At 25.8% G+C, this 72089-nt stretch overlaps 1 protein-coding gene across 2 annotated transcripts; it reads right to left on the minus strand.

Annotated features, from left to right (window-relative positions):
• Positions 1-25076: 25076 nt before the first annotated feature.
• LOC145831618 (uncharacterized) lies at positions 25077-52143 on the minus strand. 2 transcript variants are annotated; one of them, XM_082938923.1, is made up of 17 exons: positions 52081-52143; positions 51142-51367; positions 50573-50681; positions 49668-49790; positions 47881-48023; positions 47602-47690; positions 46592-46683; positions 45093-45252; positions 44578-44725; positions 43016-43162; positions 40767-40938; positions 34969-35039; positions 34156-34324; positions 28794-28861; positions 27482-27727; positions 26290-26421; positions 25077-25635 (listed from the first exon to the last, which is right to left on the minus strand). In XM_082938923.1, the coding sequence occupies exons 1-17, from the start codon at positions 52136-52138 to the stop codon at positions 25458-25460; spliced, it is 2331 nt and encodes a 776-aa protein (XP_082795049.1). In that variant the 5' UTR covers positions 52139-52143; the 3' UTR covers positions 25077-25457. The 2 variants fall into 2 exon arrangements, with proteins under 2 accessions (XP_082795049.1, XP_082795050.1); XM_082938924.1 differs by lacking the exon at positions 27482-27727.
• Positions 52144-72089: the final 19946 nt, after the last annotated feature.

Below are 72089 nucleotides of genomic sequence, written 5' to 3' on the forward strand. Positions count from 1 at the left end.
GTTGTAATTCTAATTGTATTTAGTTTTAGTCATTGGTATATTTTTATCGCACATTTAAAAATTTAACTATTGAGTTTAAAAATAACTTTGACATAGTAATCTATCCAAAAAGGAGTCTGAAAATTAAAGTTTTATTTTTTTAAGAAAAACAATTACCTTGTTTTACCGCAAAGTGGATTTTCAAATTGTAAATCTATAATAAAACTAGTTAATTTTAAAAACATAAACCTAATAACATTGACACTATATAATATTACCATGTAAAAATTACTATAACACTAAATAATAAACGCTATTAGTTGGTTTATAGAACCTAACTTATATTTTCAGTATTTTTATTTAATAGTTTTTATTTTTCACCTAAAAACTGAAAAGTTTTAAACGTAAAAATGTCAAAGTTATATTTTACAGTTTTAAACTAAGTAAGTTTCAAAAAATTGTAGAATATACACAAATATGAATGCATAGTTTTAGATTATGTATGATAATCTTTCAATTACACTGTACTTTATTTTACACTTTGCTTGTTATTAAGTATGGTTGCACAAAATATATTCAACTATTCTATATAAATTCAAAAATTGTGTTTCTAACAAAATTGTGTACGTCAATACAAATACAGTTGGTACTTAGTGCTATAAACCAGTGATGTTCAGGCTAATCTAAATATGTGATTGCAAAATTAAAATTCTATGTAGCCAAATTTGTAACTAATAGAAATCTAGTATAAGTTGTAAATTTTCAGTAGTATTTAGTTCAGGGTTTCCCAAACTTTTCTTAAAAGCAGCCATAGAAAATGCCTAAAATTTAACATAAATGCAACCCAAAATAAATTACGTGTACACAAATGTGCTCTAGGTATACACTAGTGTAAACAACAGACATCTGCTTTAAAATACATAAATCTAGTTTATAAAATAAAACATTTAGTATTAAAAGTTTTTTAAACACAAACTGTCCTTAAGAGTTTTTATCTAAAAACGATATTTATTTAAACTTTCGTGAATTAGTTTAAACTAGTTATATAAATTAATGAAGCTTGTAAAAATATGATATAGTTTGTTTTCATTTAAATAGCTGTTAATTTGCTTGTTTAGAGCACCTAAAAAGAGTTTTAGTAAACAAAAAAGTACATCAACTATTAATTTTACACTTTTTTTAAACTGTCGAACATGTAAATACTGGTGTACTTGTTAAAATTGAATTGACAATTAGTTTGGTTTATTTTAGTAGAACTGTTAACTCAAGCATACTTTAGGGTTAAGATGTTTAAAAGCAAGGTGTCTCAAACTACTTTTCGTAAACCTCTTTATTTTAGAAAGTTAAAAATGACCGCCCTTATTTATTACATATCCCAGAATGTCTAGTTTGAGTTTCAAACCTTCCGTAAGTTTTTGCCTAAGACTCTTTATTTTTGCTTTTTATTTTTTATTTTATTTGATTTCTAAACAGAATATATTGTTTATTGTAACGACGAAAAAATAGCTTGTCCTAGGACCTGGTTCACGAAAAAACTTTTCCGTAATCGGGTCTTTTACCACTTGTATACGATTTAACGTTTTGTCCTGGACATAATATCTAAAAACTATCTAAAATAAGTTCAATTACTACTTTACAATCTCTTACGATACCTTCAGAGCTTATGTATATTGATATACCCATACAGCTTTTGAAAATTCCTGCTATAAAACATTTGTTAGTTAAAAGTTGTATCTTATATTAACAAGTTTATGCTTAAATTAATATTTTGCGTTTAGATTTTTATTATACAACTAACACTTCAGTTAAAATTTTTCTGAGTGTTTTCAGTCAAATCTAATAGAAGTAATGTTGCCCTTGAAGTATTCAATTCATAGTAAAATACATTTTTAATTTAATATCTACTACCTTCCTTTATATAAAATATTAGGATAAACTATTTAAGGGACAAGTTTCTTTTTAAGTTCAAAAAACTAACTTAGTTAACCAAAAAACTAACTAGACGAACTTAATGTTATATTATATATTAAACAATAAAAAAAGCGCTCAAAAAGTTTTGTCTAAGGACCTGGTGTACGAAAAAACCTTTCGGTTATCGAGTCGTACACAACATGCTTTTACAATTTCTAACGAGCAAAAAAATAATTAATACTTTTTATCTGAACTTTTAAACCTTAAAAATAATAAAATTTATAAAATAAAAAAATAGGAAAGAAATGTAAAGAATTTTAAATAAGTAATGTGTTTCCTTAAAAACGTTTTATTCGTAATACGCTCTAAAATTTTCTTAATAAGATAAAAATAAAAAATAGTCTAAGGCTATAATAGAAAAAATAAAAATAGAAGTAGAGAAAGTGTTTAGACTTTGAAAATTAACATCAAAATAAATTACAAACTATACTAATAGCAGACATGAAAATACTTGAAATATAGATCACAACTTTTTTAAAGACGGTAAAATTAATATAAGCATTAATTAGTAAATAAAAAATATTACATTTTAGAATGATATTAAATAAGTTTTAGTCCAGTAACCCTAATACTACCTCTATTGTTAGTTTACAAGCCAATCTAGTTTTAAACTTAAGTTTTAGTTCAACTGATAAAAATTATATTTATTTGTTATACATAAAAAAATCTTCATTTTGTAGTTACAGATAACTTATAAACATATAAAAGCTTATATATACTTTAAACTATCGAAGATCAAATTACGTCATAAACTATTTATGCTAAACTTTATAACTTTCATTTTTTGTGTTTTGTTTTGTACTTTATTTTAAACTTGTTTTGAAGCTGATGAGTGCAAAAGCACAAAACTCGAGTCTTGCAAGTTTTACATCTTGAAATAAACTTTTTTATTAATAAAACTCTTAAGGTGGGCTCAACGTGAAAGTTTTGATTTATCAAGTTAAGTAAATTTATTCTATATATATAATATATTATTCCTTTATTCTATATATATATATATATACATATATAAAATAAGTTTATTATTCAAGCTTGAACACCTTATACTTTAAGGGCTTTTAAATAATTTATTGAAATGTACGATTTTAAAAATACTAGAACATATATTTCATAAAGACAAAAAAAATTGTTTTTAACCTTCAGCCTATTCAAATTTAGAATCAGATATTAAATTTGAACTGGCTGAAGATTAAAGACAATTTTTTTCACGATGTTCTCTGAACGGCAATTGCCCCCTCTCAAATTATATTTACAGCTACCAGCGTAGCCACACTAACTTCGAATTCCTGAGTTTAGATTTAAAATTTTTTTGGTTGTGTGCCTTAATGATATCTTCTAAATTTGCCATACACGATTAACTTATTCGCATATTATGTTTGTTGAAAGTTTTTGTTAGCGGATTTTGTTTGTTAAAGTGTTTTTTGACTAGATTTATAAATTTTCTTCAAATATTAGTTTTTACTGAACTGCTAAAAGGAGGGTTGTACCAGATTACCTTTCTTTTTCTTTTATGTTTTTGATTATTATTAAATTAATCTTGTATTTAGGTTTGTATAACTTTTGCATCTGTTTTTAGCAAAGTGCTTTTTATTTTAAATTATGCTGGCTGAAGATTAAGGCGTCTAAACTTATGAAACACCTGTATTTTTGAAATATTCTTTTTCTAATAAATTATATATATATTTATTTATTTATGTATACTAAGGATTTTTTGAAAAGTTCTGATCAATAGTGCTCGACAAATTAAATTGGACCTAAATATTTATTTGGTTACATAAAAAACAATAGTTTAGACGAACGTTTAATTTATGAGATATAAAATCCCATACGGATCATCAGTAAGCTAAAGTTATACAGAAATTAAGAATTTCAAAATGTTTTTAATAGTTATGATGTAAAAACCACATACAGAGTTTATTGTACAGTAAGCTGAGTTTGAAAAATAAGCTGAACTTAATAATTTATGTATTTTGGGAAGTTTCGAAAAGGTTATATAATAAAAATGCTATAAACTATCAGAAAAATGTTTTAAACTATTCGTGTTTGCAGCTTAATTCTACTTTGTTTTAGTATTTAATTAGTTTTAGTTTGCTAAAAAAGTATTTTTGGTAATGAATTTATATATTTTGTACTACACTATTCTTCTTAAGTGTTATGTTCTTGTCTGATTTATCAACTTCTAATTGTTCTATACTACAAAGTTTGCAGCCATTTTATTATTGAATTTTGATTTGGTCCTGTTTAATACTTTCCATTTAATTCTATAGTCTGTATTTTTATGTTTTAGATTCCAAATTTAGTTCGCCAGCTCTGTTGTAAGTCTTTTGTTAATATTGTTAAATGATAATTTGTGGTTTCTGTATCTTTGTTTGAAAGTGTTTCCTGTATATCCTATATACTGCTTTATTATTATTTATTTGACGTTACTGTTGCTCTATATATTATGTTTGAGACTAGACATTGATTGTTTAAAGGGCAAAGTTCTTTGCGGCAATTGCAAAGTTTATCTTTTGAGGGGCTTTTATCGGATTTACTGTTTTTTAAATATTTTATTGTTGTAAGCTATTATTTTGCTTCTGAAATTTACTTTAAAACTTTATGATATTTTAGTTGTGTTAAGGTTGAATATTTTATTATGTGGATGGTTTTCATCAAAGGATGTGGTAATCAGATTTAAAATTTGTTTGCCTATTTTAGAACTTACAATTAGACTAAATGGTGAGTAGAAAAATACTATATCTCTTTTTCTTTGTTTTTTATTTGTTTTAGATAAAGTGGTTTTATCGTATTTTAGGGTATCTTTGTAATTGGCTGAAATTAATGCTTTTTGGTATTAACTTTTTCCATTGTTAACAGAATCTTCATTGTTAAATAGTTTTTTTGTTTTCTGTTTATTGTTTCGGGTAGTTGGTTTGGTAGTTGTCGGAGGTGATTGGAGTTGCTATTTACGTACAAAATTGGTGAGTTTGGTTTGTTGTAGGGTTAGTAAGTTGAGTTTGTTATATTGAAAGTTACATCTAAACTTTTTTTTGGAATAGTTCGGATTCTATTGTTATTTTAAAGCTTTTTTTTAAATGACTTAATTAAATATTTAGCAGTGTTGTCTGCTGATCTCGGTAATTTACTTCTTAATATCCCGTCATCTCTATATAATCCAAGTTCATTATCTATAAAAATCTTACTTTTTTGATTTCATTCAGTAAAAATAACCCTATTAAATCGCAGATTTCTGCCCGTTAAATGATCACATACTTATATTAAATAATTGGTTTGAACTTGTTTGTTTTCAAGGTTCGGTTTATATGTGTTAAAATTGCATTATATGAGTATATTATATTAAATCGATTTCTTTGTCTATTATTGGGTATATTATTTCAGCCAATTCTAATGCTTTAGTTAAATTATTTTTAGTTATACTTCGGTAAAATTTGGTGATATCAATTATTAAGTTAAACATTAGCTCACTTTTACTGCAGACTTCAAAATTAAATTTTCTAAAAACTAAATTAATTTTTTAGGACTTAAATCGTTCATATTAAGAAAAAATTTAACTGTAATTGACTAATTATTTTTTGAGCAATAAGTGATAAAAAATTACAGTTTTTGAACTAATCTTTCATATATGCATAATATTTTAACTTAGTTAGTATAAATGATATATTTTTTAAAGTTTTTAAAAGTAAGTAAACTATTTTTCTTTTTTAAAGATAATTGTTTTGAAAAACTGTTATTTGAAAATTTAGGATCAAGAAACAGGTTTAGTGGGTATCAACAATTACTTTTGTACATTATAGTCCTAGACAAGACGTTAAAAGGTATCCGTGGTTTGCTTATCAAAAGGTTCTTCGTGCACTTAGCCTGGTCCTAAGACCAAACATTTTGAGCTCCTTTATTTTTGTTGTACAATAAACTATAACTGTAGTTTGAAATAAGATTACTAAATTCTTCAAAAAAAAAATGATATGTTAGTTCATTGAAATACTTCGTGAACTTCTTAATGTAATTATACAACTAAAATTTATTTTTTAAAATAGAAAATAATTTTAAACAAGAAGGTTAGAAAATAACTGCTGGTGGAAATTATGAAAAATGTATTTAAGGTTGAGTTTTAAGTTTTGGAAAGTTTAGTTCACTTAATCTAACGTACTTAAAACGATTAAGAGTTACAATAATTTTAGTTTTTTGTAACTTGTCTTAAAAAAAGTCTTCGAGGGCCGCACATAATTTTAAATAGTTTTTTAATATACAAGTTTTACAATCTAATATCACAAGAGCATCTTGTACAAAATATTAAATGACTTGATTTCGTGCCAGCAAATTATGTTTGTTGTGAAAATAACCTAATGCAAACTGTATGGGACCTTCTTCTCGTTGATTTTTAGGAGAAAAAAACTAATATTTTGAGAAATTTTCCAAAAAGTAATAAAAACTACGTAAAGTGAAGAAGTACCTCCATTAAAATCTTTTTCAAATCGTATTGAATTCTGCACAACTTAATTATGTGATAACCACCACATGTAAAGAAATTTCTAGCTAAAATCTGTAAGTTTCCAGTTTTTTGGTTCCAAACAGTTTGCATTGGGTTGTTTTTGAAAATTCAAAACTTATTACCACAAAATTATCTTTACATCATCTCAAATTTTGCAGATTCTGTTTTTGTGACATTTCTACGTGTGAAATTTCTAAAGCTGAAGCAGAAAACATTTTTATTGAACTAAATTGTGCACAGTAGTGCATATGATAACATTTTTACTATGTGAAAAAAATGTTAGTACGATAAAAAAGAATTATGTGAGGTTTGTTTTGTTAAATCAATTTTATTAGAAACAGCTAATTTTTCATTTTAATTAAGCTATATAAGCTAAACATTAGCTATAAATAATGTCTGCATAACAGATTTCTTTTTATAATTAGTGCCAGAGCTTATTCTGAGTATAAACTGAGTATTTGAATCTTAATATAATCAATATATTATAACCAGTATAAATAATTTTAATCTTAGTTTTCAAGTATTACCAAGTATACTTTTTAAATGAATGTTTAACTATTTTGCCTCAAATGAAAAACAAAACTAACCAAAATTTTAGGACTTAAAAATTGATTATCTAAATTATCAATTGCACAATGTTTATGGGGGAAAAGTATCCTTATGTAACATTTCAAAATTTAATTATTTTGATAACGTAAATAAAAATTTTGACTGAAGTAAAATTTGTAGGAATACATAAAACTAGTGAAATTTAGTAAATAATTTAAACGTGTAGCAAAGTTAGTTTATAAATCTTCAAATTATTTTGAAAAAGTTTACCTATAGCTAAAAATTTTACATCAAAATTATGAACAGTGTTAGCTTTAAGTTTATTTTGTTTTTTTATTCTTCAAGCGAGAAAAAAGATAAACTATACTTGTTAAAAAGTATATAGAAAACCTACACTAGAAATAATTTTTAACCGTTTCAAACCTTTCAACATTATTTGTTGAAAACATTACGTCGAGCTTTATCAAATATGCTTCAACAGCCACAAAAAACATTGTAGTGGCTTAAAACATTTTTAGAATATGTACAACTTGAATTCACGACTTTTTCTCCCTTATTTGTGCATTCCAACGTTTATATTCTCCATACAAGTAAGGCCACTATATTTAGAACGCTTTAAAATATGCCTGAGCGCGTTTTCACTATATTTCTACATTAAACATGTTAATATTTAACTATGGGTTGGACAGTGTGTTATGTTGTGTGTGTGCATGAGGTTATATAAACTTATAAAGTTACATAAATTTATATAGCTGAATAAACAAAATATTTTAACAATTTTTATTTAGAAATTATTTTTAAAATTTTTTTTTTCGTAAGTTATATGTATATAATGAGTTAGTTGTACTATTTTTGTTCATCTTATTGAGAGAAGTTTTATTTAAAAAACAACAATCAACTGTTGTTTTTAACTTATGAATTATAGTTTTATTATTCGTTTAGATAGTAGACTATAAAATATTTAATTATTTGCATAATTAAAATTACCTTGTAAAATTTTATTGAATGTGTTTAATGTACTGTAAGTAGTAACACTTATAGAAAAAAAAAATAATTAACACTAATAAGTTGTATAAAACAAAAAAGTTACACAACAACAAAATTCAAAAAAAAGACTAAAACTAACAAGTAATAATAGTGTTCCAACTAAAAACAGTTTTTGAAGCAATGATTGTTTTTATACTTTCAATTTAGAAATTAGTAGGTGTTTTGGATGAAAAAATTAAAACTTAAGAGGAAATGTTATAAAATGTATAAACTCCTAGTAATTTTTAAAATAATATTTAAAATTTTTATTTTCTATTTTTCAAGGAATAAATGTTGGTATGCAATGACTAAACTTTCTTTTTATTTTATAACATTTATAAGATAAAACTAAAGTATTGTGAAATATAACTTTATAAACTAAAATTTTATGAAAATGACGACGTAATCATTTTACAAAAATAAAGCATAAATGATCATTTAAGCTACATGTAGTTCAATGTCGGCTGTTTTTAAGAAAAATTAAAACGATAAAACTAAAACTAAACTGCCAAAGTTATTCACTATAATAACAATATAAATTTAATCAATGTAGTAGCAGAGCAAAATGTGAAAACTAATTAAAAGTATTATCAATGCTTCTAAAAAAAGTAAGATAAATACCATTTATAAGTTTTGTTTGTAAAATAAAAAACAATTAAAAAAAAAAGTCTTAAACAACAATACTTTGAGGATAACAACATAAACAAAATAACATAAAACTAATTTACTCTTACTCCAGTTTTCATAATTTTAAAAACCAATCAAAGCTAAAATAAAATAGTAGTTAAAACAATTACACAATCTTCAAATTAATTAAAATGAAAACGATAATAAAATTTTATTCAATATATTAGAGAAAAACTTTTAATTACAGCTTTATTTAACTGTTATTTAAATAAGTTCAAGTAAGTGTAAATTAAAAAAAAAACCAAACAAATTTTTTAATAAATTATCCTTCTTTTTCTAAGTTATTGTTTAAAAGTAAAATAAAACTAAAAACTAAAAACACTGTTTCTTCAAAGGTTTCAACCAGTTCAATAAAAACGAGCAATCATCAAAGTTCATCAAAACTTGTTACGTCACCAGTTTTGTAATTGTGACGTCATCATACGATGTGGGCGCGTTGGAATCCCCTCTCCGGGTCGTACCTCTGGTCGCCTCCCACCGACTCGTCTGAACTGAAGTCGTCCTGGTACTCCTGATGGTTGCCACGGTTACTGCTCGACGGTTGCTGGTAGTAACCGTCCTGACGGTACCCCGACCTGTTTTGATCGTCATAGTACCTGTAGTAGTAAAAAAAAAATGTTGCTTAATATTGATTAATATATTTTGTTTTGATTTATGGACTGCTTTATAGTAGTTGGTTTAAAAATTGTTTATTGTGTTTTAAAATGCTGTGAAATTTATTTTAGGCGTCAATGTATTAGGTGAAATTTTAATGTTGGTTTGAAAGTGCTTACATGAACTGATCAAATATGAAAAAATGATATAAAGCAGAAGTTTCATAAGCAGATGTGCGCTAGAACTATATCATAAAAACTTCAAATCATCACACATATAACTAATTTGTTTATAAATGTAGAAGAGTAAACCATCGCTGATAATAAAAGTAATTGCTTCACACTTTTTTGATTACTTTTTTGATTATTTGATTTACTTTAAACATTTTAAGTTTTCGATTTCTTAATAGTTTAACTTACAAAGTTTGTATGTTTAAGACCGAACATTAATTTACATACATAAACATAACATTAATTTTAAGAAATTGACCTGTATCTACAAATTGATCACATTGACTTATTACAAAAATAACCTTTGTTTTTAACTTGTTTTGTTTACAAATGTTTGAAACTTTGATAATGTCAGATTTTATACTCAAATTTAACGACATGTTAAGTTCGTTTAGAAGTATTTAGAAAATTATAATTTTGTTAGACTCTAAAAACTGACCCCTGTTCGTCCTCCTGATATCTCTGGTCGTCATAGTAACGATCATCGTGCTGCCCCTGTGGGTCCCTGTAAGTGTTGTCATGGTAACTGTTGCCACGGTGGTAAGAATTCTCGTTGCGCGATTGGCTACCGCTGTAATGAAATAAATTACAGATCTTTTTTTAATAAAGTTTTGAAGATTAATTTTACGAATATCTGTCTGAGTATTATACTAGTTTACAGTTTTTTTATACAACATGTTATAAAATAAAAATATTTATAGCCTATCAATTAGTTTAATCACAATTCCAGGTTTTATCATAACTAAGAAACTAAATTAACTTTATGTTGTTAGTGTACAGTTATCAAAAACTATATGTGTTTTAAATTTAGCAAAAAAAAAATTTACGTTGATACTGTTCTTGAACTTTATATGTAAAAATAAATCAATGTTTACTTGTGGTGTATGCGGGCAGAACAATGACTAAATAAAAACTAATAAACAACACTTGGCTGGCATTTGATTGCACAGACACTTGTGTAACTTGTTTTTTTAAATTTTAATTGTTAAAACTAACCGCAGGTAACTTATATTCAAACTTATAACTTTTGGAATTTAAAAACTAACTGAAGTCACTTTTAAAGTATGAACTACTCACACATTTATTAAGGCTTCGTTTATACTTAAAAGGTTTAAGCTTAAGTTAGCTGCAAAGTAGGTTATTTATTCATGTCGTTAAGCTTATTTCCTTTCAAAGCTTTTTATTCAAAAAATTAATAAAAAAGTTAACTACACAGTTTGTCTATTGTGAAAAAGTTTTGATTTAAAAAATTTAAGTGTAAATTAAACTTAATGAGAAAATGTGCATGCAATAAATTTTTACGAGATGAATTAAATTAATTGGTTTTAGAAAGGAGTCTATCGTGCAAGTTACATGCTGGAAGTTGTAAAGATAATTTAAGCGGAAATAACTTATGAGAAAATCGTTATATCAGTGAAATTTATTTATTTCTAACAATCGTATTGCATAATTCAAGTTTTATTAGTCAAATAGCTTTATTTTATCAATTTTTACGCTGCAAGATATTCAAAGCGTCTAATGATTACATTTAAACTAAACTTTCTTTAAGTTATCTTTAAAGCTTTTTATTAAGTGCACAATCACACAATTATTAGTTTTTCAAATACAAAAAAAAAACACGCCAACACGTACTGGTACGGCACCCTTCTAAGATCGTGACCACTAGGCGACACCAGAGAGCGAATTTGTCCGCTCGGAGGTTTGCCGCTGGGCGACGCCAAAGAGCGGTTCGGTTTGGGTTTTGCCATGTCGTACTGGCTGTACGGTCTCCTCCTCTGCTCGTGACGATTCTTCTTGTCACTGTGACGTAACAGATGCCTTTTGTCATCTTTGCCGTGACGTAACAGTCCGTTTCTTCTGGCGTATGAGCTGCGCCGCCTGATTAGTCAACATTTTTTGTGATTGCAAAGTAATCGATTACTAATAATTACTAAGAAAGTAAAGAAGAAGAAAAAAATAGAACTAAGAATTGTTGAGAAAAAAGATATGTGTTTTGCAAAAATAAAAGGAATGGTAATAACTAAAAGTAAAAAGAAAAAGTAGTGAAGTTGTAGGTAGCATAAAGATGGAGAGTTATAAATATGGTCTTGCAAGCATAAGTTTTTAGTCGTATGTAAACACCATTATTAGGTAGAAAATTACTTAAAACCAAAAAAATTGATTTCAGATTATATTTTTCTATCTTATTTCTTAATACTTAATATTAGTTTTTTTTTAGCAAAACTCAGCAATAAAATAAAAAATAGTTGGTTTGAGCGTATTTAAAATAAAGTTAGAATCAAAGTTTAAGTTGGTAGTAAGCGTTTATTTAGCAAGCATATTTGTCTTAAAATAAAAAAGTGAAGAGATAAAAACAAAAAATTAAAAAAACTTAAAAGCAAGCAGTAAGCAGAAAATTATAAACAATTTATGATAAAAAAAATATCATTGCAGATAAATTAATAATGAATAAAAGATACTAAGCTAAAAACTATGATTCATAGCTAAATTAAATTTATTGCTAAACTAAATAATTATTTTTAAATTGTTTGTTGTTGATTAAATACGTACTAAACTAAAATTTCACATTAAATTAAGTTGTTTATTTATTGACTAATTGCTCAAAATAACTGCTAAAAATTAATACATATGTAAATAATACTTAATAAATAAAGAATATTATGAAACAAAATTTTATTAAATGCTGGAGTTAAAGAAACGTTTCTGTCTTGAATTAGTTGTTTTTATCTTAATTTTTTCTACCCTTTGACTTCTACATTTTAATTTTGTATTAAACTTATTAATACTAATATCTATCAGTTTTGTATTTATGCGTTTTTTTAATAATAGTATTTTATTCTTTAAATATAACTCATTTAAATGATCATCCATGTATTTGTTTTTTTAACAACTATATTTATATTTTAACTAACTCATTTGATTGATCATCCATGTATGGATAAGTTCTTTCTTCTTCAACAGGCTCATCATTCAGTCTTTGCTGTAATGTTAAAATGTTCAATATAAGTATAGTTATTATTAATGTAAAGTAAAACCATGGTTAAAGTTTTTCTTATAAAAATCGTTTAAAAACTACCATCAAAACTTAATTTTTTTTTTTTGATATTTACCAGGTAAATGTTACTTTAGTTACTGTTTATTTGCTATAGCTTAGTTTTAAATCTCAATATAAAGATAACTAATCATATCAAGTTTTTGACTCTACTGCTTAGTTACTTAAAAGTTTTGAGCGCTTAATAATTTTATTATTAATTTCTATGTAGCTTAAATGTTGTTTAAAACAAAAAATAAAAGTTTTGTATAATATACAACATTTTATAGCCTGATTCGCACATGAATTTTACTAGCTATAGATAGTGAAGGATAGTTCAAAAGTAGTTCACTTTTTTATAGATTGACTCTGCTTATAAAAATAAACTCGTCAGCTTTTGAAGGCCGAATGTTATCAACAAAAGGAGTGAGTCTTTGATGAATGTTTATAAACATTCGAACTTATCAAAACGCACACGTGTTGTAAAGTCTTTGATTTTATAATGTTTTATATAAAATCCACATATCGCTTATATCAGCAGAATTCCTATTTTAATTTAATCAAGCAAAATTGTTTGCTAACTTAGGTTTTTACGGGTTTTTGAAAAGATAGTTTTTGTGTTATAAGACAACTTAGGCTTTAGAAAAGAAACATGAATAATGAGAAAAGTTTTTTGTCTTATTATTTAATCTAATGCAGTATTATTATTATGTTTAAAGTTAAAAGTTGTTTTATCAAACTATTGTTATCTAATTTAAACAATTTAATGATAATTTATTTTGCATTGTTTAAAGCAGTCTTTTTTTAAGTCTCTAGGTTTATGAGCGTTTACATACTTAAATGATAACAAATTTACAAAATGTATCCGTTATTTGACTTGTAGTAATAATATAAATTTAATACATTATAATAAACATAAATAATAAGTATAAAAATACATTAATAATAAACAATAACAATAACAATAAAAAATACATTAATAATAACAAAACAATGTTATTAAACTATATTAAGATATAAATGATCTTTACTTGTTGAAAACAAAACAAAAAAAGTCATAGGAAAAAAAATGCAAGGTATATAAAAAGATAAAACATACATAAGTAAATCAAAATGAAAGTATTGAAAAACTTATGGTTTAATCAATGTTTAAAACAAAAATTTGTTACTCATTTGCATTAATATTAACTTTGAAGTATGAAATGTAAGTGTCAAGCTAGCTTATATAAAACTAATTGTAATTATCATGACTCCATTTAGTATGGTTTTTAGATAAAAGCTACTTTTGTTTGTAGAATATATCAATATAATTTGTTCTTTAAACGCTTTTTTCAATCTATTTAAAGTTCTTCAATAGATTCATTAGTTTTTTGCTATTTTTTAAACATAGTGTGTAAATTTAACTAAGCCTCAATGTCTCTGTAAATGTTTGTTAAGGTGTTTATTACTAATAATATCTCTATAACTATAGTGAAGCATTGTTTTAAAATCAAATTAACAAATTAATAAGTTTGTACAGTAATATACACAAACTAAACTATTAATCTCAAGTTTATGGTTATTGTATTAAATCAAAGTTAAGGTTGAAACATTTAAATTCACTTATACAGATTTTTTAAAGCAGTTAATGAACAGTTACAAATATAAACCTTTAGCTGATACAAAAATTTAAAGCTGGAATTTAAAATATAGCAGAGATATTTGTTTTGAACATAAATGGAGTACTAATGCCTGCTAATTGTTTAAAACTCAGATCATGCAAAAACATTGAAGTTTGAAATGTATTCAAAGCAGAAATTTGTATATTTCAAAGATTTGAAATTTTAAAGTTGTAATTTGCTTATTTTTTAACGTTTTAATAAAGTGTTTGGTGTTTTTCAAAGCAGAATTTTGTGCTGAAAACGATGGTGAAATTTATTTTTGAAAAAAACAAGGTTGAAAAAAGTTAGAGCCAAAAGTTGAAAATTAGCTTTAAACTGTCAAAGCGAGAGAAGAGAGGCCTCGTGAATGTCACCAAGTGAATTTTTTGCACAAAGTTTTTATTTATTACGTAATTATACAAAAAATCTGTTTGCAGAAATTTCTAAAAAATTGCAATTCATTTTAGAAAAGTTTTCTTGGAAGTGCTAGGCCATCAAATTTTTACTTTAACTTTCTTTACATATGTATTTTTAGAGTTTACCTTTTATATCTTGCTTTAAGTAATAAAAAGTACTTAAAGTACAAGCACATACAATTCAAAAACAATGACATAGTATAAAAAATCAATAAAATTTAAACTTGAACTGTTTATGCTTGAATAAAAAAGAAAACAAAACAAATCTACATTATCTGCATGTTGTCAAAGTTATTTAAATCAAGAGTATTCAACTTTATTGTGATATTCAAGGGTATTAATTATCTTTTTGTTAACAATTCCAAAGAAAAGTCATTACCTGTATGTTGTCAAAGTGGTTTAAATCTACAGTCTTCTACTTTATTGTGATAATCATGTTTTTTTCTTTTTGTTCACAACTCCACAGAAAAGTGTTTACCTGTATTTTGAAAAACTGTCTTAAATCAAAAGACTTCTACTTTATTGTGGTAATCTTGTTTTTTTTTTCTTTTTGTTCACAACTCCACAGAAAGGTGTTTACCTGTTTGTTGAAAAATTGTCTTTAATCAACAGTCTTCTAGTTTATTATGAAAATCATGTGTATTTTTATCTTTTTGTTCACAACTTTAAAGAAAAGTCTTTACCTTTATTTTGAAAAAAATTCATTTGTTTGATTCACTCTATATTCATAAACTCACTAAAAAGTCTTATGTTGAGCAGAAACAAAATGGGCATCTATATTTAGATGCTAGATCAATCATCTTTCTAATTCCTAATCAATACTGCTAACCATTTTGGTGAACCAAGTCAGTTCTTGGACTATTGCAGCTCTTAGTGAGGTTAGTTTCTTATTTAATTAAGATAGATAAATGTCATACAAGATTATTTTTCAAGGTTGCCAAGCACTTAATGTTTCAGTAACACTCAATTTTAAATACTTAAAAATTACTTACATGATTAATTTTTGTTTTTGTAAACATAGAGAATCATTAATATAATTTAGTGCTCAAACTCAATTGATATCAAGTAAAGTACATAATGCATTAACAGCTTTTGCTGCTTAGTTTCTAATTATATTTAAATTAAGCTGAATTTTACAAGGGTACAATTTTTGAATTAATTACTGGCAGCCTTGGTATTCATATTGTTATTAATTTTTTAAGTAAATGTTTTATTATTATGTTTTTATCCACTAATCAATTAAAGCAATAGTGTAAAATGCTTCTGTATAAGTGACATATTTCATTACATATAAACATATAAGAACACAAACAACATTTAGACAGCATGATCAACTGACTTATGTTTAGTTGGTGTTTTTGTATGTTTGTATAACCAAGTTAGATAAAAGTCTGGTTTGTTTCAGTTATATGTAGTGGTTATAATTAAAAGTGGTAATAAAGTTCAATTTTTAAACATACTATGAGATTGTTAATCATTAATTAATTATTATAGTTGACAAAATTGTGATAAAAACTGTATGTAGCTGACAAAAACCAGACTGTTGTCTGACTATATATGATGTTTATAAAAAGACAATGTTGTATAGACATGATAGACTTAGTTTTAAGGAATATTAATAATACTTCAAAATAGTCTTTGTCTGGAATTTTAATTGTGTGACATTATAAAATAGTGTATCATAAGTATTTGTTTCATCTTCAACTTGATACTTTGTGTAAGATTAAACCAAATGTTTTATGTTAGTTAATGAAATGCTATATAAAACAGATACTTATGATATACTGTTAAAAAATTCCAATGAAAGATTATTTAAACGATTAATAGTTAGTTTTAGATATAATATACAAGCATGTTAGCTATATTTTTTGAACAAAAACTGTTCAAAACATGTCTAGAACTGTAAAATGTTTTTAGAATTATGTAGTACAGTGTAATAATTGACAATGCTAAACTGTATAAGAGTCTGGTTTGTTACTTAAAGTGATTATAAAGTGTATTCAAAAGCTAATAAAAGGAAAAAATATTAAAATTTAGAAACAATTGTTGATAACCCTTTAGTGTTTAACAGAGTTATGATAAATAAACTGTGACTAGCTGACAAAACCAGACTTTTATCTGACTACATATGATTGTTATATAGACATGTTAGACTTAATTTTCTGGAATATCAATAATACTTCAAAATAGTCTTTGTCTGGAATTTCTATTGTGACATTATAAACTAACATAGGTGTTTATTTTATCTCAAACTTTATACTATGTATTGTGCAGCATTATTTCCAAGTGTTTTTTAGTAGTTTCATCATTCATACTATTAGATAGTGTCACAGTAAAGACTCTAAGCAAAGAATATTTTGATAATTAATAAAAGTTTGTTTTTTATACAGTATACAAGGATGTTAACTATTTTATTTAAATAAACTCTGTCAAAAACTGTTTAAAATATAAAATCACTAATATTCCTTTTGAATATTTTGTAACATTGTGTAGTAACTCAAGTGGTACTGTATTTTATTGGTTAAACAATATAGTTTTAGACAGTGATTGTTTAAATTTAAATATGTTAATAATTAGATAAGGTAAGTTAAGCCATATTTTAAGTGGATCGGCTGCAGTTGTAAGGCTTTGTATATGTTTTCATTCATAACATTATGAGGTGAAGTGATGATACAGCATAATATTAAAAAACATTACCAAAATACATTAAAATAAAAGGAAAAACAAGTTTTATTACTTCAATAAAAATTAAATCAATAAAAATTGTAATATATTAGCCAATCAGAAGCGACGTTATAACTGCAGCCGGACCTTAGAACTATTAAAGATGCAAGTAGTTAAGGAATTTTAAAATGAACAAAAATGATTTAACATCAGGTAGTAATTTACAATGCGTCAAAGTGATTTTTAATGTCTGTAAGGTACGCGATCTAAGAAATACGCACACGCATAAGGTACGCACTAAATTATTAAGGCCCCCCCACATAAAATTTCACATTAGGGGGAATTCCCTAAATCGAAAGTGAGCGTGAAAATTTTTGAGATTGATAAAAAAAATTATTGTAAAGGCATTTCGCCGGCTCCGCCGGCGAAAAATTTTTCACTTTTACTCCCAACCATTTTTTCTTAAAAACCTAATTACGCTTGGAGCCCAGTTAGTAAGCCTGACAGCCAAACCAGATAAAAGTGTGGTACTGAGCTCTAAGAAGTAGTTCGGTTTTGAGTTAAAGTGGTAGCGGACAGCTTTCGTTATTTGTGCATAAGTCCCTTCCGCTGCGAGTTCCTCCTCCGGAGGAACTCTTGCTCCCGGGACTTTTGCACAAATAACGAAAGCCGTCCTTTAGGCCGCGTCCTTATGCTGGTCGGCACCTAATTAGTTTTTTGTTTGATGTACGAGTAGTTACGCAAGTTCTTTTAGTATGTTATTTTTCTCTTATACACTTGTGAGTATCCATATGCATGTTTGATATTAAAAACAACTGAATTACAGTAAAGTTTTATGTTTTATAGTATATAACATTGATGTAGTACTCCAAATGGTATAGTTTTGGAGTAGACAATCAATTTATTATTCTATATATAACACTTCACTTATTGTAATTTGATTTGTTAACATTATTCTATTGTAATTTGTCTCATAAATTTACTATTTGTACATACCAGTTAGTTTACCTATAAAAGTCTTCTATCTAATTAATGTTATTATTTAAACAAGCCTTAGCTTATTTGTTTTGTTTGTACTGTGTGTCCTTAAGTAATTTAACTCTATTTATAGCTCAAAGTAAAAACTGAACTGAGTTTTAGTGTTATTAACAGATATGTTTAATTTAAAAGTGAAATGTTTAATAGTAAATATATCTATAAGTAATTCGAATACTAAAAAGTAACACAACAGTTTTATGTTGTAGTTTACTTTATCAGTATCATTCTATTTCAATTCGAAAAGTTATATTAATTCAAGTTACCAAGTCTCATAAAAGCAAATAAATTCTTAGTTTAGTGTTTAATTATACTTTAGACCAGCTTTTTTCATGTTTTACCCCTTATTGGAAAATAATTACTTAACTAATCCCAATTTACACTACTTAAGTGCCGGTTACTCTATGAATCAGTTCCTGTATCATTTGTTTGAGTTACACTAGTAGATTACTTACTGAGATTTAAGCGTCGTTAGGCTTCAAAGAGAAAAACAATGGTTAAACTAAGCTAAAATTTTCAATTTACATAAGTAAGTATTTACGTCTTAAATTGTATAACTAATGTTTGGACATCTTCTAAATTAGACACTTACAAAATACCGTTTATGTCCACAATTTTTCAGGTAATTTTGTAATATATTTTATTTTTGCATATTTACAATTATTACGTCATGACCCTGTAGTCTCATACAGTAAAAACTTTGTAATTTTTACTTACACTTTAGTGGATATCATCTTTTGGATTATAAATTATTAAATTTGTTTCAAGTAAGACTAATTGTATGTACATAATAAGTAGTGGATAAGGTGTATCTAATTAAACTAACAGATACAAACATATATGGCAACTAGATCTTAAATATTTTACTGTTGCGTATAAAGGAATCTAACTTTAAAATTACAATCAAATCTTAATATTTAATTATCATATTGTTGCGCTGGTTTATGTGATTGATTCTAGTTTCATATCACAAACAACATGTGTATTTAACTATAAATTTAAAAGGTTAAACTGTTTTATCAAGATAATCAAGTAAAATTTTCAATAATAAACGTCTTAAGTTGTCCACACAAAGTTCTACAAATTGTATGCATTATCATAGTAACGAAAGGTCTTTTTTTGTCTATTTAATTTTGGTGTTTGTTTTCGACTCATTATTAAATATTACAACATTTGAACTGAAATTAAAGTTTTATGTTTTATAGTATGTATCCTGTGTTTTGCGTACTACAAATGATACAATTTTGTAGTAGACAACTCTGGTATTATTCTATAAATAACAATTCAGCTTACTTTTTAATTATGTTTATCAGTATCATTGTATTGTAACTCAACTAATTATGTTACTACATAATATTCAAAACTAAGTGTGTCTCGTAAATAAATTACCAGTTAAGTGTTCAATCATATCTTAGGTTTTTTGCTTATAGAGGTCAATTAAAAGTTATTTATGGCATTACTCTAGTTTAATCACAGTTAGACATAACAATTTATAATACTTGTTAACATTGAATTGTATATTATTAATTGAATTATATGGGTTTATTAGAAAGTAAAGACCTTAGATTATATTGGATTTATCGATCTAAGTAAATAAAGTATTGTGCAAGTTGAACAATCTGAAATTTATAAGACTAAAAGCTAAATAGTATTGTTTTATTCATGAAAAATGTTAACGCACTTGTTCTAACAATTCTGTTTTTTTATCCTTCACATAAAGTTTTTGGTTCTTTTTTTGCACAAAATTTTGTGGCCGAAATGATCGAGACATTAGTTTTTGAGTATAGGCAAGTTAAAAAAAAAATAAAATGTTCATTTTTATTGAATTTTGATGCTTGAAAATTTGCATAAACTTTCATGTTTACAGTTCAGTCCAGTTTCCAGGTAAAGCTTGGTTCTATCTATTAGGTAAACTTAATGTTGTTATTATAAATGTAATTGTCTCGAAATGTTTATGGAGTTGAATATTTAAACTAATGGAAGTTTACAAAAACAAACCTAAAAATTACAAATAAATTAAAAAAACTTGTTGAAGTATTGTGTTAAAATAATCAACTTGTTTGAGTTTTGTTTGTTGAATAAATAAAGTAAAAGTGTTTGTATATTTCAATAAATATATTTGTTCGTTGACCTCGAATGTAACTAGTTCTTTAAAAGTTTATTAAAGATTTTTTTAGTTTGCCTAACAGTTTCATTAGTGTTTTGATATATTTTGGAAACTTAAGCTAAACCTTAGTGTGTGGATAAACATGTTTTCACACAGGTTCTATTTTATATCTATTTGTTTATACAAATTCTATTTGTTATGAACATAGTTTGAATACTAGTATCTGCTAATTGTTTCTAACTCACAACATGCAAACAGATACAAGTTTAAAAGGTATTTGAAACAACATAGGAGCTAAACTAAAACAAATTAAGATTTTAAACTTAATAGTACAGTGCTTCCTCGCTAATCCGGCCAAGTTGGGCAAGATTTTTTTGAAAATACGGCCGGATTTGCCTTTGGCCGGATAAGAACAAAATATCGCTTTTTTTACAAATTATCTACCTTAGTTATATTATGAATGTATATAACAAAACGTACTATAAAATTTCTGTTAATTTAATTCATTTTACTTTATTCAAAGAAAAAAGAATTAAAACAGACAAAACTAAACGAAACAAAATTTTATAAGTTCAATATTTTCTTCGCCTCTCAAAATGTCATTTAAAGTTGACTTACCAATGTTAAACTGGCTCATTATAACAGCTTTAGGCACATTATTGTTTGCCATTTCTCTAACTTTTAACTTGTTTTTAATTATTATTTGAACGCGTTTTCGTTTCTTTGCTGTCTTATCTATTTTTTAACCAGATATGTTGGTTGTAGTATATTAAAGTGTAACTTGCTTAGCAAAGACAGAAAAATTGCAAATGAATAATAAACAAGTTTGTTACAACTGAGCGGGAAAAATATGAAAAAAAACTTAAGATTATACAAATGATACTTTATTACGACGTAACAATATATTGCTTGCATACTTATAAAACGCAAATTGAATACTTTTTCAAAGTAAAATGAAATTAAAGGCTAAAGTAAAAAAGTCGACTTCTCGACTAAATCCGGCCGGATTCGCGAGGAACCGGATTAGCGAGGACCGGATTAGCGAGGAAGCACTGTACTTAATAAAAACTCAATAATATACGCTTACAAATAAAAACGTATATTTTTCATACCAGAACTTGGTACAAGATAACTAAAAAAACCAAATACAAAAACCCGTAACGAAGACCAAATGATATCAAGGACAGATATAAAAGTTTTATAAACGTATTAGCTATGTATAAATCATTTAGTCTTCCAAACAACTATCACGATCAAAACTTTTCCAACAACTAACAAAAATTCGACTGATATTAAAAAAACGAAATCTCCAATTTAGATAGCTTTCTGTCTGACTAAGATTACGTAGAAATAACTATAAAATCTCATTAAAATTTCAAATAAACTTAAAGGTTTTAAAAGGGAAGTTAGTAAAAGTTATTATTTAACACGTCAGAAAAAAGAACTAGCTATTTAGTTGCTTATGTTTTAGATTTTGTTCGAATTGCTTTCATCAATTTTTATTATAACCTCTTTAAGCCGGATGTTTGATAGAAAAAAAACTATGATTTGACAACTAAAAACAAAAGTACGAGAGTTTAGTTTTGTTTGGTTTTTTTTTTATGTCCCAGTAAACGTAAAACTTACAAAAATCTTATAAAAAGACATACAGTTTAGATTATATAGTAAACGAAGTACCGAAAGATCATAGACTTACAAGAGTCTTTTTAAAGTTATTTGCATAAAATATATGTTAACATATAATTTGTTTAAAAAATGTTATGTCATACCTAATGTAAAAGAAAATTTTTCTTGTTTGTTTTACAAGCTAGAATTTTATGCAAAATTAAAACTTTAGTTGCAGATGTAGCGATAATAAATGAAACTTAGTATCAACTCTTACTTTTAATTGTATAAAAAAATGTTTTAAAACAATTACTTGCTACAAAAGTTCTGATTAATTTACTAACAAGTTAACTACTATATTTTTAAAAACATCGCGTCTAGTTTGTACTTTATAATACTAAAGTATTAGTATATAAACAAAACATTAATTTTAACTTCAGCAACATTTCGTAGTCAATATCATTCGTCTCCATACATAAGATGTGGAAAATATTTTAGCTCACAAAGTTTTACAATCAATTATCACAAGAGCATCTTGTACAAAATTTTAGATGACTTGATTTCATGCTAGCAAATTGTGTTTTTTTTGTGAAAATAACCTAATGCAATATGAACTGTATGGGACCTTTTTCTACTTTTTTTTCAGGAAAAAAAAACTAATAATTCAAGAAGTTTTACAAAAAGTAACAAAAACTACGTAAAGTGAAGAAGTACCTCCATTAATTTTTTTTTTAAATCGTATTGAACTATGCACAATTTAATTATGTGAATACATGTAAAGAAATTTCTAGCTAAAAACTGTAAGTTTCCATTTTTTGGGTCCCAAACAGTTTGCATTTAGTTGTTTTTGAAATTCAACATTTGCTACCATAAAATTATCTTCACGTCATCTTAAGTTTTCACATTTTGTTTTTTGTGATATTTCTACATGTAAAACTTCTTAAGCTGAAGCAGAAAAACATTTTTATGACCACTCTATTGTGCACAGTAGTGCATATGACAACATTTTTACTATGGAAAAAAAAATAGTACGATAAAAAACAATTATGTGAGGTTTGTTTTGTTAGACCATTTCTATTAGAATCATATGTTACATGATTTTGTAGTTCTAAACATTTCCTATGAATAATGTCTGCAAAACAGATTTCTTTTTATAGTTAATGTCAGAGCTTGTACTGAGTATACACTGAGTATTTTAATCTTAATATAATCAGTATATTATAAGCAGTATAAACAATACTAATTTTAATTTTTTGTATTACCAAATATACTTTTCAAATAAATGTTTAACTATTTTGTCTCAAATAAAAAATACAACAAACAAAAATTTTAGGATTTAAAGATTTATAATTTAAAGTATCAATTTCATTGTTTATGGGGAAAAAGTATCCTTATGTAATGTTTCATTATTATGATGAGGTAAATAAAAAAGTTTGAATGAAGTAACGTTTTTAGGAATACATAAATGTAGTGAATTTTGTTAAATAATTTAAACGTAAAGCATAGTAAGTTTATAAATCTTCAAAATATTTTTAAAAAAGTTTACCTATAGCAAAATAAAAGCTTTACATCAAAGTTATGAACAGTGTTAGCTTAAAGTTTATTTTGTTTTTTTATACTTCAAAGCAAGGAAAAAAGATAACTTAAACTTGTTAAAAAGTCTATTCGAAAACCTAGACTAGAAATAATTTAAACTATAAATTTAAATAATTACAAACCTTACAACATTATTTGGTTAAAAACATTACGTTTAGCTTTATCAAATATGTTCAAAAAGCCACAAAAAACATTGTAGTGGCTTAAAACATTTTTAAAAAATCTAAAACTTGAATTCACGACTTTTTCTCCCTTATTCGTGCATTCCAACGTTTAAGTTCTCCTTTAAAGTGAGGGCTCTATATTTAGAACCTTTTAAAATATGCTTGAGCGCGTATATTTCTACATTTAACATGTTAATATTTAACTATGTGTTGGACAGTGTGTTATGTTGTGTGTGTATATGAGGTTATATAAACTTATAAAATTACATAAATTTATATAGGTGAATAAAAAAATATTTTAACATTTTTTATATAGAAGTTCTTTTTTAAATTCTTTTTTTTAAATTATATGTAAATAATGAGTTAGTTGTACTATTTTTGATTATCTTATTGAAAGAATTTTTATTTAAAAAACAACAATCAACTGTTATTTTAACTTATGAATTATAGTTTTATTATTCGTTTAGATAGTAAACTATAAAATATTTAACTATTTGCATAATTAAAATTACCTTGTAAAATTTTGTTGAATGTGTTTAATGTACTGTAAGTAGTAACACTTTTAGAAGAAAAAATAATTAACACTAATAAGTTGTATAAGACAAAAAAGTTACACAACAACAAAATTCAAAATAAAAAATATTAAAATTAACAAGTAATAATAGTGTTCTAACTAAAAACAGTTTTTGATGCAATGATTGTTTTTATACTTTCAATTTAGAAATTAGTAGGTGTTTTAGATAGAAAGTTAAAATTTAAGAGGAAATGTTATAAAATGTATAAACTCCTAATAAGTTTTTAAAGGATACTTAAAATGTTTTATTTTCTCTTTTTTAAGGAATAATGTTGGTATGCAATGACTAAACTTTTTTTTGTTTTATAACATTTATAAGATAAAACTAAAGTATTGTGAAAAATAACTTTATAAACTAAAATTTTATGAAAATGACAACGTAATCATTTTACGAAAATAAAGCATAAATGTTCATTTAAGCTACATGTAGTTCTATGTCGGCTGTTTTTAAGAAAAATTAAAACGATAGAACTAAAACTAAACTGCCAAAGTTATTCACTATAACAACAATATAAATTTAATCAATGTAGTAGCAGAGCAAAATGTGAAAACTAATTAAAAGTATTATCAATGCTTCTGAAAAAAGTAAAAAAAATATCTTTTTTAAGTTTTGTTTGTAAAATAAAAAACAAGTAAAAAAATATGTCTTAAACAACAAAACTTTGAGGATAACAACATAAACAAAAATAACATAAAACTAACTCACTCTTAATCCAGTTTTCATAATTTTAAAAACCAATCAGAGTTAAAATAAAATGGTAATTAAAACAATTACACAATCTTTAAATTATTTAAAATAAAAACGATAATAAAATTTTATTCAATATTTGTGAGAAAAACCTTTATTTACAGCTTTATTTAACTGTATATTTAAATAAGTTTAAGTAAATGTAATTCAAAAAATTAAAAACAAAATTTTTAATAAATTATTCTTCTTTTTCTAAGACATTGTTTAAAAGTAAAATAAAACTTTAAACTATAAATACAGTTTCCTCAAAGGTTTCAACCAGTTTAATAAAACAGAGCAATCATCAAAGTTCATCAAAACTTGTTACGACGTGTTTCACTATTACGTCATCAGTTTTGTAATTGTGACGTCATCATACGATGTGGGCGCGCTGGAATCCCCTCTCCGGGTCGTACCTCTGATCGCCTCCCACCGACTCGTCTGAACTGAAGTCGTCCTGGTACTCCTGGTGGTTGCCACGGTTACTGCTCGACGGTTGCTGGTAGTAACCGTCCTGCCGGTACCCCGACCTGTTTTGATCGTCATAGTACCTGTAGTAAAAAAAATGTTGTTTAACATTGATTAATATATTTCGTTTTGATTTTAGGACTGCTTTATAGTAGTTGGTTTTAAATTTGCTTATAGTTTTTTAAAATGCTGTGAAATTTATGTTTTTCGTCAATGTATTAAGTGAAATTTTAATATTGGTTTGAAAGTGTTCACATGAACTAATCAAATATATAAAATTTGTATAAAGCAGAAGTTTCATAAGCAGGTGTGCGCTAGAATTATATCATAAAAACTTCAAATCATCACACATATAACTAATTTGTTTATGAATGTAGAAGAGTAAACCATCGCTGACAATAAAAGTAATTGCTTCTTACTTTTTTGATTATTTGTTTACTTTAAACATTTTAAGTTTTCGATTTCTTAATAGTTTAACTTATAAAGTTTGAATGTTTAAGACCAAACATTAAGTTGTATACACATTCACAAACATAACATTAACTTTAAGAAATTGACCTGTATTTACAATTCGGTAACATTGACTTATTACAAAAATAATCTTTGTTTTTAACTTGTTTTGTTTACAAATGTTTGAGCTTTGATAGTTTCAGATTTTAAACTCCATTTTAACGACATGTTAAGTTCGTTTAGAAATATTTAGAAAAGTATAATTTTATTAGATTCTATAAACTGACCCCTGTTCGTCCTCCTGGTATCTCTGGTCGTCATAGTAACGATCATCGTGCTGCCCTTGTGGGTCCCTGTAAGTGTTGTCATGGTAACTGTTGCCACGGTGGTAAGAATCCTCGTTGCGCGATTGGCTACCGCTGTAATGAAATAAATTACAGATCTTTTTTTAATAAAGTTTTGAAGATTAATTTTACGAATATCTGTCTGAGTATTATACTAGTTTACAGTTTTTTTATACAACATGTTATAAAATAAAAATATTTATAGCCTATCAATTATTTTAACAACAATTTCAGGTTTACCAATAACTAAGAAACTAAATCAACTTTATGTTGTTAGTGTACAGTTATCAAAAACTATATGTGTTTTAAATTTAGCAAAAAAAAATTTACGTTGATACTGTTCTTGAACTTTATATGTAAAAATAAGTCAATGTTTACTTGTGGTGTTTGTGGGCAGAACAATGACTTAATAAAAACTAATAAACAACACTTGGCTGGCATTTGATTGCACATACACTTGTGTAACTTGTTGTTTTAAATTTTAATTGTTAAAAATAACCGCAGGTAAGTTATATTCCAACTTATAACTTTTGGAATTTAAAAACTAACTGAAGTCACTTTTAAAGTATGAACTACTCACACATTTATTAAGGCTTCGTTTATACTTAAAAGGGTTAAGCTTAAGTTAGCTGCAAAGTAGGTTATTTATTCATACCATTAAGCTTATTTCCTTTCAAAGTTTTTCATTAAGAAAATTAATAAAAAAGTTAACTTTAACTACACAGTTTGTCTAATGTGAAAAAGTTTTTATTTTGAGAATTCAAGTGCAAATTAAACTTAATGAGAAAATATGCATGCAATAAATATTTACAAGCTGAATTAATTTGTTTTAGAAAGGAGTCTATCGTGCAAGTTACATGCTGGAAGTTGTAAAAATAATTTAAGCGGAAATAAGTTATGAGAAAATCGTTATAGCAGTGGAATTTATTTATTTATTGCTAATCGTATTGCATAATTCAAGTTTAATTAATTAAATAGCTTTATTTTATCAATTTTTACGCTACAAGATATTCAAAGCGACTAATGATTACATTTAAACTAAACTTTCTTATATGTTATCTTTAAAGCCTTTTATTAAGTGCACAATCACACAATTATTAGTTTTTCAAATACAAAAAAACACTCCAACACGTACTGGTATGGCACCCTTCTGAGATCGTGGCCACTAGGCGACACCAGAGAGCGAATCTGGCCGCTCGGAGGTTTGCCGCTGGGCGACGCCAATGAACGGTTCTGTTTGGGCTTGGCCATGTCGTACTGGCTGTACGGTCTCCTCCTCTGCTCGTGACGATTCTTCTTGTCACTGTGACGTAACAGATGCTTCTTGTCGTCTTTGCCGTGACGCAACAGTCCGTTTCTTCTGGCGTATGAGCTGCGTCGCCTGATTAGTCAACAGTTTTTTGTGATTGCAAAGATACTAATTATTAATTATTACTAAGAAAGTGAAAAGAAGAAAAAAAATTCGTACTAAGAATTATTAAGAAAAAAAGATAAGTATGTTGCAAAAATAAAAGGAATGTTAATTAGTAAAAGTAGGAAGAAAAAGTAGTGAAGTTGTAGGGAGGTTAAAGATAATAAGTTATAAATATGGTTTTGCAAACATAAATTTACAGTCGTATGTAAACACCATCATTAGGTAGAAATTACTTAAAACCAGAGAGAATAGATTTTAGATTATATGTTTCTTTCTTATTTCTTAACATTTAAAAATGTTATTTTTATTAACAAAACTCAGCAATAAAGTTAAAAAAGTTGCCAATTGCTTTATATAAAAAAAGATATGATAAAATTTAAATCAAAAAAAGGAATCAAAGTTAAAATTGGTAGTAAGCGTTTTTTAAGCAAGCATATTTATTTTAAAAAGTGAAGAGGTCATTGAAGAAATAAAAATAAATGATAAAAAAACTTAAAAGCAAGCAGTAAGCAGAAAATTATAAAAGTTTTCTGATAAAAAAAGTATCATTGCAGATAAATTAATAATGAATAAAAGATACTAAGCTAAAAACTATGATTCATAGCTAAATTAAATTTTTTCACTAACGTAAATTATTATTTTTAAATTATTTGCTGTTGATTAAATACGTACTAAACTAAAATTTCATAGTAAATTAATTTGATTTTTTTTTTACTCATTGCTCAAAATAACTGCTAAAAATTAGTACATATGTAAATAATACTTAATAAATAAAGAATATTATGAAACAAAATATTATTAAATGCTTGAGTTAAAGAAACATTTCTGTCTTGAATTAGTTGTTTTTATCTTAATTTTTTCTACCCTTTGACTTCTACATTTTAATTTTGTATTAAACTTATTAATACTAATATCCATCAGTTTTGTATTTATACGTTTTTTAATAATAATGTTTTATTATTTAAATATAACTCATTTAAATGATCACCCATGTATTTGTTTTTTTAACAACTATATATCTATTTTGACTAACTCATTTGATTGATCGTCCATGTACGGATACGTTCTTTCTTCTTCAGCAGGTTCATCATTCAGTCTTTGCTGTAATGTTAAAATGTTTATTATAAGTATACTTATTATTAACGTGAAGTAAAACCATGCTTGAAGTATTTATTATAAAAATCGTTTAATACTACCATTAAAACTTAAAAACTTTTAATTTTTTGATACTTATCAGGTAAATGTTGCTTTAGTTGTTGTTTATTTGCTAGAGCTTAGTTTTAAATGTCAATATAAAGATAACTAATCGTATTAAGTTTTCGACACTACTGCTTAGTTACTTAATAGTTTTGAGCGCTTAATAAATTAATTATGATTTTCGCTCAGCTTAGATGTTGTTTAAAACATTTTTTTTTTAGTAAACAACATTTTATAGCCTGATTCGCACATGAATTTTATTTCAAGCTATAAATAATGAAATTATAGTTCAAAAGTAGTTCACTTTTTTATAGATTGATTCTGCTTATAAAAATAAACTCGTCAGCTTTTGAACGTCGAATGTTATCAATAAAAGGAGTGAGTCTTTGATGAATGTTTATAAACACTAGAACTTATCAAAACGCACACGTGTTATAAAGTCTTTGATTTTATAATGTTTTATATAAAATCCACATATCGCTTATATCAGTAGAATTACTATTTTTATATACTTAAATAAAACTGTTTACTAACTTAGGTTTTAATGGTTTTTTAATAAGATAGTTTTTATGTTATAAGATAACTTAAGCTTTAGAAAAGTAACATTAATAATTAGTATAGACTTTCTTTTTCCTCATTAACTAATCTGATGCAGTATGTTTTGAATAGTTAAAGTTACAAGTTATTTCTATATTTAATTTTTAAAGTTCTATGAAATTTTTTAATGGTTTAAAACAGTAATGTTTTAAGTGTGGTAATTAACTTAGCAAACATTTATGAGCGTTCACATACTTAATATGATTACAAATTTACAGTATGTATCCGTTATTTGACTTTTAGTAATAATCTAAGTTTAATAATTAAGCAAACAAATGCTTAACTAAATTTTTCAAAACTTGTATGAATACTTTAATATAATTTTCTTTCCTCTCATTCAAGTGTATTCATAATTGTTTAGAAAACTAATTAGTATTTTTAATTCATACTTATTAATAACTGTTTCATTTTGATAAAAAAATTACTAAATTAAGTTAATAAAGTAAGTTCCGATTTAATTCCATTAAGTTTAACAAGTTTAAATAAAACTGCAGATATTTTGAAATGCTTAGGTGAATATAATTGAAAAGTTCTTGGGCGTGCTTGTAACTTTAGTAAGCCAATAATTTACATTGTGTCACCATGGAAACCTATACGTTACTTTGGAAAAATGAACCCAGTTGTCACTATGATATCACAATGACAACACAACCTTGAACGACTTACTGCTAATTGAAAGGCAATATCTGGAAGGTAGCAATTTTCATATCAGATATTTACACACGGTAGTATTTCCGAATTACTTAAATAATCTGTTATATCATATGTTAATATTTTTGCCACACATTAAACCTAAAATGTATCATTCGTTTTAAACGTTTGGAGGTGACCTTGGAAAAAGAAGTACATTCAAACATATTAAGTGGTTTTGTTACTTAATTTTATTAACTCTATCAAAGTATTAAATTATACTTAGATTACTATTATTTTGCCCTTTTATCCAATTAATAACAATTTTTTCTTATGCTGTACTTTAATTTGTATCAGAAGCTATTTAGGATATTTTTAACTTACTTTTAAATGCTAATACAAATCGAACGTTTGTATATGAAAATAAAATTGTTTTACTTGTATCAGAAGTTATAAAAAATATATTCTATTGCATTTTGACTATAGAAATACAAGCTGAAGGTTATATATTTTAAAAAATGTTTTGATTTTATAAATGTAGCATATAATGATATCTTATGACATACATATATATTAAATTATACTCTTGAATACAAACAAATTGTAAATAAAAGTTTGTACAGAAACCCACAAACTGCTCAAAGTCACAAAAAGCGATTTATCACTCTGACAGCTTCAACTTGAGCGACCCAATCTAATTGAAAGGCAGTTTATAAGAAGTAGTAATTTCCAAATTACCAAAGGCGTCACATATTGAACCACACATAAAGCAGCAATTTTCATCACAGATGTATTTACAGAGAACGCATATGTGTGAAAATGTACAATAAACAAACAGAACATATAATTTTTGCCAACATTGAACTTGAACTAATCAAACTTAAAGATTGTTTATAGAAGTAGTAATTTTCGGATTACTGTGAGTATCATATGTTTTACCACACACAAGACAGATGTTACTCAAGTGTTTAGAAATTTTGTGGTGAAAAATTTTGAAGTGATGTTATTTTCGATTGTCAATTGAATTGCAGAGGTTTAATGTTATTACGTGTAAGTTACAATCGAGTTGCACAAATTTAATGATAAAAGACTTTGCTGTGTCTATCATTGTTAGTTTTAAAACTCCAAGCTGCAATTGAGTTTAAGTACTGTAATATGTATTTTTAAGTGAGATGTGCTTTTATCTACTAAAAATTTACAAGAACACTTGGGGTATGGTGAATTTTGTCTAAAGATATTTAATTTTGAATTTATTAGTTATGTTATCAAGTATAGGTTGAAAGGGTAAAAAGAAAAACTTACTTGAATACATCTTCTACTGTTTGAAATAAAATAACAGAAAGTACTGTAATGACATAATGACATCCTTTTTAATACAATTAAATGTTTTCAATGCTTAAAGACTTAGATTTTAGTGTATTGAGATACACTTACATGTACAGTAACTAAAAGAGATAAATTTTATAATACACAACGATCAATCTTTAAGTAAAATACTGTGTGAGAAAACTTGCAACTCAACTATCTTGTTCCAAAAGCTTAGTAGTGATGTAGTTGGTACTACTACAACTACAGTAATGCAGCAGAAACTCATATATACGTGATTAGCTATCTATTTCTATGAATTTGTATATCAAAAAGCTCGTAGTCACTCAACTACTCGACCTATGATGGAGATTAAAGAATTTAGTTTGTTTAGAAAATAATCATTTTTATAAAAAAACAATTAATCAGAAAGTTTTAACCTTACCTCATTTAGTACTTAATGTTTTGAACAACTAAAGTAATGCTATAGTGTTAATATCAACTATAGTAAAATGTAACGTTAAGTCTTGACTAGGGCAGTATCGAATGTTTGTAAATATTTTAAAGAGTTGGTAAGTTGATATACATTATTTCACCACAAATGCATTACTAAAGTATTAATGTTGCATCGCATACATGTATCATATATTTGCTTATGTGAGAAAATATACATGTTCAAACTGATATAACCTTGTTTAGTCTTGTCTAAGACACTGATAAGAGCATTGAATGACCAAGTACTGTTTACACAAAATATTGTCTGTGCTACTGTCTATGTTAATAAATGTATAATGCTTTTATTAAGTATTTCTATTAAGTTTTGGTTGAAAGCTGTAAAATAGTTTGTGAAGCCCATAAAATAAAAAAAGTTTATTGAAAAAAAAACCAAATTATGCTATATTTAGTTACGTATGTGTGTATATGTATAGAATGCACATGACTTTGATTTTTGTTATTGTATTGTTGAAATAACTTTAAACAAAGTTTTACAGATACAGTTTACAACCTAGATAAAAATAAAACTCTTAAGATGGTTCAATTCATGTGTTCAAATTCGGAACAAAATTTAACTTAAAACAATTTTCTAAACAAAGTACCTTAAGTTATAACATGATTTACATTTTCGCTTAAGTTACAAATAAATAAATTTTATATTAATTGTTGTAGAAAGAAACAAATATATTTAAAAGAAACAATTTCTGTACAAAAGAGAGAGACAATTAAATAAAGTCAAATCAAAACAGACTCACTTATAAATACCGGCAGCTTTTATGCCCTTAAGGTAAATAAAAAGTTTGCAACAAATCTGTTTCAATACACCACACAAGCATATTGTGTTTGAAACTTTTTCTTACAAGGTACTCAACATATTTTGATGGTTTTTAAATTTATTTTAATCTTACTTTAAAGTTCTTTGAAATTTGTAAAAACATATTTTTCAAAAGTTGCTCCTAAAGTTTAAATTCAATTTTAACCTTAATAAAATTGTATAAACATAATGCTGTGGAAAAATTCTAAAGTCTTATTATAACTTAATTCAGTGACAGATTTATGTATTGCTCAACCTTTGTAAAGAATAATTCCCAAAGATTACCATATTAATATATCGCATAAGGCAAACTGTTCTGTTTAGAACTGCATAAGTTAATAAATTAAAAAACATAAGTCTCTGGTCACAAATAAATTGCCATCATCTAATTCAGTGACAATTTATAAACAAATTAAATAGTTTTTATGTAAAATTAAAATATTTATTAAAGATTACCAAACTAAAATATCACATGATCGAAATAATTTTCTTAGAATTTCTTAAGTGAATTGATAACAAAGAACTCCACAATTTGATTAAAGAACAGTATCTAACAGTTTCTTTCAACGTATAAGTACATTGCCATGGATACAAAACAAAACAACTGCATGCATGTCAAACTGATGTCGACTGCAGTTCATTATTTATTGATGGGCTCAGTGGAAATATAACCTTCGTTGAACAAATTATCATCTATATTTATTGTCTGTGCGTATGAGGGAAATTGGCTCAAAATACTTATTTCATTGCATTTTGCAGATTATAATTTTTAAAAACCCACTTTAAACTAAAAACCTTTCTTTTAAGCTTAATCTTAGTCATCTACTTATAGTATTAGGGTTTGATTTTCAAAATAAGTTTCCTTTATATTTACTTATTTATTAAAAGCTTTCACTTAATTGAGTAATGAAACTTTACTTTAATTTATCTATTGTTATTCAATTTAAAACAGTGTTTAAAACTTTATTATAATTGCAATGAAACAACTATTCTTTAAATATCACTTTTGTATTGATGTACATGGCAGTTCATGGCAGTTTAAAGATTTCTACTGTGTTTTACTCAAATCTAGTAAAAACTGAACATAGAGCATTTTTAGTTATATGAATGTTCTTAAGTTCTATATATCATGTTGTAATAATTATATTAACACAACTCAAAGTTCTTAATATTTCTTACATACGTACATCATATACGTACGTTCATCATATACTTTGCATAAAAATCTGTAAATAATTAATTAAGTGGCTCATTTACGTATACATATGCTACTGGTGGCAAAAAACAAATTTTCATCTTAAATAAGAAAATTATTAAATATAGTTGAAAGTTATTGAGAAAACAAATTTAAACGAACCAATGAAACGAATCCGCGGTCTCCGAACGGGTGCTTGCCAACCACCAGGGGCGCGTCTTCCCTAGTAACGGGGTCTTCAGGGTGGTAACTAGGCGGAGATTCCTCTCTGTCGTAAGGATCAATTTGTTCTTGGGGTGGAGGAAGATCAACTGTCAGGTCTTGGCGAGATCTGATGGAAAAATAAAATTTTATAACTTTAAAATAAAATGAAAACGTAACTATGATGGCTGTTCAATAAAAACCTTTAAAAACAAAAAAAAATATTTAGATTAATAAACAAACACTTTAGTTATTAAAAATTTCATTTTTAAAAAAGATGTATACATTTTACCAAGATGTTGAATGTAATAACTTGATTACAAAATTTTGAACAATCGTAAGATACAATAAATACTTAACTATGATATATGTTATTTTTAATACTTTAAATGTTTTCAACAATAATTTAATAAATTTTATAAATCTTTCTGTAAATTTGAAAACTAGTTGGATACTTTTATTAACAGTTTAGTTTATAATCACATTATCTTTATAAGTAGAACAGAAACTTAGATAGTAACCTGTTGAGGTATTCTAAAATAAAAAATAAAAACTCTGTAGACAACACGAAACATAGATTAAAATACATTAACAAACGTTCTATTTCAATACAATGTAGCGAAACATAAATTTAAATAAATTGTAGCGATAGATTTATAAATATAATATTATAATGTTATAATATTATAATAAAAAATACTGGTAAATACAGTCGCTAACAAACTGTAATAAAGATTTATAAATAGAACATGAACAACAAATAGATTAATATACCTGTTCAAATGTTCCCTAGATCTTGCCAGGTTGTCCCAAGATTGAGAAAGTAACTTGATCTGGTCTGCAACCTGCGGGAGAAATTTACATTTATTTAAAATTTGTTTGATTTATTTTATCGAAAAAGCAACTGTTTATAAAATGTTTAAACAACATACAATAATTTTAATGAGTAAGGTAGAAATATTTGTTAAAAGAAAATAATTATAAAAAATATTAACTTTCTATAAAAAAAGTTAATCTTGTCGACAGAAAAATAATTTTTAATTTAATCACTTGACTTTACGTGCAAATTTTGAAAAATAACATAAAACACTAAGAGTTTATTTTATTTTATAAGACACGACAAATTTTGTTTACAAACAAAAGCAACATAACATAAAACATTAGTGTGGAAAAAATTTTGACGTAAATAGAAGTATGAAAGAAATGAAGAAGTAGAAGAAAAACTTCTTGTAAAGACTTCCTTGTAGACAATGAAGCTAATTCAAGAAAAATTTATTGTTTTGGTATAAATTACGTAATAAACATCTATCACTAAAAACTTCTGTTATGATTGGTTAGTACATTAAGTTAGAAATGATTTTAACAAATTTAAGTAATTTATTTTAGTTTAACGAAATAATTTTAAAATAAATCGTAAAATAAAATAGTTTTCTTTATACAGAGGTTGTGTTGTTATGTTTAAACTCGGTCTACCAATTTCTAGTGGTCTGATGGCTTAAGTAAAATGATCAAAACTTTATTCTTATTAAGATTAACAAAACATACTTTGATTAATTCTCTTTTTTTTTACGCTTTAATTTGAATAAATAGTATTTTGGACCAAAGAAAACTCTCTTACAAATGATAGTTATGAAAAAGTGTTTTTAAACAAAAAACATGACAAATTAGCATGAAAATCTATGACGCAACAATTATCTGAAAAAGACTGGAAAAAATCTGTAAAAACTTACTTTTAGTAGTTATCGTAAAAAATTGTTTTTATCTAATTATGCAATTATTGTAAATAAAAGTACTACTAATTTAATATTTATACTTTGATAGTTTTTAATAAGTTTTTTTTTAAAAGGTTTAATTTAAGGTACTTAAACTTTACGAAGTGCTTTTTGTTTGTCTTTGGTAGTCAATTTTAAATTTAGAATATTCTGCACAAAAGTTAACAATATATGCAAACATGATTCTTAAATTGGTCAATTAAAACTTATTAAAGTTTTGAAACAACTTGCTTTCAAATCGACCAAATATAGCAATACAGAGCATTTAAAACGTTTTTGTCACTAAGTTTAAACAAAGAAGGGATAGGTCGCCAAACTACTTTAGAGAGAAAAGCCAAGCGTGTTTGTTTAGATGAGAGTAAAAATTGAAAAGTAGACAATTTCTCACCTTTGTTGGAAAAAAACCACTTTATAGGTGTTAATTATACGATTTTATTCGTAAATATTGAACTAAGTAATGTGATTTTTTAAATTCATTTTTGTTTATAACACCTTGTTTGCCTATTACGTGTTTTGTTTTACGGCCATAAACAAAACATGTAGATTTTTAAAAACTTTGGCTTATGTCAGATTAGAGTAAATATGTACTACTTTTAATCCTTCAGTTAATCTGCAACTAACTGTAATAGTTTTAAAATTTTATTTATTATCTAATGTATACTTTGTTTGTGTAGTTCCGAATAAAGTAGTTCCACTAAAAGAAATACAACAATTTTTAGCTTTAAATAAACTTTATATAGTCTTAGTACTATTTTTTCAATATCTTTATATTAAACTATTTTACCTTTTATTTTCTGTGTAGTAATGTTACTTTATTATTTTATTTAATCAAAGCAGTTTCAATTTATCTTTTATTACTAAAAAAAGAAATACGATAGTACATTATTTAATTGTTTTTTAGTTTAAATTAACTATAAAGTTACTAAAAATACGTAATTTCAACAGAACTTTTAATTTAAAACAATAGTGATATAAACACATCTTAAAATATAAACTGTAGCTTATTTTTCATACCATAAACCTAACTCCGTGATGTTTTCAGTTTCTCCAAATCAATTTATCATTCTCGAAAAAAGTTTATTAACTGCAATATGCTAAAAATAAACCATTGTACGTGCTAATCATCCATTTACTACACTATACAACGTAAACAGAGAAAATTGATTGTTTTAAAATTACATTTGTCATTATACACGACGAAGTTTTCACTTATTACTCACAAAATTTAATTTCAAGCCAAAATTTTTTTCAAATCACTACGGCTTAAGTGTTATTGTGTTTAAAACACTCGAAATTGCAAATAAAAGCTTGAAAATCTGGCGTTTTTTAATAAGTTTTTCAAGTTTCTGTGAGATAATAATTACAGTTTTACTTTACTTTGCCTAGGCGTGAATACTAAAGTTTCAACCTATTACTTTTTTTAATTAAAATAAATTTGCTACGTGTAATATTTAAAAATATAGTCTAAATACAATTTTGAATGTCTAAAACTACTAAAATTTTATTTATTTATTTACAATAAATTTTAGATTAAGGTTTGCAAAATACCTTCCTTTGCTTTGATGCTAAAACTACAATTATATTTTAAAATGAACATTTTAATACTTTCTTAGAAAGTTATGGTAAACAGTATTTTAATCTTTAACTAAGAAATTTAAAGTGTTAATCTACCTGATTTATGTTTAACTTTTAATTAAGCTAGATAAATATATAAAAAGTTATAAGAAATCAAGGCGTGTTTGTCAATTAAAATTTGAACATTGTACGAAGAATAGATAACAATTTTACAATTTTACAATAATTACAAGTTTTGAAATATGCACAAACTAATGAATTAAGTACAATATTAAGTTGCACACAAACCTTTTTGAAAATTTCAAATATTTAACTCAAAAACTGTTTAGACCAAACACCCTGAATAAAATTTTTCACTTGAGAGTTATTTACCCATGACATTAATTAGGGGGTTAATTAGGGGTCACTACTTGGTCATTGATACTTTCAATTGTTACGCAAATAAAAGAAGGTTCTTTTTAGTGAAAATTTTCACATATCTATATAATCTCATCAAAAAGTCAGTATGACAAAATATTTGAAGTAAGAGAGACTTTAAAGTGAAGTTTTACTACATTACTGATAGATTAACTAGTCATTGGTCAATCAACAAACAAAATAATTTAGTTTTGGATTATTTTGTAAATAAAAATGTAAAAGTTGTTGATTAAATGTTTTTATTGCTAAAAAATGCGTTGATTTATAGTGCTACCAAAACTTAAAGTCTATAAAAACAAAAATTTAAGTTGTCATTTTTTAAAACTGGATACAACTGCATAATTATATCTTTGTTATTTTAAATAATGATGCTCAAAATTGTACAGTTGAAACTTTAGTTGGAAATATGAACGTTTTAATACAAGTGCGTTGCATTAACGGCATGCTTATGTAAACAAAGAGAACATCAAAGCATGAAAAACACACAGAAAGACTCAACTATCATGTATAAAGTGAGATAAGATAAAATTCAAACACAAAATTGTAGTTGCTAACGTTTTTTTCAATTTTAAAGTGGCAATTTCGCTTGTTGAGCAACCTTTTACGCTTGAGTTAATTTCAATGCGTGCAGAGTTTCGTGAAAAATAAGTAGACTCAACTTTTAGAGCTTTTGTTTTCTTACTCAAGTGATAAATGATTGCATTTATCATTAGTTAATTGACATTTTGTACTACTGCTGTTAGCAGTTTTCTGAGTCTTACACTAAGGTGGTGTTCATGCATGAAATATGACGTTATGTGTCACTACTGTAGAGTTAACATTTTCACTGTAGAGCTTTCCTTTTACGCTCAAGTTAATTTAAAGTGGTAGCAAGTATTTTGTAACTTAAAAAAGGTAAAGTTACACTGTGAGTTGTGTGAGAATTAAACCAACAGCAGCAATTAAAAGTGCAAATTTGAAGTATCAATCAACAGATTTAAAAGTTTTAAAAAAATTGTGAAAAGCATGAAAAGTTCTTAAAATCATTTCTTGCTTGAAGTTTTTTATAATGTATATCTATAAACCAAACTAAACTCTTTTTTAAACTATATTTTGTTTTAAAATAACAGTGCACAATATTAATCGATCTCATGGTTATTTTTTAACAGTTAGAACAACTAAAGCATCATTTTCTGTTTGATGAAAAATATTGTTTCAAACATATTCAAAAATAAATAAAATTTTAATCTAATTTTCATTTTGATTCATTTTGATTTTTTCGTTACTTAATAAAACGCTACTAATTGCATTTGTAATTCCCTATTTTTAGCCGAAAATATTTTTAAAGTACACACTTGATGCTACTCATAAAACTGCACGGAAAATGCGATTTTATGAGAAAGTAAAAATGATGACAGATGATGAAAACCAGACGAACCAGTTTGTGTTTATGTTTGCAAGTTTTTGTTTGGATTTGACTTTAGTTTAAGTTTGCAAACTTTTCGTGTTTTCACAGAGTTATTGTGCTTTAAACAAAAGTTTATGTTAACAAAATTGCGTTTGTTTGCAAAATTACAAAATTTTGCAAATTATTTGTGAGTTGCAAAACTTTTTAGACTATTTTCAAAACTTCAAGTAAAAATATCATCACCCGGTAATAAAAATACAAAAGTATTTAAGTAAAATAGAAGAGTTAATGTGCTTTTTAACAATAGTGTGTTTACATAAGCAACTTTTTTTTGGGTATGATAATTTCTTGTGTGTACAAGTTTTGTGTGTTTTTAAAAACAAGAATCAAAAGATTAAAAATAGGTTACTTGCAAATATAGCAAAATCAACAACTTAACTGCTTTTTGTGAATGTTATTACAGTTTCTTTTTAAAATGTATTTGAACAGTTTTATACATGCATTTATGTTAGTAAAAAAGATGGTTTATTTCCGTGTAAATTTTACCTTAGCATAAAATAAAACTTAATAACAAAAGTCTAATAGAGACTAAATAAGCTGACAGTCTACGTTACTAATATAGCTTGGTGCATACTTTTTCAAGCTTGTGAAGTTTTTATTTTGTATATGGGTTAGTATAACAAAACATATGTGTATGATTAAAGCTAATTAAAAAACCTAAAAACACTTTACATAGTTTTAATTTTTTCAGCCTCAATTATTAACTGTAAATAGTTTGAATTTGAATTATATTCAAATTCGATTGATGCTAATCCGTCAAATTTTTTCCTTATTGACAATCAATTACACTCGATTACCTGATTTTCATTAGAATACAAAAATTTGAAAAAGGTTGTTTTCACAGAACTTTTAACATTAAAACCCTCATTATTAAAGTCCTTTATTCGTGTTTTGCATGCAGGTTTAAGTTATATTAGCTGATTTTTTGAAATATATCATATGACTACATAGTAATTAAAGTTCACATAAAAAATCCATTTAGTATATTTGGTAATTTTCAGCTAAACATCGAAAAGCACTGTTTTTTTTAAAAGCTTGATGTTTAATCAGAATATCAAAGTATGAAGATAGATTTTCATTAACTCTGAACAGAGAGCTTGACAAGTTTACTGTTTCTAGCAATCTAATTTTAAATAACAGATGACCGATATTATATAAGTTATAACTTATTTTACAAACATAGTTCTATAATTTTTTTTTCAACTCCAACTTTTAAACAATAATTTTTCAGTGTGAAAGATTTCTAAGATATCCAAAACCCCTTAGAATTTATCTTGAACACTTTTTTTTTTAAACTTTGACGGTATAAAAAAAAATTTAATATTTGAAAACGTTTTTTATAAAATAATATTTTTTCTTACCTCATCCATTTCTTGTTCTGTAGGTTTTCTCTGCAAGCTGTCCCCATTGTAAATATTCTCCCTACTAGCTCTGACGTCACCGTTGTATATATTCTCCCTACTTGCCCTGACGTCATCAGTGCTCGGGTGAAGACCGTACTTTTCTTCAACCAAGTTTTCCAGTGAGTACTCTCTATAAAAATGAGATTAAGTATTATAAAAGTACAACACAAATAATGTTTTTATAATTTTTTCTATCATAAAAGATTTTTTTATTGGGGAAATTGGAAAAATTAAGGTAAAAGAGATATTATTTAAAATAAAGTCGATTACTTTGAAAAAAAATTGTTTTCATTTTTTTTTCTTTTAAAGTTTTTGAGAGTTTTGGTGAAAATAAAAGAATGACAGTTTTATCTGTGAAACTTTAAAAAAGTAATCTAATTATTAAAAAGTATTATATTTTGTTTATACCTGTATTACAGTAAACATTATTAAAAATCTTCACAAAGTAAAATTGTATTTTATTACACAAAAATTCCCAATGTATGTATACATGAACCATTTACATCAATACAGACATTGAATTAGTTTAGTATAATTTTTCAAAACATTATACTAATATACACAACATTTACAAGAAAAAAAAAATACTTGTTTGCAAACATGATTTGTCTGTAAACACAGCGTCCGTCTATATATATACACAAAAAATATTGTAAATTACTATTGAAATTTTCCACAGCTTTATACGTTGGAAACTCGTAAATTTTTTATGAGTTAGATAAGGTGTTGGTTTTATGACATATTGGTGTGAAATTTGTTCAAAAGTCGTAAAATTTAGTTTAGGCAACAACAATATGCGTAACATAATATGAGTTAAAAGTAAAAATAATACATCAGTTTTTTATTTAATAAAAATAACTGTAAAGTAATATTTATTTACAAAGTAATTTAATCTGTCGTAAAAAATGATTTAGACAAAGGTGCTGTCTAAAACTTGTCTAATGTTTACAAAATGAATAAAGACTCCGAAAAATTATATTTTAGTAGACTTTAAATCTAAGCTTAAGGTAATTCAAGTAATGTTCAAATTTTAGTGATTTTTTAAGAAAAAACGAAATTTTTTTATAAAAAGCTTTTCACAATAAAAAATTGTAAGTAAATTTTTTTAAAGATATATAATGCACAGCTTTACAATTTACTCGTATTATCTCAATGAATTATGCATAGTCTAATTACATCTTAATAAATTTTCAGAAAGGCGTTTAATAAAAAGCAAGGTAGCTCCTATGTCATGACGTCACAATAGCACTTTAAACCGCGATCTTTTCACGTTTATTGTCTTACGCGAAAAACTGGATAAGTCTGCTTTTTTGTGTAAGGTAAAATAAATACTGTTTTTTTTTTGTTGAGTTTATTGTTCCTTGTAATAACATTTCAAAATTTATATTATTTAGTTGTACAGGATAAAGTCGGTTTTGTAAACAATTGTCATAGTATCTTGTAATATTTCATACTAAAATAAACCTTACAGCTTTAAAGTCTTATAGAGTGCTAGAATATTATAGTTATTCGATCAAATTTGGAACAATTACAAAGTATGTATTTTCAAATTTTCACTGTAAAATTTACAAAGATGAGACGTAATAAGTTTTCAAATCTATGGCAACTCATAATGAATTACATATTCAGAACTATATGGGTTTTCTTCATATACAAATCAAATATCTTAACATTTAACTAGAGTATAGTTTGTAGAATTTTTAAATCTGTTTTTAACTAATAGATTTAACAATCATAGACTTACTAAGAAACTTTTAAAGTTCTAATACTAAATAAAACTAGTGTACTAGTTAGTCTTCTATTTTTTACCAGATATTTTACAAACCAGAACTTTATCAAGTGCAAAAAGAAAATGTTGTATTAAACTTTTATATTACGAATTTAGTATAAAACTACGTCATTTGAGATAAACTTTATGAAAAGAATTTTTAACAAAAAAACTTCTCATTATTCGTTTGACGATAAACTTCAATAATAATGAAATACTAAATTTTACACGGAAGATTTAGTCAGATTTATTAATGGTCTTCAGACTAACTATTTGGTAGACTGTACAACAGACTAACAAATAGGTAATCAAAAAGCACAAAATAGTCTTATGATGAAAATTGTATATTGTATATGACAGATAGGATAGGGTGTAATGTCATTTATGATACATTTTATTGAAAAAAACTTTACTTTACATAAAAACACAAGTTACAAACTTTTTCATGGCAGACTTGGTCGGGTACTGGTCCTTGGACGGCGTCCTTGAGTAGTTGTTCATTTTAGGGGAATCCCTCATTTCGATAATTGAAGGCTGGGTAGCGTAATCTCTACTGGGCACAATCTCCACGGAATATGCATCTTTGCTGTTTTGATAATGTAATTTATTTAAGTAAAGTAGTATTACGAAAAACTGCTATGAAAAACATTGTATGATAAAATAAGCATCAATTACTATAATAAACCAAAATAATGTTTGGGAGTAATTTCGCAGAATATGCGTCATTACTGTTGTGGGAAAATATTTAATTAAAAAAGTACTAATGATAAAACAGTAGTCCCGGGGAAAATTTTAGCATTTAAGGTGTTCATGCTGTACTGTATTATAGCAGAAGTTAGATAATATACAAGAACTAACAAATACACGGAAACAAAAATAACGTCTTCCGGGAAAAACTTTAATTTATATTGTTAATGCATACATAGGATGTTTATGTAAAATATAAAAATACAGTTTGGAAACTTTATACAGAAAAGTTTTTTTGATTTTAATTTAAAACTGTCACGGTATAAGTGCGTTAAAAAATAAAATACAAGTTTTATTAGTTTTTAAAAATTAATTTATAACACTGTTTTTGTATTCGTTTAAAAGATAAATACCACGTAAGAGACACAAATAGAAATGAATCGTAAGTTTATGTGATACATATAGATACAATTCAAGCTTTGAAATTTTTTTTTAGTATTTTACATGCCTAATAAAGTTCTAAAAATGTTTATTTGGTGATGGTATATAACAAAACAATTGTTTTTTGTTCTAGTTCTTGTTTTTTCGAAACTTTAAACAAAACCCTTAACTTTTTCATATACCTGTTATAGTTTAAAAAAAGTATTTAATAAAGGAATTAGGTTTAAGATAAAGAATGAGTGTTGACAAAGTTAGTTTTTAGAATTAAATATTTTTTTTCTTCAATTGTTTTGTTTGGTAGAGGAAAATAATGTAAATGATAAAATTTAACATCAACTTATTTGCCTATTTTTAAGCAAGTTGTTTATTGAAGTTTAAAACCTCCTTAACACAAGCATACATGTTAATAATTTTCACATTGTTGCTTACCAAAAAATTACGTACTTTTGTATTATTTCAGTACTGAACTTGTTTTGTACATAAAACAAAAACCACTAAAACCGAAATGAACTAACAGTTATAAAAATATTGTGAAACTAATTTTAAAAACTTTAGTTTATTTTATACACAAAATGCGGTTTTAATTTCACATAAATGAGCCAAATAAATAACAACACTTAACTGACAACATATACTTACTATTGAAAATATAACAATAATAACACTTTTTTCAAACCTTTTAACATTCTACTTAAGTTATTAATGATTGCTGCATTTAATTTAATATTAGAAACTAAAAACTAAATATAGAATATATTATATTTTTAATAAAAAATAACATATTGAAAATAAATGTTATTGAATAATGTCTTATTACTACAGTTGTTTAAACAAGCTACTAATAAAATTATGCATCAACAAATTAATACTAACTTGAAAGGAGCAACCGGCTGCTTAGATTTCTGAGGTTTCTGCTTATTTCTGCAGCAACAGCAAGCGATCAGTGCAATCAATATAATCAACAGCATTCCACCTCCGATGCAGGCCCACACCCAGTATTCCAATCCCGCAAAACCTGGTTCTGATTAAAGAATTAATACTCTTATTAAACAACTCTAGGTCTATATACTTTTGAGACTTATCATATAAAGGTGGGTACTACAACTTTAAGCTTATTTTCTTTAGAAACTAAAATGATTAGCAACAAAAAAAATTTGAATTTAGTCAATAAAAGACAAAAAAAAAAAACAAAAACTCTGTCCACTTTAAATGTTTATCATTAAAGTCTATCAAAATACATGGTGACAAAAGTGAAAAAATTCTATTTAATAAAGATTAAAAAATCATAAAACGCTTTATTTTGAACATTAATGAAGTAAAACTTTAGTAATATAACGGAACAATTTACACTCATAACACTTCCTAAATAAAAAATACACAATACTAACTTCCATCAGGCCACAGAAGATCGTCAACCATAATCCTTGTCATGGAGCTTCCCACTTTGTTGGTGGCTGAACACTCGAAATACTGGTACCCGGGTATCTTGTACAGGTCCGGCATCAGTAGGGACTTGGTGTTTTTGTAAGGTATCTCGCCCGGTGCGTACTGTTGAAGAAAATTTAAATAAATTTACATAAAATTGGAATGTAATAATAAATAACAACTATGGTTCCGAAAATTGTTAGGAAAGAGTTTGTATTTTATTGTAATAGTTGTTTAAACTTCTTTTTGTTAAAATAAAAACGATAATATTCTTTTGTGTAAAGTTTAATTTGAAGAAGGTTCATAGGTGTTTATTGAACAATAACAAACCAATATTAAAAGCTGAACAAAAGTCGTATATTTTGTTTGATACATCTATTAAATTTTTACCTGCATTGTTTCATTTTAATATCAGTAGTATTAAGCGTGATTTGGTCTAATAGGATCGAACTTTATAAACGTTAATAAAACGCTTTTATAACAAAATGCGCAGTAAAAGTATAAATAGTAGGTCAAAGCAGTATACTTATGTAAAAAAATAACTTAATAAATTTAGGTCGAAATTTTCTATGAATCATAATAACAATAACAGTTCAAAAATATTTTTTTTGATTTAATAAAAACAAATTAAGTCGGGGAAAAACATGAAACAGTGACGTCATAATGCATGATTTGCGAAGTCGCACAAAACGACTTTAATGCTAACTTAATAAGCGAGTTTCGAACCCATGAAAGCTTAAAAAATGTCCTGCTGTGATGAAATTTGTCTAATTAAGTTACGTGGGTATTTACAGAGGGCTTTGAACGAATTACGGGGTCAAAACCTTTGTTGGCAGTGAAGTTTTCACATAGAAAACATTTTAAAATTAAACAAACTTTATAATTAACTAAAAACTAATTTGAACTTGGAAAGTTGTTTTTTTGCAGACAATAAGGATTTATCAGGCATTTACAAGTGTTTTTACAGATTAACCTTGTAAAAATTTTATGAACCACTTGAGACGTGTGATTAATTTCGGAAATTTTTAATAATTCAATTGCAGAACACACACAATGATGAAAAATGTTACTTCAAATTGATAAAACTTGGAAAAATAATTAATTACCAAGCTGTTGTAGAACTGAGTTAGTTTTATTTTTTATACATAATTTATGTTTTATGTATATATTAGTTTAGCTTAGAAAGACATGTTAAATAGTGATAGCCGTAATATTTTAAGCTTAAACTTAAATTAGTTTTTCATTTCTTAAAGAACTTATACGGTTTATACGACGTTTTTAAAGCTATATAGAGTTTATTTATTATAAGAAATAATACTTGATATTCTATAAGGTGTAGATACCTCTAAAATACAGTAACAGTAAGAAAAAATGCTAAAACACTATAATTAAAACTCAAATTTAACTTTTAAAGTGAAAAATAATCTATTAATTTTTTTTTGTACAGTATATAAATATTTACCCAATCATAAACTGCAGCAGGATAGGCATCTGCTTCACAATACACATAATTAGAAGTTGTGTTCGCCCAAATCCTTACGTTTACTGTATTATCTGTTAAAAAAAAATATAGTTAGTTATTTAAATATTTATATAAAACAATATTTAGAAGTTCTTTTTGCCCAAATTCTTACGTTTACTGAGTTATCTGTTGAATAAAAAATAGAAATGAAATAAATTAAATAACCAAAACTTTACTTGACTAAATTGTTACATATACTTGATTCTATGTTTCAAAATAAAGAATATTGTTATAGCATATTGATAAAATATTATGATAAAAAGTCGTGTTCGCCCAAATTCTTACATTTACTGGGTTATCTGTTTAAATAAAATAAGATTGTTTTTAAATACTTATAAAATATACATAACTAGAAGTAGTATTTTTTAAATTCTTACGTTTACTGAGTTTACTTTTTAATATAAGAATATTGTTCGAACTTATTGATAAAAAAATTAAAATTAGAAGTTGTAATCGCCAAAATTCTTACATTTATAGGATTATCTGTTTAAAAATTAACTAAAAAGTACGTTTATATGGTTATCTATTCAGTTAATATAAATATTGTTCTACAGTTGTTAAAATCGTTGATATATTTTGAAAATATATACATATTCTTTATTATAAATTGTAAATAGTAAATAAAAAATGTATAAGTATTGAATTGTTGTATTAAGTAGTAGTATTCTTAATGTTATAAATCAAACAGGTATCTGAATTGGAAAAAAAATGTTCTCTGTATAAACTAACAATTAACACTAACAATACTTTTAAAGCACTAACAAATGAAATTAACAGTTCACTTTAACGAATTTTTAAAGTAAAGATTAGATAAGTACTAAACTTTTATATTAAGTAGTAGAACTTTAAAAATTATAAGTTAAAATGTAAATAAAAAATGGATAAATAACTTTCGCAGTATAATTTAACAATTATCTTTATTTTTAATACAATTGATAAATAAAACTAACAGTTAACTTTAACAGTATAATCGATATACTTGGGTTTCTCATAAGTCTCATGCTCAACCATGCATCTAAAAGTTCTATTGTGGTCAAACCTGGTATAAAAAATAAAAGTTTAAAAGTGTGTTCAGTTTTACTAATTATAATTTTTAGTTGTTGTATAGCTTCAGTAGCTGTAAAATTTTTTTTAAAGTAAGTGAGTTTACTCAAAAACGTTTTAAACGATCAAATACTTCATTATGATCAGAAAAAACTTTATACAATTTGATAAGCTATTTAAACAACCTTGTAGGTTTGGTGAGTATTAGGTCAGAGTAGCTATCTACTAATTTCTTATCACTTCCAGGTTTCGTGTAACTGGACACCTGGTCTTCAGGCATCTTGTTGGATCCGTTGTACCATGTTAGCTTCGAACCGGGTTTTCCTGACTGCCATAAAGTAAGTGAAATTTAACAGATACCTAGTAGAACAGCCGAAATGTAGCACAATAATGTTATAATCTATTAGTTGTTATACCATTTGAGCTTGGAAAATAGTTTTCCTGACTGTTGATTATTAAAAAAGTTTACTATAAAACGGTATACATAATAAAATATAGTATTTCCAAGTACTTTATAATTAAATAAATATTTATAAATTGAACGGTATTTTCCGAAAAAATAAATTATAAGTTGTACCATGTGAGTTTAGAACCCGGTTTTACTAGTTGTTAAAATAATAACTTTTTGGAAATTTTACTGTAATTTTTTCAAACTTAAGTTTACTTCATAATAAAAAATATAAAATATAAATATTGTTAGTTGTACCAGGTAAGTTTTGAATGAAGTTTCTTTAATTGATAAAAAATTAGGTTTATTAGTATTTTAATTTTAAATTTTAATTACTTCAACTTATTGTAAATATATACGAAAATCTCTAAATAAATAGTGGTTTTAAAATCATTTGAAATCAATAACTTTATATAAATTATTATTTTCGGTAATTAAACTTTTTAATTTATTTTTTTAGTTTTACTTTTAAAAGTATAAAAACAGGCAATTCTTTTTTTTAATAAGACATAAAACATTTTAAGGAAATGTAACGAAGGCTTAAACAAAAAAAACGGTAAAATAAAATAAAAATTTTATCACATGTTAAATTCTTAGTGTTAATTGATGTAATTACATTGCAATAAAATGATATATTTGTTTACTGACACATAATGATATTTTATGTTGTTTATATAAAAATATTTATATGTACAAACTGTATATATAGGTCGTAAAATAAAAATAAAATATAAATATCATTTTGTTTAGTTTTTGCGTATTTTCTCACTGTAGCACTAATTTTGTAGTACTTTTGAAGGTGAATGTTATATAAATATCTATTATTGTAAAAATTCCGTTTTATTTATTTTTAGAACACTAGTAAAATTGTATAAACAGATGTAATTTTTTTTTAAATCTAATATATATTTAATCACCTTTCTTGAAATTATTGTGTTAAATTTAGTGTTTTGTTAAATTGTGTTAAATTAGAAAAAAAGTTAATGTTAGTTTATAAGCTATGTAAAACTATAAATAAAATTATATATCTATTTACTGGTTTACTATAATACAACGTTTTTTAGTTAATTCACACAAACCCTTAGTAAAACAGTGAGTTAAATGATAGTAAAATAATATTAAAATAGAAAGAAACCTTGCTACTACCAAAAGAAAAAAACTCAAAAGCTTTGTACCTATAACTACTTTAGATCAACTTCAAGTATTTCATAATACAATACTTTTCGACCAAAACAAATTGAGTGACTATTACAATTTAATGCAAACTAACATAATAAACAGCAACATACATCTTGCAACGTGTTTGAAAACATTGCAGAATAAAAATTGTATGTTATACTACTTAAGATCAGAATACATGTTACATTACTTTTCGATAATAATAAAATTTAGTGATTATTTTAAATCAATATAATAAACAGTAGTTCAAATATTTCATAATACAATACTTTTCGACCATAATAAATTTAGTCATTATTTTAATTTAGTGTAATAATTAATATTATATAATAAGCGATAACATACCTTGCTAATACACCTTGCAACTGGCGATGTTTTGTTTTCGTAAATCGTGTCTTTTTCTTCTGTCAGGGATTCAATCTCAGGCGGATCAGGAATTGACCAGACAACCAACTGGTACTTTGGTCCCTATGGCACAAAAAAATTAAAAAAATTTAGATGGGGGCCACAAATCTAAAACATGGCTTGTACATTTGTAGTAAATCCTTTTAATAAGTTATGCCTTTTTTAGTGAACTTTAAGTTTTAGAATGCATTTTATATCCAAATACAATAAATATTTGTTAGTTTAGTTTGAAACAGAAAAAAAAAACATCTAGCTAATTACCCGTTAGCACTTTGGTCCCTATGATATTTAAAACTTTTATTATGTTTAAAGCTAATCCTTTTATTTGTATGTACAGTAAACTTCAGTATATTATCTTTATTATTTAAAGTGTAAATTTCAGAATTTAGATTGTTGTATATAGCAAATCAGTATCAATATTCAAAAGCTTAGTTTAAAGTAGAATAAATCTTAAAATAAAACAAACTATCGGATACTTGATTTAAAATAAATACAAACGCTTTTATATTTGTAGTATAACCTTTTAACAAGTTATTCTTTTTTTTGTGTAATGTAAGAATGAATTTTACATCTAAATATAATAAATATTTGTCAGTTTAGTTTTAAACAGAAAAAAAAACATCTAAAATGTTTAACTCTTTGGTCCCTATGATATTTAAAATGCCTATTATTCTTTAAATCTAAACCTTTTATTCGTATGTACAGTAAACTTGAGTTATCTATATTATTTAAACTGTAAAATTTAGAATTTTGAGGGCTGTTTAAAGCAAATCAGTATGAATCTTTATAATCTAAATTCAAAATAAAACAAGTTATCGAATACTTAATTCAATATAAATACAAACCCTTAGTTCAGGGTTGCTTGTACTCGTACTTATGCAGAAGTAAAATCCCTCATCTTGAATCTCGGTGTAATGAATGACAAAGCTGTTTTGAACCAATTCTGATCTGCCCCTGTAATGAAATAAATAAAAAAGCTTTAAACACTTCAATATAAATATTTTTAGTTTTCAATAAAACTATATAATGTCATAAAGCACAGCTTGTTAAGTTAAAGTTCCGTAGTTAAACATGCTTTACGTTGGTTTAAATTTCTAGTACTGTTATGTCGTATATATAGTGTAAGAGAGTTTGTATATATGGCTTAACTTGTTTTTTTAAAATGAACATTTGAAAAACTAAGTTAGTGTTTAAAGCACAAACTTCCAATGTTTTTTTCTAATAAAAAATTGCTTGGTTTCAAACCTTAATTAAAAAAACAGGTTATTTTATATATTCGTTCAGAAGCATATAAAAAAAAAGAAGCAAAAAGAAGCGTTTAAAGCATTAGAATAGCACAAACTTTAGCCTTTCCAGTTTTAAAAACTGTTTAATGATAAAATAAAACCGTAACAACTAAAAAAATCAAACCAACTTGGGAATATTGAACCTCTTGTACACCATGTCCGACCCTTGAAACTGCATGGCCGCCAGTATGTACTGAGACTGGTTCCGCTCGTCCTTGTACATGAAGTACCACTTGTACACGGCGTCCAAGCCCACGTTGGGACACAAGAACTTCACCTCGTTGTCCTCAGTTATGTTGTTGACCTGATTCACCTCGCGGTCGTCGAATGCTGGTTCAATCGCTTGTGAGAGACCTGAAATTATTGTTAAATAAATAAAATAGAATCATAGAAATAAAGTATTGAAAATTTAGTAAATGTTTATCATTAGTATTTTTAGATAACATCTACTACTTGGGAAAAGCCTGAAATAGAGAGCTTAATTTAAATATTCGTTGTATTTAATAATCTGAAATAAGTATTGCGATTTTAGTAAATATTCAGCATTAGTCTTTTTTAAACATGAATGTAAATTTTAAGTTGTTTAAAATAAAATAATAATGTTCAGATTTCACATTTTTAATGTGTTTCTTAAGTTACATTATTATCACTTGCAGTTTCATAAACAAAAAAACTTTCTTAACTAACGTGGTTAAGTTTACACTCCAAAGTTAGGGATTAAAACATTATGTAAGAATAAAGTTTAAACTTTAATAGGCAATGTATATTTACAATACTATTTATTTATTTAATACGTTTATTCTACATAAAAAAATGAAGTGTGATACAAAACAATTAAAAAAAAAAAGGATAAATAGTTAAATGTTTCTTTTAAAATTGTATATAAAGTATTTAAAGTTTTATATTATATTTTTTATTCACTTTTTCTTTATTCTAAACTTTATATAAGAGTTCAAGTTCATATTGAATTAAACTGCTATTTTATATCCAAACTATTAAAGAATAAAAATTATAAATTAATATTTAACTATGTTCACTTTTATAGTCTAAAAAATTATATCACTTACCTATAAACAGAGAAATACATATTATCCATAATAGATTTTGTTGACTTTTAGTAACCATTACAATAAACACTGTGAAAATTATTAAAACCATATTTACAAACATTTTTAAATTTTTAACTTATACTACCTTCTAAACATTAAAAGTAGGTCCTTAAACATTAAAAATAACACTAAAGTATTGTATAAAAAAAGCTTAAAATAGTATTATAATTTAATTAAAAATATTTTTGTATACAAAATATTTTAACCTGCGAAAACTTTCTTCTAAACTTTTTTTTTTCTTGATGGTAGTTTAAATTTAAATAACTTTAAAACAAGTTGAAAATTTAACTTTTGAAAATTATTATTCTAACTATCAACACTCATTTTAGATATATTAGGAGAAAAGTTTGTGTTAAAAGATCGCCTTAGGTCTTTTACACTTTAAAATAATTAACTGTTTTACATCATCAAGTTATCTACAACACTAATTTCTAAAATCTAAGAAACTTGTATTGGTTTCACTTAGTAATAAAAAATTAAAATTAGTTTTTGGTTTTTAAAAACCAAAGAGCAAAAAACTAAATAATATTTTTAATTTATGTTTAAGTTTTTTTAATAAAATATTTAACTGCATTTGTAAAATAACTTATTTAAATTCTAATTTTTGTCAAAAAAATATTTATTTTTACAACTTTAATGAGAATAAAGATTACTGAAAAAGTTAAATCACTTACTTAAACTTGAATCTGAAAAAAACAAAAAAAGCTGGGTTTTTAACTACAGATTATAAGTTTTAGAAGCTTTATGAGTTATCTACTGTGATTGAAAAAGTGTTTTTATAACAATTATAACTAAATTTTTTATACTAGGTTTCTAAAAATTTAAACAAAAATAAAAGTTTAAAATGATTAAACAAAAGCAAATAAACTAAAAAAAATTCAACGGAATAAATATTAGACGGATATTTTTTTTGTAAACGGCTTATCACAAAAAATTTTTAAAAAACTATTTTCTAAAATTGAACACTAAAAACTAACTAAAAAATTTATAATAAAATACAAACTACTGGGATTGGCAAACAATTTTGGAACAATGCAAACAAAAGCTCAAAATTCTTCATCGTAACAATCGTCGAGTGAAATGCGGAATGTTTCACGCTTCACTGCGCATACACAAACGTCACGACAGAAACGCCCTTTTCACAGTTTGGCGCGAAGTGAGCGGGGCGATTTTTATACAGCGTTGGAAATAAGTAATTTATAGTGGCTTAGTGCTTTGAAAATAGTTTTCTTACAAAATTTTGCTGTATACAATAAAAAAATTTTTGAACTAAACTTTTCTTTAAAAAACGATTTGTGTTATCAAGAAAGCAGGCTTTTATTTGAGCGTTGTTGTAACCAAACATTACTATAACTTGATTAGTTTTTTAAATATTTTTATATTCTTTTGTTCTTTTAATATTTCGATACTTAATGTTTTAAAGTAAGTAATAATTTGAAAACTGTTTTAACGCAGCTGATATTACTAAACGAAGCTGTCAAAAAATCCACTACTTTTAATATTTGATTTTTGTTTTGAAACAATTTATGTTTTGAATTAGTTTTTGATATTAGTTTAGAATTCTAGCAGTCAATAACGAAATTTAAAACTTTTAGGATATTACGTTTTTTTATGAATGGTTTTGGTACAAATGCTTTTTTAATTAAAAATAGAAATAAACGTTTAATAAATTTTTTTTTGTGCAAAATTGTTGCTACTTAGTTAATTTTGCTTCTTTTTTACTAAACTATAAAAAACCAAGATATTTTTTCCATTTAAATTTTGAAAGCACAAAATTTTTAAAAAGTTATTTAGACAAAAACGTTTCACATTCTTTACTGGTTTAATAGTAATAATAATAAAGTATATTTATGTTTCGTTTGAGTTTTATTACGATTGTTATATACAAAATAAATACTTTGGAAAAATAGTTTTGCTTTTTATTAAAGTATACAGCTTGATTTTCAGTTTTAGAGCTTTTCTGAAATTTTTAGGTTATTAACTTTTATAAAAAAAGTAAAATTTTTACTATACTATATGAAATAAGTTATAGTAAAATTCAAAGATTTTTCTTGTAAAATATAACCGCAGCTGAGGTAATATCAGCTTAAAAATTTTTGTAAGCTATTCCACTTAGACTCTTAGAAACTTAAAAAGAGTTATTATGAAGAATCTAAGTTAGTTTTATATAGTAATTACATAATTAAGAATCTTTCTTTTTTTTTTGTACAAAATTTATACTAGCTTCGAAACAACTAAATACTATATTTCATTTATCTATAAAAAAATTAAAGTTCATAATATCAATTCAAGACAATTTTCAGTTTTTTATCAACTATTTTTTGTGAAACTACTTTTTTTTCCGAAGTTCAAATACGACGAAATTGAGCAATTTTAAATATACACTATAATTTTTTTTTTGAAATTAAACAAAAACTAAAGCTGGATACTAAAATTCATTAATACAAGTTATAAATTTATTTTATAACTAAAATAAAAAATTATATAAAAAAGTATAAAACGAATTAGTACGATCGTTTTAAAATGTACAGTCTGGTAAGAGTTTAAATTTAAATAGAATATTGATATTGGGAGTTTTTGCCCTGAGATTTTGAAAAAGTCCATAAGCTGACCAAAATCAAGGTTGAAATGACCGCTAATATAAATGTAATAAGAATGCATCGAAAACCTCGATCTGGAGGTTATCAGAGTTATATATACGGTTCGTTTTTTAAAAAGAAATTGATAAATAAACTTACAGATCAAAAAAAAAAAAGTTTTCGATATAATTGTTTACAGTTTATGAATGTTAAGAGTTTATTGTTGTTGTTAACAAAAATTACAAAACAGGATAATAACTAATGTTTTTACAGTATCTTATTTTTGGAAACTAAAGGGTGGTTATGAGTAATAAAGGAGTCAAAAATCTAAAAGTTTGACAATTTAACAACGAAATTTAGCAATTAATCAATATCACTACAAAAAAAGCAAGAAGCAATGTTAAATTGCGATGAGAAACATTAAATGCAAGCAATAGGAAAGGCATTGCTAAATTATTAAACGGCGAACTCATAGCGTTTCCGGTAGAAATACTAAAACCAGCGACAACATTCAAACCAGTATTTGCACCATTTACGTCAGCATATCTACGAACGTGCGTGTTCGCAAAGTCTCTGTTCAAAGCGCATGCAAATTCACTCCTTCTATCGAACTGGTGCCTGCACAAAGGGCAAGTTGTGTGCTCCTTGAACCAACCTTCGATGCACTTCCGACAGAACTCGTGTTTCCCATCGCAGTCCAGTCTCATCACGAGTCTCCCGACTTCCTGATCCGCAAAACAAATGACGCATTGAGGTGACTCTTGTTCAGTCGTGTGGAACGTCTGAAATTCCCGAATTCTCGCCGGCGGCAAACCTCGGCTTCAGCTTCTTCGTTCCAGCACTTCAGCCCGAAGTCTGTAAATCACCTCGAGCGCTCGAGTGCTTACTACCTGTTTGGAAGAGAAAATAGTTTTGCTTTTTTTGTTAAAAAAATTAATTTCGGCACAGAGTTTAAGCTTTTAACTTAAAGCGTTAACTTAAAGATTAAGCTATAAAAACAAAGATAGGAATATAAAACATGAGATTTTTTGCACAGTGTTTTAAAATTAAATAGTGTTTGAAAATTCATATTTAAATTTAGTTCATAGTTAATTTTTTACTCGATTTAAAATTTATGAAATTTGCTGTACTTATGTCTTAACTTAGTATATAACTTTTTAGTACTACATATCTTGTACAGAAATCTAAGACAAAATTCATTCAAAAACATCTTTATTAAAGCAACAAACAAGTAAAATCGATTTCGGCTAACACTTTTCAATTACTTTAGTTAGCAACTAATTTTAAGATTAAGTTTTGAGTATATAAATAGTTAGAGGTTATATCAGAAAAATCAGAAAAATCAATTAACACTAATTAGCATAATTGAGCAAAATTAATTAGACATTCACAATTCATAAATGCATATATAAAAAACAGTTTATCAGTAATTTAACTAAGATAAGCAACATTAAAATAAAATAAAAATAAAAATAAGCGACAAAATTCAAATAAAATCTATAACAACTTATAAAGATTAGATTTATAAACATATTGTTGCTTACACAATTTAGGTTTATATGTTTTTATAAGTAGAGATTCTAAAACACTAAGGTGATAATCGTTACGAGCTTTACTTAAAATTGAAAAGTTACTATCATTATAGTTCTTTGCGCAATCTGAATTGTTTAATAAGTGTTCAGCTATCGCTGATGATCTACTAGATGGTTTTTTTAAACCAGTGTCCATCCATCTTCTGAGGGAATTAAAAACGTGTTGGTCCCTTCTAATATGGAATCTTTGAGACGTTCTGCCAAAGTACTCACTGTCACAGTGGCACTTGTACATATAAATAATTTTGCTTTTTTCTTGATCGGCAGTACGGTCTTTACAAATTCCATTTAAGGGCTTTCTTGTAGCATGACTGATTCTTAGTTGTACAGAGTTAAAAGTGGAGTTTACAGTGTATTTTACAGTCTTTTCTAGAGCAGTTGCTACTTTACCGAAATATGGCAATCTCAAATATACAGGGCATTTTCTAGGACCAAATTTAACCGGTTTTTCAAATTTTGAGATTGTATTGTTAATTGTCTTTCTGACTATATGCGATGGATAACCAAGAGCTTCAAAAATATTTTTTATTTTATCTAACTCCTCTTCAAACAACTTTTTCGAGCAAATCTTGTGTGCTCTGAATACCAAACAAGAGATTAAACCGAGTTTTTGAGATAAAGGGCAGAATGACTGAAATGGAATATATTGACCAGCAAATGTAGGTTTTCTGTAAACAGTGGTAAGCAACTCGGAAGATGTACGCAACAGATGTACATCCAAGAAAGGTAAACAATTGTCTTTTTCTTTTTCAATAGTAAATTTTAAATTTGGGTGTAAAATCGAAATTTTGCTAAATAATTCCTCAATGTTTTATTCATCATTGTAAGACACAAAAATATCATCAACATACCTAATATAGTTTATTGGTTTTTCATACTTGGAAAAGAGCAATGTTTCAAAGTATCCCACAAAAATGTTGGCTAAAATAGGGCCAAGTGGACTACCCATCGCTACTCCATCTATCTGTTTATAAATATAAGAATTAAATCTGAATTCAACATTTTTTACTGCCATGTTTAACATACTAAGACAAACATCTTTTGGAATAGAAGGAGCTGTAAGACCAGAATTGTAAAGTTCATTTAGACATATATTTATAGTTTCATCCACTGGGACATTAGTAAAGAGGCTTTTTATGTCAAAAGAACACATGTTACTTGGTAAAAAAGCATTTTTTCTTATGACTTCAACGAATGAGAAAGAGTCTTTTATACAAAAAGTGGAATACTTACTGGAAACTGGTTCGAGGATTTTGATTAGAAGCTTTGAAATTTTATATTGTGCAGAATTACTCATATCTAAAATAGGTCTTGTTGGAACACCGTCTTTGTGAGTTTTAGGTAGTCCGTACAGTTTCGGACACTGAGAACCTGAAGGTCTAATAGACTCATACAAATCCTTAGAAATATAATAGAAGTTCGTCATTTAAAACATAATAATAAAACTAACAATTTAATCTAATGTTATCTTACTTAATACTTAAGCTAAGAGCTATTATTTACATTGATACTTGTTAAAATCCAGTTTATAATGCTTGATGATTTGTGTAGAACTTATTTATAAAACAACACATCAAACTAGTATTAAAGAGAACCCTTAGTTACAATAAATATGTGAGTAAACATTTATTAGGACACTAAAATTTAGCTATATAAAGGACAAACTATATTAACACGTATAAAAGTACTAATGAAATTATTAGTCAAAGTAATTTGTTTTATAAACTTTTAAAGAACTAATTACATCAATATACTTTATAAAAAAGTAATTTTTGTCTAAAGACCATACCAACTGTAGTCATTGAAATTTATGCAAATTTTTATGCTATAAAATTGAATGATAATGAACAAGTATAACTTTTTTTCGGAAGATTTTTCTATTTATTTTAAACTTGCCAATAATTAAAAATAAACACTTCCATCGTTTCTGGCGGAAAATTTCATGCGAAAAAACACCAAAAAGTTTATCAAAACGATAAAAAATAAGATTTATTTCACGATACTTTCTTATGGCAATTTTGAGCCGGAAAATTAATTTTATCACGTGGTTTCTCTTCTCTCGCTTTGAAAATTTTAAGCTTGTTTTAAACTTTTGGCTATAACTTTTTTAAACTTTGTTTTACTTTAGAATAGATTTTACTATCGTTTTCAGCACAAAATTCTGCTTTAAAAAACACCAAACACTTTATAAAAATGATGAAAAATAGACAAAATGGAAGTTTGAACTTCAAAGCTTTGAATTTGAACTATTTGGTTTTTGAACACGTTTCAAACTTGTATGCTTTTGTATGATATGAGTTAGAAATTGAAACACATAGCAGGCACTAGTATCTTCATAACAAATATCACTGCTATATTCCTAATTTCCGCTTTAAACCTTCATTTTAGTTCAAAGATTTACATTTTTAACCATTAACTAACTGCTTAAACAAAAAGTATTCTACAAGAGTTTAAAATTAAGTCGTGTTGCTAATACTATCACATTAAGCTTGTTATTAATTAGTGAAGTGTTTTCTCAATAACTTTTTGTAGAAACTTATTGGTTTGTGTACTTATTATTGAAACAGCACTTCGCTCTAGCAGAGTTGGTAAAATGCTAATAGTTACTATGGTAATTCAGCAATGAAGCGTATAAACTTTGGTTTGTTTTAAGTTAGTAATTTCACGCTCGAGTAAACAAAGCAGAGCTTTTTAACATGTCTGCACTCTAGTATACTTAGTTACAATAAGTACGTGAATAAACATTTATGCAGACATTAAAGCTTAGCTTAACTTCACAAACTCACTATTATCAATTTGGTCGTTATTTTGTACAATAACTTATTTTTACATGACTTAAGTTTAGCATTATTTCTTAATTTAACAGTTTAATACACACAAAACAATTAAGTTTCGACATAAACACAAAAACAGTTAATCAAGTTTATAAATAAGTGTACATACTTCTTAATACTTGTCAAAAAAATCTCTTTTTTGAAGTGTGCACTGACAAACTTATCTATAAGACTTGACTGTGTATAGTCAAATAACTTGCTAATGTAAACTTTTAATACTTTTGAGTAGTATTGTTCACTTAGATAATCTGTTCAAAACAGTAATAAATTCAAGTTATTCAAAAGTAGTTAGACGCTTATTTAGTTTTGAGTGGGTCTTTTAATAAACTCTTGATATTGTAACACAATGAACTGTAGAAAATTTAGAAAGATGAACTATCATCAATTCATAATACTGTGTTGTTTAAACTATATACAAAAACCTGCACATTTTACTTATCATCTAACTTACGTAAAAACTAAGCTAAAATATATCATGATTTTTGAAATGTTATCATTCTTCAAAAGTTAATATATGTGAACTTTTTGCTTTTAAATTAAAGTTGTTTCCTTTTATCATGGTTATTTCAGTATTGTTTATCTAGTTTAACTAAATTATAATTATATCTTTTTATATATGTTTTATTAAAATAATTAATTATTTATTAAAATAAATAGTTTAATTTTATGTTTGTCATTAAAAAAAACAATGATAAAACTAACAATTTAATCTAATGTTATCTTACTTAATATTTAAGCTAACAGCTGTTATTTGCATTGATAGTTATTTAAATCTAGTTTATAAAGCTTGTTGATTTGTGTAGTACTTATTTATAAAAAAACACTTCAAACTAGTAGTAAAGAGAACCGTAAGTTGCAATAAATATGTGAGTAAACATTTTTTAGGACACTAAAGTTTAACTTTACAAACTATATTAACACGTATCAAAATACTAATGAAACTATGAGTCAAAGTAAAAATTATTTTATAAACTGTTAAACAACTAATTACATTAATATACTTTATAAAAATGTAGTTTTTGTCTAAAGACAAAACCAACTGTAGTCATTGAAATTTATGCAAATTTATGCTATAAAATTGAATGATAATGAACAAGTAAAACTTATTTTTAGAATTTATTTTCTTTTCTTTTTAAACTTGCCAATACTTAAAAATAAACATTTCCATGGTTTCTGGCGGAAAAATTCATGCGAAAAAACACCAAAAAAATTATCAAAACGATAAAAAATAAGGTTTTTAACATTTAATATTCACAATACTTTCTTATGGCGAATTTAAGCAGAACTTTTGTTTTATCACGTGGTCTCTCTTCATTTATTTTTATAACTTTAACCTAGTTTTAAACTTCTAACTTGTTTTTTAAACCTTGTTTTTTTTTTGCAAAACTAAATTTTACTATCATGTCGAGCACGAAATTCTACTTCAAAAAACATTTTCTTCTTTACATCTTTTAAAGGTGGTTGAAGTTTTGTTTGAGTACTTTTTTATTGTGCAGCATTTTCAAATGCAAGTATACATTTAAGTAAAAGTATATGTTAGATTGAGCTGATTTAGTATCCATTTTTACTTTAACATTGGATATTGTACAGATAATAAAGGCTAGACCAACTGCTTTTTTTTCGTTGTTTACATAAGATTTATCATTTTTAAAGCTTAAAATAATATGCAAATAAATAACTATGTACGGACACCAAGGGGTAACTTAACTTTACAAACTATATTAACACGTACAAAATTATTAATGAAACTGTTAGTCAAAGTACGTATTGTTTAATTAACTGTAAAAGAACTAACTAAATTAGTAGACTTTATAAAAAAGATGTCTTCTTCTAAGTAGACTGTAATTATTTAAATTTATGCAAATTTTTATGCAACAAAATTGAATGATTATGAACGAGTAAAGCTTTTATTTTTTATTTTTTTCATTTTCGTTTTAAACTTGGCAATAATTAAAAATAAGCATTTCCATCGTTCTTTGCGGAAAATTTCATGCTAAAAAACACCAAAAAAGTTATTAAAACGATGAAAAATAAGCAAAATAGAGCTTTAAAACTTCAAAGCTTTGAATTTGAACTATTTGGTTTTTCTAATACCTTTCAAACTTGTAGGTTTTTGCACTTGAAAGCCGATGAGCATATGTTTGACCAACTTTGAAGTCTTCTACTTGCCATAATTTGGAAAAATGTCACATTTCAACACAATTGTCAACTTCTGCTAGAAGCTTCTTGTATCAACAATGGGTAAAACCCAGTTTTGTGATTTTTGTTTCTTTTCAGAGATTTTCAACGCAAATTTGGAGAAATAACTAGAAATTTCAAACGAACAATGTTTAAGCGTTGACTAAGTAATCGACGGTTTTCAAAATGAGAGTTACTATAAAAGAAATGTTAATCATATTAATTCTCAATATGAACTACTATATTTTTTTAGAAGTATGGACATGGACAACTCGAGCAATTCATCTGAAGGAAATGAGAGCATATATCGGCTATAAATTACTTTTGATCCTTTTAAGCAGAAAAGTAAAAGATGACTATTGCGTGCTAACTGATGCAACGATTCGAGAGGTACATAACAAGACACGTGACCTGAGCAAACTCATTCGTAAAGCCAACAAGTGTTTGTCGAGCCCGCAGTTAAACTGGAAAACAAAAGCAGCTCTCGGTTGCTGTCGAAAGCTAGTTTGCGTCTTTCTACTGTGCTTAAAATTGCAAAGTAAGATGTTACAAGAGAGAGAGAGAGAGTATGAAGATAAGATACTAGTGTCTTTCAAATTGATTGACAGCAAATTTATGCTAAGATATAAGACATTAGAAAACATATAATATACATTAACAATCGTGAAGACTTAAACCTTGGCTTAAATGGCACTACAAAAACTGTTATTTAAAACAACTCAAATATAACCTCAAGTTAGAACGTTAAATGTTTGTATCTGTTAGTTTAAGTAAGATACACCTTACCCATTACTTATTATGTACATACAATTAGTCTTATTTAAAACAAAATTAATAATTTACAATCCAAAAGATATGTCCATATACAACTAATGTGTAAGTAAAAATTACTAAGTTTATATTGTATGCGACTACAGGGTCATGACGTAATAATTGTAAGTAGGTGAAAACAAAATATGTTACAAAATTACCTGAAAATTTGTGGCCAAAAACGGAATTTTGTAAGTGTCTAATTTAAAAGATGTCCAAACATTATTTATACAATTTAAGACTTAAATACTTACTTATGTAAATGGAGAATTTTAGCTTAGTTTCTGTCTAAGTGGCATAAACCTTCCACATACTTAAACCTTAGATATACTACTTACAAAAGTATATAGTTCTGTACCATTAAGAATGCAATGTACCAACATTAATAACATATTTTACACAACCATCGTTTACCTCTTTCAAGGCTAACGACGCTTAAATCTCAGTAAGTAATCTACTAGTGTAACTCAAACAAATGATACAGGAACTGATCCAAGTAAAACATCAAAAAAAGTTAAGAACTGCTGGTCTAAAGTATAATTTAGTACTAAACTAAGAATTTATTTGCTGTTTATGAGACTAGGTCACTTAAATAATATAACTTTTTGAATTGCAATAGAATGATACTGATAAAGTAATCTACAACGAAAAACTGTTGTGTTACTTTTGAATAATTCGAATCACTAATGGATATATACTATTAAACATATCTGTAAATAACACTAAAACTCTGTTCAGTCTTTACTTAACTTTGAGCTATAAGTAGAATCAAATTACTTAACAAAGTACAATACAAACAAAACAATAAAGCTAAGGCTTGTTTAAACAATAACATAAAATAGATAGAAGACTACTCTATCTCATTAGGTTAAATAACTGGTATGTACAACTAGTAAATTTATGAGACAAAATACAATAGAACGATATTAGTAAATCAAATTACAGTAAGTGAAGTGTTCTATATAGAATAGTAAATTGATTGTCTACTCCAAAACTGTACCATTTGGAGTACTACATCAATGTTATATACTATAAAACATAAAACTTTACTGTAATTCAGTTGTTTTTAATATCAAACATACATATGGATACTCACAAGTATATAAGAGATAAATACCATACAAAAAGTACGTGCGTAACTACTCGTACATCAAACAAAAAACTAATTAGGTGCCGACCAGCATAAGGACCTGGCCTTAAGGACGGCTTTCGTTATTTGTGCAAAAGTCCCGAGAGCAAGAATTCCTCCGATAGGAGGAATTCGCAGCGGAAGGGACTTATGCACAAATAACGAAAGCTGTCCGCTACCACTTTAACTCAAAACCGAACTACTTCTTAGAGCTCAGTACCACACTTTTATCTGGTTTGGTTGTCAGGCTTACTAACTGGGCTCCAAGCGTAATTAGGTTTTTAAGAAAAAATGGTTGGGAGTAAAAGTGAAAAATTTTTCGCCGGCGGAGCCGGCGAAATGCCTCAAAAATAATTTTTATTATCAATCTCAAAAATTTTCACGCCCACTTTCACTTTAGGGAATTCCCCCTAATGTGAAATTTTGTGTGGGGGCCTTAATAATTTAGTGCGTACCTTACGCGGGTGCGTACTTCTTAGACCGCGTACCTAATAGACATTATTAGCACTTTGTTACAAACTAAAACGACGGCTGCAGTTTTAACGTCGCTTCTGATTGGCTAATATATTACAATTTTTAGTAAATTTAACTTTGCAGTAATAAAACTTGTATTTCATTTTACTTTTATGTATTTTGGTTTATCATTCACCTCATAATGTTATGAATGAAAACATATACAGAGCCTTACAACTGCAGCCGACCCACTTAAAATATGGCTTAACTTACCTTATCTAATTACTAACATATTTAAATTTAAACAACACCTGTCAAAAACTATATTGTTTAACCAATGAAACAGAGTACCACTTGAGTTATTACACAATGTTATAAAAAATCCCGAAGGAATATTAGTGATTGTATTTCTTAAAAATTTTTTGACAGAGTTTGTTTAAATAAAATAGTTAACATGCTTGTATACCATATAAAAAACAAACTTTTATTATTTATCAAAATAGTCTTTATTGTGACACTATCTACTAGTATAAATGATGAAACTACCAAAAAACACTACATTGTATCAAGTTTTAGATAAAATAAACACCTATGTTAATTTATAATGTCACAATAGAAATTCCAGACAAAGGCTACTTTAAACTATTAATAGTGTTCCAAGAAAACGTTTAGCATGTCTATATAACAATCATATGTAGTCAGATAAAAGTCTGGTTTTGTCAGCTAGTCACAGTTTATTTATCTTTACTCTGTTAAACTCTAAAGGGATATCAAAAATTGTTTTTAAAATCTAATTTGATGTTTTTTTTTCTTTTATTAGCTTTTAATCACACTTTATAACCACTACAAGTAACAAACCAGACTCTTATCTAATTAACCATTATCAATTTTTACACTGTACTGCATAATTCTAAAGTTATTTATGTTTTGAACAGTTTTCGTTCAGAGAACATAGCTAACATGCTTGTATATTATATCAAAAACTAACTATTAATCGTTTAAATAATCTTTCATAAGAATTTTTATGGTGACACTGTCTAACAGTATATCATAAGTATTTGCTTTATATAGCATTTCATTAACTAACACTGATTTAGACAAAACTAACAAAAAAAATTGATTTAATGCTACATATGGTATTAATTTGAAGATGAAACAAATACTTATGATACACTATTTTATAATGTCACAATTAAAACTCCAGACAAAGAATAATTTGAAGTATTATTAACATTCCAGTTAATTAAGTTTAACATGTCTATACAACACAGTCTTTTTAATATATATACTCAGACAACAGTCTGGTTTTTGTCAGCTAGTTACAGTTTACTTATCACAACTGTATCAACTATAATAACCACTTAATGATTATCAATCTTATAATATATTTTAACTTTGAATTTTATCACCACTTTTAATTATAATCACTACAACTAGCTGGAACAAACCAGACTTTTATCTAACATAGTTATATAAACATATAAAAACACAAAGTAAATATCAGTCAGTTGATCAAGCTTTCTGAATGTTATTTGTGTTCTTATATGTTTGTATGTAATAAAACATGTAACTTATACATTTTACTCTTTAGCTTTAATTGCTTAGTGGTTAACAACATAACAATAAAACATAAAAATTAATAACAATATGAATACCAAGGCTGCCAGTAATTAATTCAAAAATTGTATCCTTGTAAAATTCAGCTTAATTTAAATATAATTAGAAACTAAGCAGCAAAAGCTGTTAATGCATTATGTACTTTACTTGATATCAATTGAGTTTGAGCACTAAATTATATTAATGATTCTCTATGTTTACAAAAACAAAAATTAATCATGTAAGTAATTTTTAAGTATTTAAAATTGAGTGTTACTGAAACATTAAGTGCTTGGCAACCTTGAAAAATAATCTTGTATGACATTTATCTATCTTAACTAAATAAGAAACTAGCCTCACTAAGAGCTGCAATAGTCCAAGAACTGACTTGGTTCACCAAAATGGTTAGCAGTATTGAGGATTGATTAGGAATTAGAAAGATGATTGAACTAGCATCTAAGTATAGATGCCCATTTTGTTTCTGCTCAACATAAGACTTTTTAGTGAGTTTATGAATATAGAGTGAATCAAACAAATGATATTTTTTCAAAAAAAAAGGTAAAGACTTTTCTTTAAAGTTGTGAACAAGAGGATAAAAATACACATGATTTTCATAATAAACTAGAAGACTGTTGATTAAAGACAATTTTTCAACAAACAGGTAAACACCTTTCTGTGGAGTTGTGAACAAAAAGAAAAAAAAAAACAAGATTACCACAATAAAGTAGAAGTCTTTTGATTTAAGACAGTTTTTCAAAATACAGGTAAACACTTTTCTGTGGAGTTGTGAACAAAAAGAAAAAAAACATGATTATCACAATAAAGTAGAAGACTGTAGATTTAAACCACTTTGACAACATACAGGTAATGACTTTTCTTTGAAATTGTGAACAAAAAGATAATTAATACCCTTGAATACCATAATAAAGTAGAAGACTCTTGATTTAAATAACTTTGACAACATGCAGATAATGTAGATTTGTTTTGTTTTCTTTTTTATTCAAGCATAAACAGTTCAAGTTTAAATTTTATTGATTTTTTTATACTATGTCATTGTTTTTGAATTGTATGTGCTTGTACTTTAAGTACTTTTTATTACTTAAAGCAACATATAAAAGGTAAACTCTAAAAATACATATGTAAAGAAAGTTAAAGTAAAAATTTGATGGCCTAGCACTTCCAAGAAAACTTTTCTAAAATGAATTGCAATTTTTTAGAAATTTCTGCAAACAGATTTTTTGTATAATTACGTAATAAATAAAAACTTTGTGCAAAAAATTCACTTGGTGACATTCACGAGGCCTCTCTTCTCTCGCTTTGACAGTTTAAAGCTAATTTTCAACTTTTGGCTCTAACTTTTTTAAACCTTGTTTTTTTCAAAAATAAATTTCACCATCGTTTTCAGCACAAAATTCTGCTTTAAAAAAACACCAAACACTTTATTAAAACGTTAAAAAATAAGCAAATTACAACTTTAAAATTTCAAAGCTTTGAAATATACAAATTTCTGCTTTGAATACATTTCAAACTTCAATGTTTTTGCATGATCTGAGTTTTAAACAATTAGCAGGCATTAGTACTCCATTTATGTTCAAAACAAATATCTCTGCTATACTTTAAATTCCAGCTTTAAATTTTTGTATCAGCTAAAGGTTTATATTTGTAACTGTTCATTAACTGCTTTAAAAAATCTGTATAAGTGAATTTAAATGTTTCAACTCTAACTTTGATTTAATACAATAACCATAAACTTGAGATTAATAGTTTAGTTTGTGTGTATTACTGTACAAACTTATTAATTTGTTAATTTGATTTTAAAACAATGCTTCACCATAGTTATAGAGATATTATTAGTAATAAACACCTTAACAAACATTTACAGAGACATTGAGGCTTAGTTAAATTTACACACTATGTTTAAAATATAGCAAAAAACTAATGAATCTATTGAAGAACTTTAAATAGATTGAAAAAAGCGTTTAAAGAACAAATTATATTGATATATTCTACAAACAAAAGTAGCTTTTATCTAAAAACCATACTAAATGGAGTCATGATAATTACAATTAGCTTTATATAAGCTAGTTTGACACTTACATTTCATACTTCAAAGTTAATATTAATGCAGTTGAGTAACAAATTTTTGTTTTAAACATTGATTAAACCATAAGTTTTTCAATACTTTCATTTTGATTTACTTATGTATGTTTTATCTTTTTATATACCTTGCATTTTTTTCCTATGACTTTTTTTTGTTTTGTTTTCAACAAGTGAAGATCATTTATATCTTAATATAGTTTAATAACATTGTTTTGTTTATAATAAACTGTGAATACAAAATATAATGGTCTACTTAAAGCTACTTGAATTGAGAACAAAATTAACTCAAGGCAAATTACAATATCATTAAAAATATGCAAATTTTTAACCAAAAAAATTGAATGATAAATGAACAAATATAACTTTTTTTTGAAATTTTTTATCTTTTTTTTTAAACTTGCCAATGCTTAAAAATAAACATTTCCATCGTTTTCGGCGGAAAATTTCATGCTAAAAAACCATAAAAAATTTATCAAAACGATGAAAAATAAGCAAACTTGAATGTTTTTGCATAATATGAAATAGAAACAACTAGCAGATACTAGTATTCAAACTATGTTCATAACAAATATCTTTGCTATATTTTTAATTAACTAATTTTTTGTTGTTTAACTGTTAATGTTTAGACTTTTAACTATTCAGCAGTTGCTTGAACAAAACCTTTTTAAGAGAATCTATTTGTTTCAACTTGAACTTTATTTTGTAACTACAAACTTGAGATTAGTAAGTCAAGTTTAGTATATGTACTTACTATATAAACTTTTTTATAAATTTATGCTTCACTCTAATTTTAATGGGGTCTTTTGTAATAAACACCTTAATAAACATTTACGAAGACATTGAGGCTTAGCTTAACTTTACAAACTATGTTTACAACATAACAAAAAACTAATGAAACTATTATAAAAATTTGAATATAATAAAAAAAGATGTTAAAAAACAAATTATATTGAAATACTCTACAAATAAAAGTAGAGCTTTTAAATAAAAAATATACCAAATGTATACATTAAAATTATAATTGGTTTTATACAACCTAGTTTGACACTTACATTTCATGCTTCACAGTAAAAGCTAATGCAAACTTTAGTTTTAAACATAAATATTCTTTTTTTTTTTTTATTTTTTTTTTTTTCGTTTTAAACTTGGCAATAATTAAAAATAAGCATTTCCATCGTTCTTTGCGGAAAATTTCATGCTAAAAAACACCAAAAAAGTTATTAAAACGATGAAAAATAAGCAAAATAGAGCTTTAAAACTTCAAAGCTTTGAATTTGAACTATTTGGTTTTTCTAATACCTTTCAAACTTGTAGGTTTTTGCACTTGAAAGCCGATGAGCATATGTTTGACCAACTTTGAAGTCTTCTACTTGCCATAATTTGGAAAAATGTCACATTTCAACACAATTGTCAACTTCTGCTAGAAGCTTCTTGTATCAACAATGGGTAATTTCCCAGTTTTGTGATTTTTGTTTCTTTTCAGAGATTTTCAACGCAAATTTGGAGAAATAACTAGAAATTTCAAACGAACAATGTTTAAGCGTTGACTAAGTAATCGACGGTTTTCAAAATGAGAGTTACTATAAAAGAAATGTTAATCATATTAATTCTCAACATGAACTACTATATTTTTTTAGAAGTATGGACATGGACAACTCGAGCAATTCATCTGAAGGAAATGAGAGCATATATCGGCTATAAATTTATACTATGTTATAGTGTATACAACTTTAAAATGATTGCTACAGTATGGTTTAAGATCAAAATACTGTTAAAAACTTCTCAACTTAAAAAAATAAATATAAGTATTTTCTTTGTGAAATTTTTAACAATTTTATTGCCTAAAAAAACGAATATTACACATTTACGTCAAAATGAATTGAATGTGTTCATTTTAATAATTAGTATACATAAAGTTGATTGCTCAAACAACAGTTACTTAAGTATTTGTCTACATTTGTTAAGTCAATAGCCTAAACTCAAGCCTTCCTAGTTTTAAAAACTTCTTAACTATAAAACATAACCGTAACAACTAAAAAAATCAAACCAACTTGGGTATGTTGAACCTCTTGTACACCATGTCCGACCCTTGAAACTGCATGGCTGCCAGTATGTACTGAGACTGGTTCCTCTCGTCCTTGTACATGAAGTACCACTTGTACACCGCGTCCAAGCCCACGTTGGGACACAAGAACTTCACCTCGTTGTCCTCTGTTATGTTGTTGACCTGGTTAACTTCACGGTCGTCGAATGCTGGTTCAATCGCGTGTGAGAGACCTGAAAGTATTACAAAGAATAAATTAGAATCATGGAAATAAAGTATTGCAAATTTAGTAAAAGTTTATCATTAGTATTTTTAGATAACATCTACTACTTGGGAAAAGCCTGAAATAGAGAGCTTAATTTAAATATTCGTTGTATTTAATAATCTGAAATAAGTATTGCGATTTTAGTAAATATTCAGCATTAGTGTTTTTTAAACATGAATGTAAATTTTAAGTTGTTTAAAATAGAATATTAATGTTCAGATTTCACATTTTTAGTGTATTTCTTAAGTTACATTATTATCACTTTCAGCTTTAAAACCAAAAATTACTTTTTTCCTAATGTGGTTAAGTTTAGACTCCAAAGATAGGGCTTTACACATAATGTAAGACTAAAGTTTAAAATTTAATAGGCAATGTATATTTACAATACTATTTATTTATTTAATACGTTTATTCTACATAAAAAAATGAAGTGTGATACAAAACAATTAAAAAAAAAAAAGAATAAATGGTTAAATGTTTCTTTTAAAATCGTATATAAAATATTTTAAAGTCTTATATTATATTTTTTATTCACTTTTTCTTTATTCTAAACTTTACATAAGAGTTCAAGTTCAAATTGAATTAAAAAGCTATTTTATATTCAAATTTTTAAAAAATACAAATTATAAGTTAATATTTAACTATGTTCACTATTATAGTCTAAAAAACTATATCACTTACCTATAAACAGAAAAATACATATTATCCATAATAGATTTTGTTGACTTTTAGTAACCATTACAATAAACACTGTGAAAATTATTAAAACCATATTTACACATATTTTTAAATTTTTAACTTATACTACCTTCTAAACATTAAAAGTAGGTCCTTAAACACTAAAAATAACACTAAAGTATTGTATAAAAAAAGCTTAAAATAGTATTATAATTTAATTAAAAATATTTTTGTATACAAAACATTTTAACCTGCGAAAACTTTCTTCTAAACTTTTTTTTTCTTGATGGTAGTTTAAATTTGAATAACTTTAAAACAAGTTGAAAATTTAACTTTTGAAAATTATTATTCTAACTATCAACACTCATTTTAGATATATTAGGAGAAAAGTTTGTGTTAAAAGATCGCCTTAGGTCTTTTACACTTTAAAATAATTAACTGTTTTACATCATCAAGTTATCTACAACACTAATTTCTAAAATCTAAGAAACTTGTATTGGTTTCACTTAGTAATAAAAAATTAAAATTAGTTTTTGATTTTTAAAAACCAAAGAACAAAAAACTAAATAAAATTTTTAATTTATGTTTAAGTTTTTAAAATAAAATATTTAGCTGCATTTGTAAAATAACTTATTTAAATTCTAATTTTTGTCAAATAAATATTTATTTTTACAACTTTAATGAGAATAAAGATTACTGAAAAAGTTAAATCACTTACTTAAACTTGAATCTGAAAAAAACAAAAAAAGCTGGGTTTTTAACTACAGATAATAAGTTTTAGAAGCTTTTTGAGTAAACTACTGTGATTGAAAAAGTGTTTTTATAACGATTATAACTAAATTTTTTATACTAGGTTTCTATAAATTTAAACAAAAATAAAAGTTTAAAATGATTAAGTCAACAAAAGCAAATAAACTAAAAAAAAATCAACGGAATAAATATTAGAAGGATTTTTTTTGTAAACGACTTATCACAAAAATGTTTTAGAAAACTGTTTTTTTCTAAAATCAATCACTAGATACTAACTAAAAACTTTAAAATAAAACACAAAATACTGGGATTGGCAAACAGTTTTGGAACAATGCAAACAAAAGCTCAAAATTCTTCATCGTAACAAACGTCGAGTGAGATGCGGAATGTTTCACGCTTCACTGCGCATACACAAACGTCACGACAGAAACGCCCTTTTCACAGTTTGGCGCGAAGTGAGCGGGGCGATTTTTCAACAGCGTTGGAAATAAGTAATTTATAGTGGCTTAGTGCTTTGAAAATAGTTTTCTTACAAAATTTTGCTGTATACAATAAAAAAATTTTTGAACTAAACTTTTCTTTAAAAAACGATTTGTGTTATCAAGAAAGCAGGCTTTTATTTGAGCGTTGTTGTAACCAAACATTACTATAACTTGATTAGTTTTTTAAATATTTTTATATTCTTTTGTTCTTTTAATATTTCGATACTTAATGTTTTAAAGTAAGTAATAATTTGAAAACTGTTTTAACGCAGCTGATATTACTAAACGAAGCTGTCAAAAAATCCACTACTTTTAATATTTGATTTTTGTTTTGAAACAATTTATGTTTTGAATTAGTTTTTGATATTAGTTTAGAATTCTAGCAGTCAATAACGAAATTTAAAACTTTTAGGATATTACGTTTTTTTATGAATGGTTTTGGTACAAATGCTTTTTTAATTAAAAATAGAAATAAAC

This window comes from Thalia democratica, chromosome 3 (assembly GCF_965202585.1).
Source record: "Thalia democratica chromosome 3, ktThaDemo2.hap1.1, whole genome shotgun sequence".
Lineage (NCBI taxonomy): Eukaryota > Metazoa > Chordata > Thaliacea > Salpida > Salpidae > Thalia > Thalia democratica.

What these genes read in the sequence shown, in the direction of transcription:
- LOC145831618 (XM_082938923.1), bottom strand. Translation starts at nt 52,138, where the DNA reads ATGGTTACTAAAAGTCAACAAAATCTATTATGGATAATATGTATTTCT. An exon ending in CAAGCAACCCTGAACTAAGG is followed by an intron (nt 49,791 to 50,572) that starts GTTTGTATTTAT and finishes TTTGTGCCATAG; the next exon opens with GGACCAAAGTACCAGTTGGT. An exon ending in CAGAACAAGAAATGGATGAG is followed by an intron (nt 35,040 to 40,766) that starts GTAAGAAAAAAT and finishes TTTCTCCCGCAG; the next exon opens with GTTGCAGACCAGATCAAGTT.